This window comes from Gossypium hirsutum, chromosome D01 (genome assembly GCF_007990345.1).
Source record: "Gossypium hirsutum isolate 1008001.06 chromosome D01, Gossypium_hirsutum_v2.1, whole genome shotgun sequence".
NCBI lineage: Eukaryota > Viridiplantae > Streptophyta > Magnoliopsida > Malvales > Malvaceae > Gossypium > Gossypium hirsutum.
Genome location: NC_053437.1, coordinates 7,737,736 through 7,798,683, shown reverse-complemented (window position 1 = coordinate 7,798,683; position 60,948 = coordinate 7,737,736). Strand labels below are relative to the sequence as shown.

The following is a 60,948-nucleotide window of genomic DNA, read 5'->3' as shown; positions in this document are numbered from 1 at the left end:
TTAAAATTTTAAATATAATTTTTAAAATATATTTCTTTTCTTTTTTTAAAAAAAGAAAAGGAGAACAAAACTAAACAGACATGTATCATTCTTGGCAGTGTAACTCCATCCAAAGACTTCATGGATGACCCGTAGAGCTTCATCAAGTAGCTACCTAAAATAATACATCCCGAGATCCTTGGTAAGAGCTATAGTAGCCATTTTGTCAGTTACTCTGTTGCCTTCACGATGAGTATGAATCAGGTTAGTTGTCCAGTTCCATCGCAACATCTTCTTGATCTCTCTAAGAATTGCATTTGCCGATTCTTCTTGGTCGCTCCTCTGTATCAGTTGCACCGTCGTTAAGCTGCCTGTCTCTAATATGAGCCGTCTAGCCCCCGTCTAGCCTCCTATAAAAGAAAATTTTATAGCCAATCACAAAGCCATGATGCTTTATGTAAAAAATAAATATTTTTTTATTAAATGTATGTACAAATAAAAATATATAAAAATTTAAATATATATTCTAGAAAAAACATATAATTATAAAAAAATAATGAAAATATAATTTTAGAAAATAAAGTAATTGAAAATAAATTAGTTGAAATTAATCACATTATTACAAAACATTTAAAAATATTTTTTTATAAAAATCCTAAAATATATAATTATGAATTTCTAAAACTGTTTTTAAATTTCAAGTTTCTTTTTGCAATTACTTGAAATTTAAGTAGCTTTTTAAAATTTTATGATATTTTTTCATTTTTATATATTATTTTAACCTTTTAGAAATTTTAACTATATATTTTAGAATTAAAAAATATTTTAAACTTTTTTATATATTATATATTATTTTTCTACATTTCTAATCAATATAATATATATAATACTAAAGGCTAAAATACTAAAAAAAAAACCTTTTGAAAATCAATTGGCTCCGGGTTGAAAAATGCAATTAATTAGACCCTTAATTCAAAAATAACAATCAATTGAGCTTTCTGAATTGCATTTTCATTAAGGCTACTGACAAACCGTTAAGTGTTACTGTAACAGGTGACATGGTGGCTGACATGAAATAACGTTGACATGAAGTGCTTATCAAATTTTAATTTTTTAGGAGGGCTTAATTTATTTTTAAGGATTATATAAAAATTCTAAATAAATTATAAATTTTTTAAATATTTTTAGAAATTATAGAAAATCATATAAAATAACTCAAATGAAAATATTAAAATTATTATAAAAAATTTAGCTAAAACTTATTAAAATGTTATAATTTTTTTTGAAAATTATATAAAATCTATCAAAATTATTAAATGCCATAAAATTTTGAAAAAAAATAAAAACTATTAAATATTATAAAAAATATTATTAATATGTTGCGAAATAATGAAGATATTAAATAAATATTATAAAAAATTAGATAATATAAAAATAATTAAAATGATAATATATAAAAAAATAATAAAAATATAAAGACTTATTGAAAGTTTAAAATGTTGTAAATAATTAAAATATATATAAGAAAATTATAGTTTTTTTTAAGGTTTGGATTTATACACAAAGTTTACAAAAGGTATGTAGGGTAGAGTGCGATTTATAAGAGAAAGTATTTATAGACTCTTTATTACAGAAGGAAAAGCTTACGAAAGAGAAAATTAAAAAGGAAAGTACTTTATGATTTACAAGATCTAAAAGAAAACTTTGGATCATATGTCTATACAATTGAATTCTCCTCTCTATTTATAGAGGGATTTAAAAATTCTATACAATTGTCTTTTGAATCCAGAACAATGTTTCTGATAAGGATTCGGCTTCAAATGGATGTGGCTGCTTCCACGTCTCATTTGTCTTGTTGCTTCTTTAGTTGCATGGTCATGGTTGTTTCCACGTTGCATGCTTGAATTAATGGCCGCTTCCATCACTGCTTGTGTCATGGTTGCTTCCATCACTGCTTACATCATCATTGTTTTGATGATAGCTTCCACGTTACCGGACTTTTTTGTTTGCATCTGGATTTTTTCTTTTGTCTTCATCATGGTTTTGGTGATGACTTCCACGTTGCCAATCTTTGTTGTTGGTATGTGGATCTTCTTTCAGGTTGTCATCTTTTTTTACTTCAACCTTCTTGATTCATCTTCTTTGTTTAGAAATGATGAATTGTAGAAATATTTTGATGACAAGTCTCCCATGTGTGTCTGATTTGTTCCAAAATATCATATGGGAAATCTTCAATTTCCATGTCAGTTAACTTTTTTTAGTAGTCGAATGGATTCTTCATTGTTTTCTTCAATGATATGAGAATGATAAGCCATTATCCTTTTTCCATCAGTTTTGAGTTGATAATCTCTTTCTTGGAGAAGATATTTGGCTTTGGCTATTAAATCAATCCCGACTTGGGTTTACAAAGGAGAAAACTAAAAAAAAGTTTTAATAAAGAGTCTATAAATCCCGATTTTAATGGGGGAGTTTGAAGTGTGCTGGTAATCAAATTTGGATGGGTGTCGAGTAAAGGATCCGAGAAATAATAAATTTACACCATGTTTGGTTGGGTGTATTGGCATAGCCAATACACCCCTAATCGGTGGGCCCCACCTAATGCGACTGTATTCCATCGTTTGGTTTGATGTATTTCTAATACGGGTGTAATCCTTTACCTTCCTAATCGGTGAAAACCACCGATTTCTAATCCCCATCTTTTCTGCAGATTAGTTGCCCCTTCGGTTTCCCCTCCCTGTTTTACCCTTTCTGTCGATTTGCTCCCTCTGTGTGCCACTCAAAATTCATTCCATATCCTAAAACCCTAATTCTCTCTATCTCCCTTTCCTCTCTTTCAACCATGGACGCCTTGCTTTCTGCCCCGGAAATCACTTCTCAGTCGCTCTCTACCTCTCCAGGTTCTTCTTCCTCTTCTTCTTCTTTAACTTCGAATGATGATTCTGAGTTTGTAACTAGTTCAGTAAGTGAACGTACTTTGGAAGATAATGGGAATGGTAAAACTAATGATAGTAACGAGAATGGTGAGGGGAAGTTTGAAACAGTACCCGAGAGGCCATTTATGGCTGACCCTGATGAAGTAATTCCGACCGTGAGGGATGTTAGTGATGCCCCTTTTGTTGGTTCTGATGGTTCGAATGTGATTTTGAATGAGGACTCGTTTGGGGATGGCGATAATGGTTTAGAGGAATATAGAGGTGAGGGTTCGATGGGGAAGGTTGATGTTGATAGTGTTGGTAATGGGGAAAAGGACGATAAGGTGGAAATGGGTTCCATTGGAGAAGTCGACCAATCTGTTTTATCAATGGAAAGTGGAGAGGAAGGTAGAATTGGGATTTTTGAGAATAATTTGGTGTTAGATGGTGGAGCTAAGGGTTTCAATCCTATGATTGTAGAAACAGTAGATCATCAGGTAGTTGAAGTCGATGGTTCGAAATTTTCTGGCGAAGAGGAGTTGGCTGTCGATGCGAAACCTTTGACTGGAGCTGCTTTAGGCATTGAGACATTGGTGATGAAGGAGACAGAGGTGGTTCCAGTTGACGATAATGCGAGCTTGGATAACGGCTTGAATCATGCTGATGGTTCGAAGTTTTCCGGCGGAGACGAGTTGGCTGTTGATGCTGAGAATAAAGCTGATATTGCCAGTGGGGTTATGCTTGGTAAAGACAATTCTGGGACTGAGCTAAATGATCTCAAAGATGAGGAGATCATAGATATTTTGGAACAAGCATTTGCTGAGAAAGTAGATGGAGGGGGTGGAGATGGAATTCAGGCAAAGGATAGTTCTGCTCAACCTACAGAAATAATGGCAGCTCATGAAACAGAGAATTTAGATAGTGATTCTCAAAGCAAAAGGTCAGTAACCCTGCCAGGAGAAGAATCTCATTGGCCTGAGTCAGTGGAGCAAACTACAGTGGCTAGAAAAGTTAGTTTTGAAGGTGAAATGGAAGAGAAGCAGCATCAGAATGAAGGCTCAGAGACTGATGGAGAGGTTGAAAGTATGTTCTTTAATAATGCTGAAGCTGCTAAGCAATTCTTGGAGGAGCTAGAACGAGGATCTGCCATTGGTTCTCACTCGGGTGCTGATACTTCTCATAATCATATACAGACAAATGCTGTTGATTCAGATGAAGAAGGGGATACGGATGAAGAAGGAGAGGGGAAGGAGTTATTTGATTCTGCTGCTTTGGCAGCCCTCTTGAAAGCAGCAACTGGTGCTGGCTCTGATGGCGGCAACATTACTATAACCTCTCAAGATGGATCTAGGCTTTTCACTGTTGAACGTCCTGCAGGCTTAGGATCCTCACTGCAAAATGCAACATCCGCACCTCGATCAAACAGGCCTAACATATTTAGTCCTGCTGTAACAAGTAGGGGAGATTCTGACAACAACTTGACAGAAGAAGATAAAATAAAATTGGAAAAGTTACAGCTTATAAGAGTCAAATTTTTGAGGATTCTTCAAAGGCTCGGACTTTCTACTGAAGATTCTTTAGCAGCACAGGTTCTTTATAGACTGGCACATGTTGCAAGGAGACAAACCAGTGAACTGTTTAGTGTTGATTCTGCGAAGAGGAAAGCTTTGGAACTTGAAACAGAGGGTAAAGATGATTTAAGCTTCTCCATAAACATGCTTGTGCTTGGGAAGATTGGGGTGGGCAAGAGTGCCACAATAAATTCAATCTTTGGTGAGTCAAAGACCTCAATTCATGCATTTGAACCTGCCACTACAGTAGTGAAAGAGATTACTGGAATGGTAGATGGTGTTAAACTGAGAATCATTGATACCCCAGGTTTGAAATCTTCTGCCATGGAGCAAGGTGCCAATCACAAGGTCCTAGCTTCTATAAAGCAATACATAAAGAAGTGTCCCCCCGATGTTGTAGTCTATGTTGATCGGTTGGACAGCCAGACCCGGGATCTTAATGATCTGCCATTGTTAAGATCAATCACTAATTCTCTTGGCTCCTCTTTCTGGAAAAATGCCATAGTTGCTTTGACTCATGCTGCTTCTGCACCCCCTGATGGACCATCTGGCTCACCTTTGAGTTATGAGGATTAGTGATTGAGTCATGTTTCATATATTGAAACAGAGGAGCCAAGAGAATTAGTGATTGAATTTATGTTTATTAAAATTTAATCAATAATTGAGTTGAAGTAAACCGGTGAAATGCTTACAAATAAATATTCTTTTAAGTTTGGATTCAATCTTTAAAATTGCATATAAAAATACCAAAAGATGAGAACACCGTTATATAAATATTTAATTATTTTATTAAAATAATTAACTTAGAAACAAATATTATATTTTTGTTCATGTAAATAATTCTTAAATTTGAATCTAGATAATTATTTTAAATTTTATTAAATCATATATTTTAATTAAAATATATTTAATATTAATTATTTCAAATTATATTTTATAGTATCATATATTATGATTTTAGTAAATTCATATAAGAATATTGATTATTAGAATTTTATTAAATTATATATTTTAATTAAAATATATTTAATAATTATTATTTTAATTTATATTTTACAGTATCATATATTATGATTTGAGTAAATTCATATAAGAATATTAATTATTAAGAATTTTATTAAATTATATATTTTAATTAAAATATATTTAATAATAATTATGTTTAAATATGAGTAAATTATTTATTATTGATATTAATAATCTTATTAAAATTTAAATAAAATAATTTACCAAAACAAATTTCTGCTAATTATTAAGAATTTTATTAAATTATATATTTTAATTAAAATATATTAAATAATAATTATGTTTAAATATGATTAAATTATTTATTTTTGATAATAAATAATCTTATTAAAATTTAAATAACAATAACAATAATCATTTACCAAAACAAATTTATGCTAAGGGTATTCTGGTCATTTTAGTTTTCTCCATTATGCTATTACACCTCTATTACATTCAACCAAACACAGTTTTACTATTACGCCTCTATTCCATTACATTCAACCAAACAGTTGATTTGCTATTACACATCTATTCCATTACACCTCTAATCCAATATACCTCTAATCCAATACAGCGAACCAAACGTGCTCTTAGTGTTTGGTGGTTTAAGGTGAGTAATAAGTAATGATTTTGGTTGAAGAGAGATGATCAATACACATTGATAAGGATGGTTTAGGGTATGATGTAAGACAACATTTGTTGGAAAACAAAAAAAATGAGTAGTATTTTTTATTAAAAATTTTAATAATTATTAGAGATTATTAAAATATTAAAATTTCTTTAAAAAATCATAAAATATTTAAGTTATTAAAATTATTAAATATTGAAAAAAATATAGACTAAAAATATAATGGAGGCATACTTTAGGTACCAAATTGAAAAGTGATTAATATTATAGATACCAAATTGAGATAAAAATATTTTAGTACTAAAATGAAAAAATGGATATACTTCGTGAATTAAACCTTAAAATGATTATCCCCAACCATCCTATCCATACTATCGGACGGTCTTTATTCACACAAATCTGACGTGGCAAATCAGGGTTGCTTAAAAGGGAAACTTTCCCGAAAATCATTAAAAACCAGAAATAAAAAGAATTAGAACCAAAATATTCCCACATTAAGAAATAAAAATGGGGTTCACTGGTTTAAACTTGAAGAAGCCATCGATGCCTTTCATTGAAACACGCGTCAAAAAAAAAAAAGATACATACCTGAGTCTCTCTGCAGAAATCCCGAGGTTTTGGAACTTTCTTTTTCCTTTTGTTTTGGCTGTTGAGAAAGCTTGTCTCCAACATGGCGGAGAAGAATGACAAGTACGGTAAAGAGTTGGATTTGGCTGTTAGAATTGTGCATATGGCTTGTTCTTTATGTCAAAAAGTGCAACAAAGCTTGGTTTCTGCTGCTTCTGGACATGTTTTGGCCAAGGATGATGATTCTCCTGTTACTATTGCAGGTATTCTCTTTTTTTTTTTTGTTAGTACAAAATGAAAGTTTTTTTCCCTTTTTTTGGGCATTTGATGTCTTTTGTTTTTAGTTTTTTCTTCGATGGGTTTGCTTTGAATGAGGCTCTTTACAATGGGTTGATATGTTTTTTTCTTTTTTCAATTTCGGGGGTGGGGTGTTATGAATTTGTAATGTGGTGTTTGATTGGCGTATATTTAAGCCATGGTTTGTTTGTTAGATAGTATAAGAAAGAAAGAAAAAGATTTGGAATATGATCATTGTTTGGATGATTGAAAATATTCATTTGCTTGTTTGAATATTAGCATTTTGGTGCTTCCTTTTTTAAATTTTTGTATAAGGAAATTGTTAAGAACAAGTTAGGAAACGTTTTACTGCTATACATTGTTTTTTTATAAGGAAAATGTTAAGAACGTTGTTCCTTACTGTTGAATAGGAATCTTTAGGGATTTTTCTGTACAAACTTAGGAAAATATGGTCAAGTTTGTAATGGCTGTTCAGTTTTGTTTTCCGGGTTTCATTGTTCTGATCATTTTGGTTGGGAAACTAGTGCAATTCGTTATAATTTGATTGCAATTTGTCCGTGTTCGCCGGCATTCGTGAATGATGGAAAGAAACTCTCTAAGCCCCTTTGTTAATTGCAATTGTACGTAGCTGGTCCTTTGAAATGTAAACTCAGTTGGGGATCATTTAATTTGAAAATAGTATTTGTTTGTTCTGTTTTACTTTAATCCTAGGTTGTTACTTTTTGTTATTTATATGCAAGTATACAGGTATGTTGGGGAAGCTAGGGTGAAAGTTTGCCATTGAAAGGGATTAAGACACTGATTAGTAAATTCATGAGAGTTCAATTGCTAATTGATGATGAATGCAAATCATGCTTGTTGTATGCTAGTAGACAGAAATGCAGGTGTAGGTGCCTGCTCATAATTATAATTGATTGCCTAACACACGCTCTAGTATTGTTCGATTTGACTGATCGAGTCTTTAAAGATAAAAAAGGAGGTACCTAACAAATTATTGGGCTTTCTGCCTCAACTTTCTATTTCTCTTTCTATTTCATGAATCAAGCTTTCTCCCTTTACTTGTAAGGAGGAAAAAAAATTGTGCAGAGAGGGTCTTGAATTTGATTATACTTCCTAGTTAAAGCATAAAAAATGAAGTGCGGTTTACAAGAAATATTTTTAGTCTTTGTTTGTATTTTCTTAACTGATCATCATATTTATGGTGTCTATATCTGTTATACTTTAATTTCTATTCTGTTTGTCAAATAATGAAGCATTTATAGTCTGAGATGATGCTACTAGCTTTTTTGCATAGATGCTAACACGGTTTGAAAGAGCATCATTTTTCCTTTCTTTTGTTTAATGAAATGCTTTTATCTACTCGTGTTAACTTGTTTTCTTTCGGTTGTTTCTATCTTAACAGACTGGAGCGTCCAAGCAACTGTTAGTTGGCTGCTTTCCGAATTCTTGGAGGGTCGGAGTGTGTCCATTGTTGCTGAAGAAGATGTCCAAACACTCTCCAAGCCTGAAGCGGCTAGTTTACTTTCAGCTGTTGTCAATACTGTGAATGAATGCTTAGCTGAAGCACCAAAGTATGGTCTTCAGTGTCCAAAGAAAGTTCTTGGGACTTCACAAATCCTTGAGGCTATCAGTCGGTGCAACTCAACTGGGGGCCCAACTGGAAGACATTGGGTGCTTGACCCTGTTGACGGGACATTGGGATTTGTACGTGGTGACCAGTATGCTGTAGCACTAGGCTTGATTGAGGATGGGAAGCTAGTTCTTGGAGTTCTTGGGTGTCCTAATTACCCTATGAAAAAGGAATTGTTGAATTATAATCATCAATGCAACCAAATTAAGCCGACGAGTCCACCATCTTCGGATATTTGGCAAAAAGGATGTGTGATGTATGCAAGGAGAGGAACTGGTCAGGCATGGATGCAACCTTTGATCCATGGGGATACAAAATTTGAATGGCCAAATTCTGCTACATTGCTTCAGGCTTCTCCTGTTGATGATCCATCGCAGGCAACTTTTTGTGAACCTGTGGAAAAGGCAAATTCAAACCACTTGTTTACCGAGGGGCTTGCTAGCAGCATAGGTCTCAAGTGCGTTCTGAATCTTCTATCTGTTTCCTGCATATGATGAATGAAACGAATTCTTAATTTGGATGAAGCACGGAACAAGAATTACATTAAAAATTTGAGTGCTTCTGGGAAAATGAAAATGAAATGAACAATTTCATTTATAAGTTCCCTGCTTGTTATTTAGTTAAAAAAATCGAATGTATCTGAAATTATATAGCTTTTGTAAGGTCATCTTCTGATTTGATCCTAATATTATCTTTTTTCATGCACTCTTTAACGGCAGAAACCGACCTATGCGAGTCCATAGCATGGTTAAATATGCAGCAATAGCTCGGGGTGATGCTGAAGTTTATATAAAGTTTGCAAGATCTGGGTACAAAGAGAAGATATGGGATCACGCTGCTGGTGTTGTCATTGTAGAAGAGGCTGGTGGGGTTGTAACGGATGCAGGAGGTCGCCCCTTGGACTTCAGTAGGGGACTGTACTTAGAAGGTCTTGACCGGGGGATTGTTGCTTGCTCTGGCCCCATACTGCATGATAAAATCATTGGGGCTGTATATGCAAGCTGGGATTCTTCTAATCTATGAGACTTTCTACATCTTGTCAATGCAATAATAGTGGAGTATTATATGGTAATTTTATGACGGTAAGCTCATCAAAGAAAATTGGCCTTTCAAGTCATTTCGCATCATTTTCATATATTTCATGTGGTCGAAGAAGTTTCTGTTTATATGAACCTGTCGTAATTTTAAAACCAATATATTGTTAAAGAAAGTTGTTTTCAGTTCCATTTTCCTCCTTTCTTTCTAATGTCTTCGTTACTATTCCAGGGCAAGCAAAATTGTGAAGGACACTGCCACAAACTAATGACTCGAGAAGCGTCTGCTGAACTATATTCTCCGTTTTAAGGTCTGATCATTGATTTCACCTCCGATCCCCATCTTACTGTCGTAGTATTGCTCCATTTTTATTAGCAATAGGCCCTAACAATAGTTCTCAAATGGAAGTTTTGATTCCATTAATACAAAATCATCACTGTGGGGATTCTTTAATGCGACAAAAGCTTAAGCTAATGCTACTACCCTATGTTTGCTTAGGGAACTGAACTGATGCATAAATTTTGGTCACAAGTAATTGGATATATATATTTTGCATCTAGACTTGCTCATAGTTCAGGCCACCTATCCTGAAGGTCTGTCCGAAAAATGTGAGGTTTTGGACAAAAATACAATACCCGAATAATGGGTTTGGACAAAATTTAAGGTCTATTTTCTATATGGGTTGGGTCTTGAGCAATATGTTTTGGCTCGAGCCCGGTTCAGTCTGAATATATTATGTTATAAAAAATAATCATATTAATTATATATGTTAAATAATATTATTATATATTTATATTTATATTAAATCACTAATCTAATAACAATTAAACTCTTTACCTAAAACTTTTAAAAAAAAAATACCCAACTGAATAACTCAACCCAAAGTATAAAATTTTAAAATTTATATTTAATACAATAAAACATTTATTGTATTTATGGTAATTTTTTTAATATAAATGCTTTTTAATGTATTTTTAATTTGTTAGAAAATTTTTATTTTAGCATATTTTTAGTGTATCTAGTGTATTATATTTTTTTTAATCAAATATAGGTGGGATGGGCTCAAGTTTATCTTTCTTAAATTGAATTAAGTTTGGACAAAAAAGTAAGTCTATTTTTCAAACCGGGCTAAAAATTGGTCTAGATACTTGTATGGGCACCACCCAGTCTATGAAAATCTCTATTTGCATCTTCTTCTTTGTTAAACACTGTTAGTTTACTGGTACTTTCCCGAGCCGAGGCCACTTCAAAACACCCATAGGGAAACAAACTGCAGTTTCCAGGAATCTGAATCCAATGCCAGGATATGAAACCTCGAACCTCCATTGATACAAGATTTTTCTTTCGACTTTGGATATTTTTTTCCCGGGTATAAAGATGGCCATAGAGGGTTACTGCATGTGGTTATATAAACCGTGGTAAACCTCGGGTTCTTCTATATTTGCAGGTTAAAATCAAGAATCAATCACCAGGCTTGATATACATATGATTTTTGAGTTCATAATATTCCTGGAAACTACAGGTTATCCCAAGTCAATGGTTTGATTATATTTTCCCAGGTGACAGCTAAATTCATGAATTATTCCAATTTCAAAAGGAAGCATCGTTGTTACTGTTTTTATTTATTTATTTACAATTATATCAACAATTTCATTTAGAAAATAAGAAAATTTAAATTTGAGATTTCAAAATTTTCAAAGTTTCATTAGCTGTATCCAAACTCAAAATTTTCTTAATTAATTTTAAAATCAACTTTTGAGAGTGGTAACCATTTGCTTAAATAAATATAACTAAAGCTGGATTCAAATTTTAAAATATATATTTTTACCAAAAAAAATTATGCTCAAGTCCATGCTTAGACTTTGAAATAAGAAGGTTAAATTCAACCATTTTTTTTAAAAGCACAAGTCAATGTTAGGTTTGATTCTTTGAATTTGGATTATCCATGGGTTAGGTAAGTCCTTGTCTATGGATAGTCTGAGGGACCACAATACATGTTTTACTGGATTTTGTCATGTTATCTTTCTTATCTTGTGCCTAAAGAAAATAGTATTTTTTAATTCGTGGTCATCATGTACATTTTCACAAGCCTATAAAATGCGAAGAATTAATTATTGTACTTGCTTTAATAGATTTCTTGATAATTTTTAAAAAAAATGAGATTAGATAAACTTATTAAATTTTAACGTTTGTAATCTTTTTTCATTGTCGGTACTACAAATTTAAAAAAAAAAAACCATAAAAAATAGTGTGGGAACTGGGAAGTAAGTGAAAACATATGCCACCTTTTGCGGAAAAAGGAAAAATTCTTCAAGGAAGGGATGAGTCATCGCATATGAACTCTTCATCTAATATAGGAAAAAGAATCACTTATTATTAATTGATTTCAATTTCAACGCTTAACCATCTGTTTATATATAATTTAGAGATCAACACAAATAACCTCATTGTATTTTTAATAGGTAAACTATCAAAATAATCACTTTTGTTTGTCTCGGGTTATGTTTGAAATGGAGAAGGGAGGAAAACAAAGAGAGAATTATAAGAGAATAAAAAATAAAGAAAGAAAGAAAAAAGTTGAAAGAACATAAAAGAAAAAAAATTAAATTGCTCAAATTGAAAAAATATGGGGCCGATTGTATAAATTAACCTAAAATGTTTGTTTGAAATGATGATTTAACGTGCCAGATCAGCTTACTGTTACACCGTTAACGGCAATTAACGGCTCAATGACTAAAATATTACAACATGAAAACATAAGCGACTAAAACGTAACATTTCAAAAATAAGTGACTAAAATATAACTTAAGGTATACAAAAGTGACTATTTTAGGCCCGCCCATACTATTTTTAATATTTTTTTAAATATTTATATTATTTTATTTTATACATTTTTTATTTATTGAAATTTTTTATATATTCATCTTAACATTATTTTAATATTTACATTAATGTAGTATTATATATTTAGTATAAGTTAATTTTTTAACATGGTCTAAATTACATAATATATATAAAAATAATATAATATAAAGTATTATAAACTTAAAATGGATCGGACTAGGCTTAGGCCTTGAATGTTCAAGCCTAAACTCGACCTATATTTTAATCGGGTCTAATTTTTTTTGCCTATATCCATTTTTCGAACCTAATATTTTTGCTCAAACTATCACAAAATTTCGAACGATACTTTAGGCCTAGATGAATAACCCGACCCATAAATAGATGGAATTGAAAGTATAGATGTCACATTGACAAAAAGGGGGATTTTTTTGTCATTATCCCTATAATTTATATTGTTTTAATAAACGGAAAACTTGTGAAGTCTATATAATCTGTGCTTCTTCTTCTTCTTGTTTTCAGGTTTTGGTCAAAGTCGTATATAGCTTTAACCTTTTGAGGCGGATTTTGGTCAAATAAATTAATATTTAATTCAATGTGAAGTTAAGTTGGGTATATGGAATTAGGGTTGGGCTGAAAAAATGACTACCCCTTCCATTCCATTGCAATCTCTAAACATAATTCTAATTAAATCAAAAGGTAAAAGGTAAAAGAAATTACTTTTAACTGTTATAACTTTTTCACTCATTCTTTGATATTTCACCCTCTCCATTGCGATTATTTTAGGCTTAATAAAAAATCGGCCACTAATGTTTATATGTTTTGTTAAAATGGTTCTAATTGTATTTTTTTATCTTTTTTTTCTCAAACTCTTTTTTTAACAGATTTGATAAAAAACATTAAAAAAATTAACAGAGATGATGTAAAATACTTTTAATGAGATGTAATTTATTACTTAGGTAACTCAATAAGATAATTACATGTGAAAATAATAAAATAAATAAATAATTCATGAAGTTAAAAAGATAACATTTAATTTAAAGAAAATAAATGTAATTATCTAAAAAAAAGTTTCAAAATGAATGCACACATTTAATATTTTCGGTTTGATTTATTAATTATCTTTTTGAAATCTCTCAGTAAATAAACATATGCATTTGTTTGAAATTTTTTTTTAGGTAATTACATTTTTTTTAAAATTAAGAGTTACTGTTTTAAATTTTATGTATGATTTATTTTTTTATTATTTTTTACATATATTTATTTTATTGGGTTATCTAATTAATAAATTATATCTCATTAAAATATTCCACATGATCCCGTTAAACGCTCAAAAATACAATTAGGACCATTGTGATAAAATATGTAAACGGTAGTGGTTAAATTTATCATTAAGCCATTAGTTTATTGTTCAAATCTCTCCCTCACGATTAAAGCTCCTATTTTTCCTCCATTCGAGCGACCTCGATTGTTGATCAATCTTGTCATGCACAACAACACCGTCGATTGAACCCAGATTTGTCTCCGATGGCAATGGGTTCACAATGAGAACCCAATATATTCAACAAATCGAAAAGAGAGATAAAAAGTTAATAACGGAAAAAAAAATCAATCTCTTTGTTTTTTTCAATAAATTTCTGGGTGTTACTAGTAGGTCAAGAAATTGAAGAAGAAGAAGAATAAATAATGACTAAAAAAGTTTTTGGGTGTTCACAATGGGACGAAAAAATGAGAAAATGTTTTATATGTAAAATCATATTTTTATCCTTTTTATGATTTTTATTTAATTATAAATATTTTTTCATGTAAAATTCATAAATAATGTTGTCTACGGACATCGCAACGTAATTTAAGTATCATATTTGATAAAAAAAAACATTAAAAATACTAATATAAGAAAGTAAGTATAATTTAGAAGATAATTTTTTAATTCAGTCTGTGAATAATTATAATTAAAACACGTGAATCAATATTACAAAACACGATCAAATGGTAATAAAATATATTCGAATTTAAATTAAAATATATTAAAAAAATCACCAGTAACCAAAGTTTTGTTTCCCTAATTTTTTTAAAAATTTCATAAAAGAATATCTAGAGCTTCAAGCTTGAAGAAATTGAAATATTATTATAAAAATACATTAAATAATAAAATAATGCTTGATTTGATGATATTTGAGAGTTGGGAACTATGTTTGCCGACAGTTCCCCATGTTCAATGATGCCACTGTCTTCCAATTTTGACATCCACATCATACATTATTTATACTAAATTTCTAAAAATTACAATATAAAAAAAAAACTTCAATGAAAAATTAGTTAGTGAAGTGAGCTTATTGCTTTTGATTTTTTAGTATTTTTAAGTTGGTGTGATTTTTAAGTGAAAGCGACCACTTCCACGTTAATTGATACTAAATGCTAAAAGCACTCTATACTCGTATCTAATTATTACAAACTAAGTTGAAATTTTAAAAAAAAAATCAAATTTCTCATAATTTTACTCCTATTTTAGTTTTGGTTTAAATATGCAATTAGTATATATACTTTGAAAAATTTTACAATTTAGTCTATGTACTAGAAAGAAATCTTTCTAGAAGGGGTAAATTTTGTGCCATATGACTTTGCTTTGTACAGTAAAAAAAAGAATTGGAAGGATAGAAAATTGAAGGGGTAAAAAAGTAGAAGGATGAAAAATAATTTTATTTCCATCTATTACTTGGTAGAATGAAAAATGTATAATTTTAAACTACCGTACACATCTCTCTTATTTTCTCTTCTCTCTAATTTGAAAGAATTGATTTTTATGCATTAGAATTAAAAATGATCATCCCTCCTATTTTATTTACGCTCACTTTTATTTCTAAGCAAGCACGCACGAAAATTATTTACTTTCTACATTTTCACTCTTTCCATGTATGCCTCTATTTTTCTGTTCAACCAAGGACACCCTAAAAGTTAGAAATTATTTTATTTTATTTACTCAAAAATCCTAGTCCAATTCATAACATCCGTACTATTTTTCATCAAAAATTTCTAACTTGCCATGTTGATGAGATTTCTCTCATATAACTTGATATATAATTGACATAGAAAATAGACATGTCAAGTTGAAAATTCAAACAAAAAAATACCATGTTAATAATTAAACTAAGATTTTAAATAAAAAAATAAAAAAATACTTGACTTATAATTTTTAAAATACAAAAATTAAATCTTAAATTTTATTAAACTACAGGGATCAATTGATGATAAATTCAAATTTTAACAGTCCAAATTGAAATGTATCCACTTTGGGTAGGGTGTTTAATTAGTCAAAAATTATAATAAATAATAGTGTGAATATAGGAACAAGAAAGACATTTTTCATAGGCGAATGGAATTTAGAAATAGAAAGTAGATGAAGACTATTCGTACTTTGGGTTTTGGCTTTTCAAATGTAAAGTTTTTCATGATTCTTAATGCAAAGTCGGTGCTGCCTTTTACTTCCCCTTTGCTTTGCTTCTTTCGCGCATGTATTTGGCCATTTAGTCAAGAGAAAAAATCAATGCCTTTTCTCCCCCGGAAACTTTTTTTATGGAATTCTTTTATTGCAATATGAAAAACAATTAAAATATTAAATAGGAATATATTAGATTACTAGTTATTATTTTAGTGACATATGAACAAAAAATTCATGAATTAGATTAGGTCGGACCACGACTTAATTGAAAAAAAAAATTAAATTCGAGCTAAAATTTAGTTTGGTGTGTGATCCATTCAAATAGTTACAATGTTTAAGAAAAAAAATTAAATCGACTAGGTCACAAGTAAATTCGTGATCATGAAGTATTAAGAGTATGCTTATGAGATGCGAAGTTTAGGGTTCAAATCATGTGAATTTTTGTCATACTTTTAATTTTAAATGTATCGAGAAAAAAAAATTAAATGCACAATCTTTTTTAATAAAAATATATTATTTTTAAATATTATTATAATTATTGTTGTTTGGTATAGTTAAAAAATTTTATTAAACAAGCACAGTTAAAATATGATACATCATTTTTTAAAAATATTTAAACTTTTTGCTACACTGTAATGACATGTAATACTTATAATTCAGTTTATGATATTTAAAAACTTCAATAATAATGTTTCTTAGAGGAGTTCATGATATTACATATATTATACATGTTTAAGCTTAATTTGATTTAAAATAGATTTCGAATTTTACCTACACCGGTTCATATTTATAAATGATTAACTTAAACGTATTTTGAGCGTGACTATATATTTTTTAATTTTTACTGTTCTTTAAATGAAATATTTTATAATTTCATCTATATTTCTATCAAAATTGTAATATATGTTTGAATATTTACATGGTAATATTACAAAAGTTTCATAGATTTAAAAATAAAACAAAACATTACATAATTAGAAAACAAAGTATGTTCGCCACATGGAGCTCGACTTTGAATTTTAGAACTTAAGTTGAACGTATATTTTAAGTGAATTAAATTTTTTATTTAAATTTATTGATTTTTATCCAAATTCTTTTTAAAATTCAAATAAATAATTAGACTAAATATGTCATTTTTTTTCAATTGGTAAAATAATTTTTTTTTCAAAATTTAGGATGGGTTTGAATAAGTGGTGAGGTGCGTTTAGCTTACTTTTTGTCTCACGCTACAGCATAACTAAAATATTTAATCTTATCATCACTACAGTTTTTGCACTAATCGCAGATAAACACACTCCTATCTAAACCCACTTTTAGAGAAATAGCTAATTTTAAAGAGAGTGTGTGAAAGTGCATTCAGTTGAACAATCTTTTTAGTTAAGGAAAATGCGTCTGATTGAAAGCATTTTCTGAAAATTCTAAAGAAAATACGTCCAGTTCGGCGTGCTTTATTTGATATGTCAACTAAAAACTCGTTTAGATGAACGAGCTTTCATCCTAACTGTATAGAAAGCTCACCCAATTAAACAAAATTTTCCTAATATATCAATAAAAAACGAGTTAGACACGCTTTCATACTCTTCCTCCAAAATTAATCTAGTTCTTTAAATCTAAAAAAAAACTTGTTTGACCAAATTTTTTTTTAAAGAAAGAAGGGGGCATATATTGAACCAAAATTTACGTTCTGGAGTCATGAACACGTCATTTCATCTGTCATTCCCGCGTTTTCTTTTCCTCCTCTACTTTTTCAGTGGGAATGGACCCCACTCTTTTTTATTTTTTCTCTCACTTGGACGCTTACATTTTTTTCCCTTGGAAATCATTAAATTTAATTTCCAAATATTTAGGTTCGAAATTTCTGAACCGCTACTTTTATCTCACATTATTAACATCTCTGGGTTTTAATTTAATAGATTATTTTTAGGGTCTGTTTGATTGGCAGTAAAATATTTTCCGTAAAATGATTTCTGGAAAATGTTTTACTTTTCTGTAAAATGACTTACAGGAAAATATTTTCTGGTGTTTGATTGAATCTGTGTAAAATATTTTCTGCTGTTTGACAGATTTCCTGAAAATATTTTCTGGAAAAGTTATTTTTTAGATATATTAATATATATTAATAAATTTTTATATTTTAAATTGTTTTTACATATATTGCAATGATTTATTTATAATAATACTCAATAATAAGCTACAATATTGATCGTTATAAATTGGAAAAATATTATCCACAATGAGTACTAGTAAGAATATTGAATAATTATAAATTGCTTCGAAACCATAATGAGTACTAGAAATAATATTATCCAAATACATAATTAGTAGTACACCACATAGTAACAACATTGTCGAAGTGCATAATATTACACCACATAAAAGTATCAATATCTTCAACCCTAAGAAATTTTTGAAGCCAAATTTTTCTATGCTTCTTACTTTTAACTAAAAACATTTTGGCATCTGATTCATGGCTCCCTAGATAATCACACACAGAACACAAGAAGTCATCATCAAATCCTTCTTCATCCATCGACATCACTTGTTCGTAAAGCTGTGCTGTCTTGTCGGCAGTAAATTGTTTCAAAGCATTAGCAATTTCGCCTAGTTGCTCACCCACAAATTTAATTTGCTCACCCACAAATATATGATCATTATAAAAAAGATGCAAGATTTTCATAAGATCACATAAAGTTGCCATGACTATGCATACATGCATATCAAGCTAATTGCCATAATTAATACAAAACTTCAACAAAATAATTTGGTTAATACAATACTTCAACATATTTGATATTGTAGGAAATTAGTTTTCTTGTAGGAAATTACAATTGCTCCAAGATTTTGTTTTATATTATTAGGATTTCAATATCATGTATAATTAATTAATTAATCATGAATTTGAATGGGAAATTGCAATAGTGGATGGTAATGAGTTGAATAAACATGGAGTATTAGTGCTGCCCCATGATTATTGTAGTTCAATGATTACTATATAATATGTTGTTAATATTTAGGTATACTTGAATATTTTATATACATAATTAATGGTGAATGTATTAAGGAAGCGTGTCTATTATAACAATTTGATTAAATTAATTATTTATTATTAAATAAATTAATTTTATTTATATATTACTAAGAAGAATCAAATAAGTAAAATTGGAATAGAGTTAATATTTACTGTTTAAAAAATATCATTCATTAATTTAACAAAGTTAATATTTTTAAAAAGGATTTATGGTTCTGTAAAAGAAATCTTTTGTTTGAAATGAATTGCAATCGGGAAAAATAAATGTTAAGCTTATTACAAATTGGACTTATTTAACTTCTTTCTAATAATATAGAGATTAAATTAATTTATTTAATAATAAAAAATTAATTTAATTCGATTCCTATAATAGAAAACCTCCCAAATACTTAACCTAAAATCTTAAAATATTTTAGTTGACTTGTTATAATAATTTGAAACTTTTATATATTTGATAGTATCTTTTCATTAAATTAATTAAGGTTTGATGAATTTATGAGTAATTTGAAAACCATATTAAATATATATATATGCCTTTCTAATCCCCACAAGAATTAAAAAAATAAAATTCAGTCAAGCTTATTAAAACCTCCAATGGACTTCTGAGACAATTCAGTATCCTAAACACTTCAAGTCTGTAATTACAGCAGGCACTCTATATTAATCAAAACTCCCCACTTCCTCAAAGGTTTCAGTTTGAGTATTCTACAACAAAAAATCCCTGTATAAAGCATCCATTAATTTTATGCCCTTCTAAAACTAAAGATTAACTCCTAACTACTTCACACAAATGAATTAACATGAAAAAAAAGGTAGTTTCAAGTCTCAGCCACTACAAAAGCAGAACCTTATCAAACTGGACTTAACTTTCTCCACAAACTCATTTTTCTTAAATCCAGCAAAAATTTGTTAATATATTTGGGAGATAAACATGTTCGGTTAACTTGAAAGGTAAAGAAATTCTGCTGATGAATGATCAGACCATCGCCTACAATTGCTGCAGATTACCAGTAAGCTTGAATTACAATTTTTGACCAAATTTATTTAATACCTTAATTTGTTATGCATTATTTGTTACCCATTTTCAGGACCACGTGTAGTTTATAGAGGAAAATAAAATTTGGGACCATTACCAGGAACAACAGAACAACAGAACAACAGGAACGGCATTGAATCTTTTTCAAGCAACAGGAACAACAGAACAAGTCTTGAACACCAATTTGAAACAATATGGTTCAGCATTAGTTTGACTATAATCGAATAAAATGTTTCAGATTGAAGTAAATTATTCAGCAAGTAGATAAAACAAATCATTGTCTCTACTGATTTTTTTTAATGAAAGCATAAATAGTTGTTTATTCCCCTGACCATAACATTCATCTATTCTGTTGGGAATTTAGGCAAACAAGTAGGACAAGAAATTAGGGTGTTAAGGCTGCAATTTTTTTCAATTTTCCTTTCCATTTAACATTATTCACTCATGTAAATTTCTTTTGTTTTTTCCAGCATAATACGAACTGTAATCATAATCTTTGGACTCTTAAAAAGCCAAACATTTTGTTTTTTCAGTTTTCCTTTCCATTTTGCAGGCAGAGATGAAGAAGCCAAACATTTTCTCTCTTAAAAAGAATCATCCTTTAGTAGCGAAAATTGAAAGAGAAGACATAACTATCTCTTTGCTAACTGATTTGGCCATGAAAGTATCCAAATTACCCATTTTCCAGTTAACCTAGAAACTGTTTGCAAAAAACATTTGCAGAAAACTACCCATTTGCAGAAAACACATCTACTACAAAAGCTTGCAATAAAACTTGCAGAAATCAACAGATCCCCTAACATAGAGCTTGCAATTTTACCTTCGATAAACCAGCAGAGGTGAACCGACACGCTAACGAGGCAAGCAAAGAGAAGAGGTGAACTAGCAGAGAAGATGAGGCAGAGATGATGATGCTGCAATCGATAGGGTGAATAGAGGAGCTGTGGAATGGGTGAAGAGAGGAACAGTGGAAAGGGTGAAGAGAGGAGCTGTGGAAAATGTCTTACCGATTTCTAAGGGGTAAGACATTTTCCGGAAGGATGAGAGGCTTTTACCCGTGTTGCGGAATTGATTTTCCAAAAGGAAAATATTTTCCTTCAATCAAACACCGGAAAATGGGGAAAACCAATTCCAGAAATGGTTTTCCCCCTATCAAACAGACCCTTAGTTTAAATTAATTTTATTTTTAATTTGTTTATGCATTATACAAATATATGTTTAACAAAAATTAAGGAAGAAATTTGTTGAGATTTATAATATAAATATTTATAAAATTATAGTACAAAGCACAAACGAATAAATAATTGAACATAATTTATATTAATAATCGAGCATTTAGATTGTAAATATACAAATGGTAATTGCATAGAATGAAATTTAAACTTAGAATACGTTGTCAACATTTACAAACAATCTTAAAATCTCAATGATAACATAATTAAAAAAACTTAATACTAAGAAGCGAGTAAAATTCATGTGCGTTAACATCAGTTAATTCAATAGATTAAAGATTGTCGATTGAGTATTAGTTTGACTGGTATCGACTTTGTTACCAGTGTAGGAGGATGTGAGTTCGAATGCGTTGAACTGCATTATCCTTCTATTTAAAAGTTAGGGAAGAGTTATGAATAATTTTAGCTATTGTATAAAAAAAGAACAGATATGATAAAAATCTGAGATAATACTAATATAAAAAGATTGTATTTTCCTATGGTTTTATCAATGAAGGATAATATTACTTTTTCTTTTTCTTTTTTGTAAAAGTACGTTTTCTAAAACACAGATTTAATTTTAAACATTTATCATATAATATTTTTAAACATTTTTCTTTAAGTATGTAATTTTAAAAATCGTATGAATATTTTTATCTGAAACGATAAAAATTGTGATAAAATTCTTTTATGAATTTAAGTTATTTTTAAATACTCCAAATTCTCCCTTCTAAAATATATAACAAAAATTTAAGTACAATCACAGGCATAGCCAAGGGCATGGTAGGGCTCGGTCCTTTTAAAATGGAAAATTTTTTATTTAGGTTCTTTAAATTTTTTAAAAATTTAAATTAATAATGGTAAAATTATAGTTTAACTTACTAAAAATGATAAAAATTTAATTTAGTCCTTTAAAAATTATAAAAATATATATTATTTAAATGATGAAATTGTACTTTTACTATAGTAAAAATTAAAATTTAATTTCAACATTCCCAACAAAAAAATTTCTACCTTCATCCCTATGTCCAATCATAAGGTTTACCGTACTTTCATAGGGAGAGTATAAATTCAAACATTGGAGATGACATTTTAAAAAAGGACAACCACTTATCATCAAAAGAATTAACCTTCATGAGTCGTAAAATGAACATGAAAAACACATGAATTATATAAAAAAAACACTAACATATATTATTTCATAATTTTCTTATATGAATCTATTGATCGAGTTTATATTTTATTCACATAAAACTATTTGTTTGATTTAATGAAAATTTATGGTTAGTTTTATATTAAAAATGTAGTTGAATTTGGTATCCCAATATTTTTATCTTAATTAAGTACATGACTTTGGGTTAGTTTCTTTAAATGTTTATTTATTTAAATTAAAATAATTAAAATATTAGAAAAGTAAAAAATACAAAATATGTATATAAATTCTAAATAAATATACATATAAAATAGAAAAAAATACAAAAAGGATAGGAAATAGGAATAGGAATGTAGATCTTGATATAAAAGATTGAAATATTTGATTAATATAGTATAAACATCATTTTCAAACTAATAATTAGATTTAATATTTTGTCGTTACTCATTTAAGGGATAATATTTTAAACATTTTCTCTATATAATTAAAAAAATCTTCCAGTCACTCTCTACCGCTAAAAAGTAAACATAATAGAATCTCTCTCACTCACTCACTCGCCAATCAATCCCTTTTCCCATTTTCCTTCTCTTTCTCTAAGAAAAATCCCTACATTCTTTAGCTCAAAAACCCCATTTCAGTCATTAATTCGATAAACAATTCAAAGCAACCCCACAGAAAAGAAAATCTTGAAAGCGCGTGAAAAAAAGAAGAAAATTTGTTAGTTGCTTTAGAGATCATTCTCATTTTATCCTTGAATGCCAGTACCACTGACATTTTCGCAGATTTATATTATTACTTACTACCATAAATCTCGATCCCATTTGTCCTATTTTTTCTCTCTTCTCTTTCTTCTGTTTGGATGAGACCCTGTTTTCTCTGATCCTTTTATCTCTTGCTCTGATCCTGTTTCTTCTGTTTGGGCGAGACCCTGTTTTTTCTGATCCTCCTCCTTTTTATCTCTTTCTCCGTGAATCGTTTTCTTGGATCGCCCAAAAGATTTTCCTTAAAACAGAATGAGTTAATTTGGTTGGTAGAGTAATTTAACCAAAACCCATCAAGGACAAAAGAGAGTTGTTTCAAATTCCGAGCTCTTTTTTTTTTTTAGTTTAAGCTTTTTGAGTATTTTTGCAGAGATCAAACAAGTATGGGAAAAACCAATAGTAGCAGAGATTGGACTCAGATCTATGCAATTTACGGCATGGACCAGTGGCAAACACTTGTTTTCCTTTTGTTCCATGCTGTTTTTTTCTCCCTACTTTCAGTCCTCTTCCTTTTATACTTCGAATCCATTTTCCACTTCTTCCAAACTTTCCTCTCCAGTCCCGGTGCAGCCCGTTTCGCCGCCGGGTTCAGCGGCGGCGTCACGGCGATTTCCGCAGTGTGTTTGTTTTTCGCGGCCGCCAACTTTTTTTACTCCGCCGGGCCGCTGCATTACGACATGGCGCAACGGATGGTGGGGTCGGTTAATGACTGGTCGACCGTGAAGCTAGCGCTTGATATTGGGTGCGGCAGAGGGATTCTTCTCAATGCGGTGGCGACCCAACTGAAAAAAACTGGTAGTTCGGGTCGGGTTGTTGGGTTGGATCCGTCTAAACGAACTACTTTGTCTACGCTACGAACCGCCAACGTTGAAGGTTTGCGACAAAAAGAAAATTTATTATTATTTAATTATAATCTTTATTTATTTTTTTGCGCTAAAAATGGTTATTTTGAAAATTGAAAACAGGTGTGGGGGAGTATGTGACGTGCAGAGAAGGCGATGTGAGGAGCCTCCCGTTTGGGGATAACTACTTTGACGTGGTGGTTTCCGCCGTGTTCGTGCACACCGTGGGGAAAGAATACGGCCACCGGACGGTGGAAGCAGCGGCGGAGAGGATGAGGGTGTTGGGGGAGATGGTGAGGGTGTTGAAGCCCGGTGGAGTGGGGGTTTTGTGGGACCTCCTCCACGTGCCGGAATACGTGCGGCGGTTGCAAGAATTGAAGATGGAAGACATTAGGGTTTCGGAGCGTGTAACTGCCTTCATGGTTAGCAGCCACATGGTATCATTTCGGAAGCCGAGTCAGCATGTTGTGGGTCCCGGTGAAGTCCGCTTGGACTGGAGATGCTGACATGGAAATTATCCAAGTGAAATTATAAGTAAAAATATATACTCCCTAGTTATATATATATTATATGAAAAACGGATTAAGAAAAATGAAAAAGTATACATAAAATTGAGAGTTTTTTTTTTTTTAAAATTCTGGGGAGACGAAGCCAAACCAGATGTTTTTGTTAAAAATAATATACTTAGTTAATATATATATATATATGGTTATCAATTATAAATATACTAATGTAGTTGGAAGTTGTGAAGAATGAGTAAGTTTTATTTTTCAATTTTTGGTCATGATTTCCTTTTTCTATGATTCCAACATTCGCCATTATTTTTTAATAAAAGGGTAAAAGTTGAACATCTTCTTCTTCCAATAAAATGATTGTGAAGTATAAGTATTGATAATTAGGTATTTATAAAAGTCGAGATATCCAAATTTTTAGGGTTTTATTTTATGTAATATGATTTGAGTTTATAAATATATTGTTGTGACTTAAAAAATATAATAAAGGAAAATAAAAGTGGGAAATGAGAGAAGAGAGAGATGCGGTTGTAGTTGTGATGTGGTGGGTTAGATTAGATGTGATAAATGGTGTAGGGTTAAAGGGGTTGTCATATCATTGTCAAACAGAACATGTTCAAAGATGATTTTAGTGGGAGATTTAGTTATTAGGTTTATATAGTATCACTAGTTTTTTTAATTAAGTGATTATATTTATTTTATTATAAAGATTGTAAATAACATGTATTTTTAAAATTTTAAAACATGTATAAATTTTGAAAATTTTAGAAATTTTTTTTTCTACAAGGCCAACAAGCTAATTGTGAACACTTTGCCCATGTTGATTTGTTCTCATTATATAATTTGCAGTTTAACATCCTTCATAGAATCATGCCCCGTCTCCTAAGCACTATCACATGAATATTGTGTGTGCTTCTGCTCCATCTTAATTGAAGCATTGTATGTATTTTGTCTTTATTATGATAATAAAGTACAACGGATGAGTGATAAAGAACTTGTATTCGAATAAAAAAACTGAATTTTAATTAAAAATAAATAAAAGCCAAATATAAATATTTTTTATTTTATTTTTAAAAAAAAATGTTTTGCCAGTAATTAGATCTTGGAAGTCTTGAGATCAAAGTAAGAAAAGAGGGTGAATGAAGGGTGCATAATTAATAATTAGCTCAGAGAAAACACATTAATTGTGTTTTCACTTTAAGGAAAATTTTGTAGTTGAAGTTTGAAGCATGAATCAAGGTCCATGCTTTCATGCATTAAATGTTGTTTTTGTCTTCTTCTCCAAACAATTTAATTGCTCCATGTGTCTCTGTGTCCTCCTTAATATCTCTCAAATTTGCACCATTTATTCATTTAACCTTTCCCTAAAATCCTTCTTCCTGGGAAACCTCAATGTTTCGTCTTGATCTCTGGGAAATGTAAATATAGATGTTTTCTATTACAAACACACATATATATTAAAATATTTCAAATAAATATTATTTTCAAGTTTAATCTAATCACACTGACTCCTTTTACTGTACAAATAATAAAAAATAATATTTGAATTTTGAACCGAGATAGCTGGCAAGATTTAACAAGTTCCCTGATTAAGGCCAAATCTGTGGATACATCTACTCTTAACTGTATAGTATTATATATAATATATGTAAAAGAGAATGATTTAGCTATCATATTTTATATTTTATTTATGTCAAATTTAATGTAAATTCAGTATTTTATATTAATGTGATGGAGATATCGAATTAGTTTAAAAATTTACATGGGTGACAAGTAAAATTATAACCATAAATTTAACTGTTGAATCATTAAAATATTAATAGTACAAAAATAAACGAAAAAAGTGTAAATAAATCCCTCCTAAAAATAATTCTAAAAGAATAAACTTGTATTCTTTGATTTGTTTTGTATCAAGGACCTATCATAACATCAAAAGGGTGCAACTATAGATTACCTTTATTATGAGGTAATTGTTAAACAAATGGATAAAAAAATAAAAATTCTCATTTAAAGATGAAAAAAAATTAAGGGATAAATTGCATTTAACAAATACAAAAAATATTTAAAACAAACTTTTTTTTCTCAACTTCCTATTAAAAAATCATTTAATTAAAAAAAATTAAATTGCCTACAATTATAAACCAGCTTCTTCAACATGATCATCTGAATTATCAATTAACATCTCAGTTCTGAAAAGTAATTTTAGGTATGGAATAAGTTTAGGGAGCACATGCAAATCAGCCAAGTTTATAGTCATTAGGTCAAAAGCAATGCAGGTTTTGTGCATGCTTATTTCATCCAATACAGGGATTTTTGGGTACCTTTGGCTGAAGTGTGTAAGAATGACACGATATGCGGCGGCCAAGTTTCCTACCTCTATAGCTTCCTTTGTTGTACTGTGATTCTTTGCTATGGCCTCCCCTGCCATGCCATCCTCAAAAGTTGCCTGCATATCCCAAAAAGCAAATGAAGTTAATAGCCACATAATTTTCAATTCATGAGTTCAATGGTCCCTCCAAGGAGGAAAAACCAAAGAGAGGTCATCTAATCTTTACAAGTATTTGCTTTATATAAGTTCTTCATTTGCATTCGTTAAAATAATTTAAAAGGAAAGGAACACCAAGGATCTGTTCGATTTTCTTTATTCACAACTTCGTAGGTACTTGCCTCATGTATAAGAATAGTAGCTCCCTGAGATGCTTCTATCATTTCCGAGCATGGTCGAGTATCACCGGAGTACACAACTTTCCAACCTGGTATTGCTTTTCCGATACTGTTTATTCTGTCAGCAGCTTTCAGGACAACACCGAATGACTCCGGGCAGTGCACAACAGGAAAACTGATGAGCCTTTCAATTCCTGCTTCGTTGAGAACTTTCTTCAGACGGTTTAGTAAAGCAAAAGTTTCAATTTTGGCAACCGGAACACTTATTTTTAATCTTTTTGAACTGCCCTGCGAACAACTTTCTCTACATGAAGTTAAGTTACCATTCTTTACATCTTCATCCCTTTCAATAACCAATTCATTGTTTTTGTTTGATTCATTATCTAACTCAAAAGTTTCCCATGAAAATAATGTAGTGGCTTTATTATCCAAGAACTGCATATCTAAATCTTCAAGTCTTTGATATGCATCCAGAAAACGTTTAAGCTGTGATGGCCCTAGAACAATTAATGGATCATGTGACACTCCCTTCAACAAATCGCGTCTCAGAGTAAGAACCCGAACTAAGCCTACATGATGATCAGCATGGATGTGAGAAATCCAAATGCAAGCAAGATTTCTCACAGCACTTTCTGCACCCTCCATGCCATATCTGTTCTCAAGGTTTATAAACAGCTGTATCAATAAAAGAGAAGAAAAAAGGAATCATAAAGGTGTGATTTAAAAGATTTTTTGTCATGTTACCTTCTTTTTAGTTGTGCCAGGGTTCCTTCACCACAATCTAGGAGCAAACTTCCATTTGAGAAAAGATTGAAATAAATAGCAGTAACATTGCGATACTTAGAAGGTTGTGACGAACCGGTCCCCAAAAATGTAACCTCTAGGTCGTCTCTTCGTATATTTTCCAGACAACTAGGAACACTATTTTCATCCAGGATTGGCTTGTCAGTCATAACTTTACTATCTTGAATAGAGATAGCACACTCTTTTGTCTCTGCAGGTTTCTGCCACAACTGGCTAACATGTTGGGCTGCATCTGCTATATCTGGACTCTCTAAAAGTAATTCATCAATGACTGCTGATGCTGCCAGTGGACTTGGAATATTTTATCTATCTAATCCAAGATGAGCATGGGGGCGCAAAATAAACTGTTTTAACATGTCAAAATAGTTTTATTACCTAATATAGCTGATAAATAGGTTAAACAACGTACTTCCATTGCATTTCAAAGATAATTAAATACAACATGTTGTAACAAGCCAAATTAACTAGGAAGAGACAAAAATAAAGAAAAAAGAAAGTTAACACTAGTCTCATTTTAAAGAGCAACTTAAAATTTAACATTAAAACACAACAAAAAAAGAGCAAATGATTGATATAAAAATAAGATCACAAACAGTATAAGAACTTCAAATGACATGAAATTTCTTTTTACCATATAAAAATGAATCATCCCTCCATAGAGATGTTAATGGTGAATCTCCAGACTCTAATCATGTCTGTGAAACTTTTATAAATTTTAGTTCTTTAACAAAGAAACCATGGCATGAAACAAACCAATCAACTGAGAAGCAGGGGAAAAAATAGTTAATAATAGTTTAAGGAAAGGCCAGATATCTGCACTAAAACACTAGAAGGAAAAGACTAAAGAATGTGATACAGAATGTAGAACAAAACACTAAGGAGCTTTTTGATTACTAGATCCTAATGAGAAACAAAGTAGATAAAAGACAAAAGTTTTCTGCTCGAAAATTTAACCATATTTCAGCAAGAAAGCTTGTATCAAGCTTTAAGGAAAACGAAAAAAAAAATCTAATAACTAGTTAAGTGATTAAGTAATTTTCAAAACCAAAGCATGGAGAAATAGATAAGTTTTAGATACCTTTAGGAGATTTTCTGCAAAGATGCCATCACAAAGCTTTGAAGTTGGATCCTGCAAAAACAAGCATAATGAAGTTTACTGTTGTCTCAAAGTATTCAACTACAACCAATCAAATGACTAAAATTTATCAAGCATGTCGGAACATGCCTCACATAAGAAATTGAAGTCTGATGCAGTACTACTGGGGTGCTGAATAGAAGAAGACATAGGTGGAAATAAATGAGGACATAAGTAATTAAGTTGGGCTGTGATCCTTGCACTTGATTTTAGGATTGGATTCTGCACTTCATTCCTGCAAACAACATTAATCTTCAAAAAGGTCAAATAATTTAGGCAAAAAGAATTCTTTAGAAAAGAAAAAAAAAAAATACTCACATTACATGTCCAGCCCTAACATGCTGGGCTGAACTAAAATTTTTCATCCATTTCTTGTAATGAGAACTATTTACAACAGAAGCAGGGCCTAAATGAATAACACAATTGACAATCTTGCCGCTTTGTGATTGATTACTGGAATCTGAATAATAATCAGTAAGAGATTGTGTGGAGATAAGTTCTAGTGCATGGGAACTAGTTGGACAGTCAACTATAATCACAATAGGACCAGGGACTGGAGCACCCATTACATCATTTGGATGAACCTAAGCGACAACATAAACAATGCACAACGTTAAAAGCAAGAAACAAGTTTCTATTAGAGAAAAATAAAAAGAAAAATCGAGCATAATTTATTTTTTCTTAATTTTGAAGAACTCACTGTGATATCTAACAAATCTGACTTGACTGATTTCCCTTGAGTCAATTCCTTATATTTTGTCTTCACTGTTATGCCAAGAGCGTCCGCCTTTTCTTTGTAAAATTTCCCCTTAATCTCATGCAATTCACACACATATATCACTGACACATCACTTGGCTTCACATCAGAACCTTCCACACCATTTGGCTGTAAGAGAATGGCTGATATTTTGACATCTTTGAACTTGCTTGCAACTGCTGCAGAGCTGTCTATTTGAAGAGGGCCAGTATGAGAGACGAGATTGGTGTGAACCATCGAATGATGAGGGATGAAGCACTTCATAGCATCAACCAATAAGTTGAGATTTGAAGGACCCCAAATGTTAACCTGTGAGGAAAACAAGGGAAAACCCCCAAGTTAAGATGAAATTTTGGTGACACTGGCAAAATATTTACTAAATATAAATAAGATATTTTAAGTCAATAGGAACTTACAGGCACTCCATCTCCCATGCCAGCCAAAGTCAAAAGCAAACCTACAAAGAAAAAAAAATAATTAACACCTTTCAATTCAGCCTAATCACAAGTTATCTCTCAAAAGTTGAGACACAAACCTGGAAGTCCACCAACAGTCTCTGAGCAGACGCGGGAAAGACATATGTGATCTATCTGAAAAGAGTTGATATCATTGGTAGCAATCTAAAGAAATATGTGTACATTAACAAAGCTTAGAGGTATTTATTGATAGCAAAACTCTAATCTGGATAATACCTTTGATAGTTTAATCTTATGTTCAGCACAAAATCGTTGTAAGCCCTGTAATACCAACAAGTAGATTAAGGGATCAAATATAAACGTTTCAGTTCCTTGAGGCTTGAATATCAAGCACCATTTACGACACAAATAAAATTATATGGATAAAACTAAGATTATCTAATAATCACACAAACAAAAGTAATTTTTTAATGTCATCATAAGCCAAGAATTACCTCTCCGGCATTAAAGATAAACCTTTGTCTGTCAAAGAAAAGTAAAATTGAAGGCATTGTATCATGAGTATCCATTCCAACACCCAAAATCTGTAACAAAGATAAAAGCAGCCAACACAAATTAACCAACAAAGAGAAATACTGAAACAAGTCGTGAAACCACAATGTATGGAACAATTTATGTCTCCAAAGCAAAATATTAACAAGCAAAAAAGAAAAAAGCACAAATAAAACATCTTCCCAGCATAACTAATTTTAGAATATAATCTCGGATTGTGAAAACCAGAAAACTAATTTAAACTTAAAAGTTGAACTTTAAACAAATTCACTCTATTTAAATCTATTAAAATTCACAATAGCAGTGTATCATCTTACATTCTTATAGCATATATTCAAATAAATAATAATTACATTACATGTTTATAATAATATAAAATAATTAATTAGTATATTATAGCCATAACTGATTATCAAAGTGATTAAAGATAAGTTTCCAGAATGAAACATGATTACCAACCAGTAAACAAGTACACACAGATATATCTATAAACAGAGATTTATAAGAAAGTTAAAAAGATTAAAATATGAAGAAATACCTGAATATAGGCAGTAGTATTGGTAGAATTAGCAGTATGATGTTTGAGCGGAAATTTTTTCATGACGGTAGGCTTACTACTTCTATCAGTCCCCTTTGCCCTAGCTTCGTTAAACTTAAATTCTTTAGTTTTCACCATTGACAGACAAAGAACAGAGCAACGGCGAAAGCAACCTGAGAAAACTGTATAATCCCTTCCCCGGTAGCGACCACGGCTTTGCTGCTGAGAAACGTGCAACGATATCAGCGGGGACAATTGATGTAAATATAAATATGTTTTTCTTTTCCTTAAATAAACCAAAAATAATTAAAATTTTAATTTTTTAAGTAAAATATAAAAAATATATTAATTATTTTATATTAACCTGGTATCGATGTGGATACGGGCTTTCCATTTGGGTTGGGTGGCCGGAGTCCAATAACAAAAACCGGTTCATTCCGTTTTCACTTCCCTCCTTTCGTAGTCCTCACGTGTCCTCCAAAACCTTTCTTCTCTTCCAAGATTTCATTTCTTAATCAAATCATACAGTAAGTTCTCTCTCTGTACGAATGTGCTCTAGTTATGAATCTTTTTAAATCTTTTTTTGAGATTTCACTGTTTGGCAGCAGAAGCTTATCAATGTGTACTCTGTTTCTTTTTCTGTTTTGTTTAGGGTAACTTCTAAAATGAATTGTGAAGTATAGTAGAGGCAATTACGATAAACTTGGTAGTAATCTGCATTATTAAATTTTCTTATGTGTGAGATTTTGAATATTAGCAATGAATTTCTTATTTTCCTGGGTTTTGTTTGGATTAGTTTAGCAGCTAAAAAGTTTGCTTGAGCTATGTTTGATTAATTGGCTCAGTTGATAGCTAAAAGAAGGGTGAGAACAAGAAAGAACGAGATTAAATTATTTGCTCTTTCTAGTTTTTATGATTGATTTTTTTTGGCTTTCAAAGAAATTTCTGAACATGTCATTTCGGTAACTTAGACTTGAATATAGATTTAGAGATGATACAGAAGAGTTTTTGTTTATGTTTTGAATGGATTGGTTTTTGTTTATGTCTGGATTATTTTAAATTATTTCCTCATCCTTGCGTAACATTTTACTTAGACCTATGTTAGTTTAGCATAATATATTGTAGCTTTCTTCGCATTGCAAGTGCATGTATAACAAGGCATGTTCTTTGAAATTGTATAGATTGCAGGACTTTGCGAACATTGTATGAACTTTTATGTTTTTGTTGTGGAACTCTCTTTTTAAGTTAATGAAATAATCAACTTTTTTTGGTCTTGAAATTGCACTATTGAACTGTTCAAAATTGAACAAATAAATTATGCAAAAAAAAAACCCTTAGAAATTGCATGCAGCAACAGCTAAAAGTGAAAGTTTTGTCTTAATCCATAGATATGCAGTAAAAAGTAGGGTTCTCGAGGTTTAAATACAATATATCTTTGTTCTTAAAGAAGTAACAAAATGAGACAACAGATGCAATTGGGATATCTGCTCTTAGTGGCATTGTCCTTTATAATGCGCATAGTATATGCTCATGTTTTTCCTTTCTTCACAGTTCATAATGAAGTGGCTGTTTAAGTTTGATAAGGACAAATGGCAGAAGAGGCAGAGGCAGATGCAGAAAAATCTCAGGAGTATGGAGAGTATAAGGAAGATAAATAGAGAACTCATTCTTTTCTTTAAGAGAAATCATGAATTTTTTCATGTGGAGCGATGTATTGAGGATGCTGCAGGGGATCCAATAGCAATTCAAAAAATGGTACTTTTTCAATATCTACATGCAAGACAAGCTATCTATTAAATGCATGAAAGTGTGCCCCATCCGACTTTTAGGATTTTCTTGTTGTCATTGTTATAGTTTGACAGTATTCCTGTAATGGCGAGTGATCTGATGAGTGGTAACGAGAGTTTCCAATTCGTGGCTACAGCTAGACTGAGTTTTTTGTTATCAACTGGTATGAGTGTAATTCCTATATACCTAACTTGTTTGCTCTTGTGAAGAGAAAATTAAAAGTTTTTGACCCTTTTTCCTGATTTTTAGAAAATCCTCCAATTGATGTAGTTATTCAAAGTGGTGTTGTTCCTCACTTTGTGCGATTTCTTAATGAGCAATATGGCCTCCAACACAAGGTTTGAAGGCTATTTACAGAGTTTCCCTTGGTGAAGTGAACTACTCTTTTGGAATATATAAATCACAATTAACATCACTGTGTTTTCCTTTCTATGTAGCTTTATTCTGTAAGAGCTTTATATGCTATTGGAAAAGGGTCATTAGAGCAGGCAGTCGTTGTAATTAAACATGGAGCCATACCTATGTTTATACGGCTGTTGTGTTGCTCTGAAGAATGTTATCAATTGAAGGAGCTGGTTCGTGCTTATTCACTTCCATATTTTATATAGCTGTTCTTTACCTAGTTATTTGATTTACTGCATGCTTCGTAATAAATTAGGTGGCAGCAGCTTTGGGTAGTCTGGCCAGTCAATCTCCTGATTTTAGAGACTATGTTCTTCAGTTTGGTACTCTCACTCCATTGTTATCTTTATTAGATAACCACTTGGAGCCTCCTATGCTTCATGAGAAGATAGCCTTGTTGCGTGCTTGTAGCAACACCTTGGCTATCTTCTGTCAAGGAAATCCAGCACCATCATTTAACCAGGTATAAAGTGAAGTAGGCAGCTAAATTGAATTTTAACTGATAACTTACATTATTTCATTTGAAGTGTAGATATTGTCTTGCTGCTGTCTTTTCTAGATAAGGTCTGCACTGCCAATTCTTCGTAGACTTATTCATTTGAACCCTCCGGTTGGAGTTATTGGTGAAGTTTGTGAGGATGCTTGCCTGTGTCTCTCTTATCAATCAAATGGTTCAGCTGAACAAATCTAGGCTCTAATCGATGCAGATGTCTGTGCAAGGCTCGTTATGCTTTTAGGGTAAGATCATGTCTCAAGCATAGTTTACCTTTTCCAGTTGCAAAAACTTTGTCTGGTCATGCCTTTTGTTTTTATGTCTGCGACCTTGTTTGATTAAGTGGTTTGTTTAATCCAGTCTTTCAGATGGAAAAATTGTTGAGCACGTGCTTAGAACAGTAGGAAACATTTTTAAGGGAGTTGATTCTCAGATTCAGGTATATCATGAGTTTGAGCATTTTCTTAATTTCCTAGTAAAGTATCTTTCACTATCATTGCCTTTTAGTTACAAATTGGATGCATTTTATATGGTGTATCAGGATTTACTAAGTTGGTGCTTTATTTCAATTATAGTATACAGAAGTCATCAATGGGTTCTGAAATAATAACTTAGTCTACATTCTTTTTCCAGATTCTGATAAACAACGGGGTTTTCTTTCGTTTGAATGCTATTCTCATGCATGGGAGTAACAGTTCTGTCCTGAGGAAAACTTGTTCGGCAATCTCAACTTTGACAGCTAGAGATAGAAATCAGATACAAGTAGGAATTTACTATGGTTTTGTATGAACTTATTTCTTCTGTAAATATAAATCACCTTAATCGTTTTCATTGAATATTTAGTGTTCCAAAGACTGATGAAATCTATAGGTTTATTCTTATACAAATATTTGTATGTTGTATGCTCTGTTTCTACAGTGTGAGTACAATATATGGGACTTTTGTACAAGTTCTTGGTAATATATGCATGTTAGCGTTTATTAATTTTCTTTGAAACAGAAAATTATGGATGCACATATTATCCCATCTCTCCTATATCTTTCCCAAGCTGACAACTATGATGTTGAGGTTCGATGGGATGCTGCCTGTGCTTTATCTAATGCTGCCCGAAGAGGCTCCAATGAGCAGATTAGGTACTTCCATTTACCAATTTGTTTTACCTTTTGGCCTCTCCATACTGATTTTCGACTTGTCTGCATGGATTATTGTTGCTCGCGTTTAACCATGGTGTTAGTTAATATATGCTGTTATGATTTATGATACTCGGACTTGATGTGTGTTGAATACGGATATATGTCTGATATGGACTTGATCAAAATTTTCTGAGTTTTAGAACTTCGAGGTCATATTGTGATAGTCATGTATCAAATATGAGTACCTAATAAAAGCACTTCAAGAAAAATAGAGTCAAAGCAACATTAAGTTACCTTCCTACTTTTTATTGCTCCAATCTCTATGGAGTTGTTTACAAGGGTAACTTTACTGGTGAAATTGTAAAACCTTGCTGCTTGTTCATTTTTATTATGCCCGGGAGAAGCATCAAAACAAGGTTTTAGCTTACACAATTTGTACTCTTTCAGGTTCTTAGTAAACCAAGGTTGCATCGGACCACTTTGTGATCATATACTCTGTCCAGACCGGAAGACATCAATACCGTGCCTTAAAGGACTCAAGAGCATTCTAAAGGCAGGTGAAATTATGTATAGCACTAGGAATCTTTATACTCTAGTCATTACTGACTTCGATGGATTTGGTAAAATAGAGAAATTACAGAGTGATCCGGATATTGGTGAAATGGCCATGAAACTTTTGATGAAATATGGGGTTTAGGCAAAAATGAAAGAGGGACGGACAACAGTTGCAAAACCCTAAAGACATTGGACCATTGACTTGGCTAGTGTACTTTTGGAACAAGGACCAGATCATCTCCCAGGATCCTGATATATTTTTAAATGTTAACAATTCATTTTACATAAAAATTTCCATATAAAGCCATTTGGAATTGAATCGTGTTGGTCTGCAGATTACAATGATACACAACTCTTCTGTACATGAGCCAGAACACATTACACCAACTGGTGAAAGCAGTGAAGGAACAAAATTTGGTCCAAATCTAAATCTGTGACAGTTAAAAGTTTTTTATAGAACAAAGTTTACTTATCAAAAGTGAAAATTTTATGGCCAGAGATTGAGTCAGTTTGAGCAAAATCCATGATGATCAGGCTGGAATGCAGAAGGATGAACTAAGCGCAGGAGGCAAGACACAAACAAGGTGAGGTCCGGCTGGACTGCAGCTTATGTTTGCCTCATCGATATCTGGTAGCCCGAGATGAGGGGGGTGGACATAACCGGCATTGAGTGGCATGCATAGTATGGAAATAAATATCCTTGAACCTGTAATTGGAAATAAAATGGCATTTACATTCACACCAATAGATATGATAATATGATTGCTTTATCAACTCAGCTACATAGCCATCAGGAATTATCATTAAGAAGTGAAAAGGGAAGCAGTTTTTAAACCTTGCTTGGTGGAGAGAGAAACATGCCCTCTTTTCCTCCCGGCTATCATCCAGTTTTTGGAATTCGCATTCACTTCATATAGCACATCATCCTGTCAATAAAGCAATAAACATGAATTACAGAGGTGCAAGCTTTGGCCAACTTTGGTCGAGAAGGATTATTTCAACTTACATTGGTTTGAGGAACCCTGCTCTCCTCGATGTCTTTCAACCTCTCAACCCTCCATTTCATGGTAACAAGTTGCCCGACCCGTAGACCATCAGAAGGAAGAGGTAGAAACCCAACAGCCAGGCATGGATCAAGAACAGGCCGTTGCAAAATTAGAGCACTCCGGAAGATTAAATCCTGACTAGTACCCTCAATTTCATTCGATTTTGCAGCCACAGGTGGGTGTGCCCCAATGGTCCTATCACCAGCAATTCTATAGCTGATGTTTAATATGCTCTCTGGTTGAGCCTTATTTTCATCTGTAAAAGCATGAGGTTGATTACTTGTTACAGGGCAATATGGGAAGGTGTATTACATTTCTGCGATGTTATCACATACAGTGCTTGTTAATGATAAGACTATAAATATAATGCACAGCCTCAGTGAGTCAGACATTTTAAAGTAAATAAACAGGTCGAGAATCACAGAAGCAGAAGCTTACAGCCCTATACCCTCATACTATCCTAAAAGACATGAAAACCATACCTAGAGCTGTTCCATTCCCCAAGCATACACGGAATAGGAGTCCTGCTCTTGAAGTTGGAGATATGACGAGTGGGAAAAAGCCGGAAACTGGTCTTCCATCATCTTGTCCAGCATGAACAAATCCATCTTGAAGATCAAGCCAAGCATCATTGACAGTCAATGTGGCCTTCACCTGGGAGTGCAGTGTTACCTGGAAGTAACATGAACCAATGTGACCTTCATACAAAGTATGAAGTGTTATGGGAAATTTGTATCCCATAAATCAACGAGGAATGTCATTTTCAGCATACACAATGAATTGTAAGACTGAAACTACCTTTCTTACTGACATGCGATATATACATATATTCAGTACATATGGTAAATTCCTAATCCAACATGCAGTCAGTTTATATCTTATGAAGTGGTTTACACAATGAGCAATGCTACTAAAAAGGTATAAGCATTTCACATTTTTAGATGCTATACAACAAGCTCAAGCTATTCACCTGCAGTGTGGTTGAAAGTATGCTAGACTACATGATGTTCACTTAAAATTTACCATTGAAAGTATGCAAACATGAATGTGGTTGAAAACTACGGACATATTACCTGCAAAAGCAAAGTACCATCATTGCATTGATCTGCAACACGTGTGCTCACATGGAAAGGGTTGGTGAAATGCAAAGCTATTGTTCTGCATATTTATTACAGTGTCCGTTTAATAAAGTACAGGGAGAGAGAGAGAGAGAGAATTCAAATTCAAACAGAGAGAACTAAAACTAGAAATACGAGAAGCAATACTGGTCATAGATCTGGTTGTTTGATATTCCAAACTCAAGTTTCAAAGCCACTGTCCGCATTCCATCCACGATACTTTGTTTCTGCGGGGCCCCTGCCAAAGCATGCAACATAATTGAACAAACATACATTTTTGCACACAAAACAAACATGCAGACAAAATTAAACTATCAGAAAATTTCTAGTGTTTCCGGACCTGAAGATGACCCCCTTGCAAGCTTATCATCAATAGCACGAATAGGAATCCAAAGAATTGAGGTCACATTACTGGCCCAATCTGGAAACTCTATTTTACCATCGAGGAGACTTAGCTGCTCAAAGTTTTCATTATCATCTTTCCTAGCATCACCAGAGTTTGCCATATCAGTGGAAATTTGAGCAGCATTTATGTAGGTCTCCATCTCGATGGAATGCGACTCTTCAATCTTCAGACCTGGACCAGTATCAATATGCATGACAGCACCTTTCAAGGAGTAGTTTATTGGTTGCGCTATAATTCCAATCCACTGAGCTTCATTAATCAGCAAGGCAGATGATATAGCAGCAGATAGATCAACCAGAGGTCTTGGTTTGGAAACCTAAGTAAAGAGAAGGTTTGATCAGGAGATTGAAGAAATAGAAAGAACAAATAGGATTCCTGATCTTACAGTTGTAGGTATATCACTAAGGTATAATTTTAACATTTAAAAACAGTTAACTTTATAGAAATGATTATGAAGAGTATTGTCCGAAACTTTTGTTAAGCCATATTAACATGAGAGACAGCACTTACATCAAAGAGAGATAGAGAGAGAGTACCTTCAAGACAGGCCGGGTTGTTTTCTCATAGCTCATGAAATCATCACTATCTGCTGGACCTGCCTTGGAGAAACTATGAGATCTAAAAGTCAAGTGTCCAATGTGTCCAGTAAGAACTCCCAGGACATACGAACCAGGTTTTTGAGGTGGTAAAGGAAAGGTGATTGTATTCCTACCAGGCTTTAGAACAGTGGCACTAGAGCTCCTTAACTGAAATTTGCATCAAATAACCAAGTCAATATCAGCTATGATATAGCTTAAAACATACTAGCAACATCTTGTCTTAAAACCATACCTTACCACCTTCATCAGCATTATACGTAGCCATCAAAGTGAGAGTAAGAGAATCAAGAGTTATTTCATCAGGAAAGCCACTCCAAACTGTTACAGATAAGGTACCAGGATCCCCATCACATAACTCCAAAGGAGGCCCAGGATTTCCAGAAAATGTAATTAACGATGATACATCAAGCGGAACAGGGTGCTTCATTTCACTATGTGCAAGACTAACAACTTCTGACTGAAAAGCTTGGCGTTCCTTCACTGAGAATAAACCTTTATCTAGTGAAAGCAATCGTACAATAGATGTTAGGTAGCCAGCTTGGTCATTGAGTATCTTTTGACATTCAGCTAAATTCGGCAGTACTTCAGCCAATAAATCTTGCCACCCTTCACCAGCATAAAGAGCGCAAACCTTCTCATATGACTTTGCAGCTAGGTCAAAGTTCCCACGCTTAAAGCAAACGGCTGCAATTTCACCATCAAGGACAACACCATGCCTTTTCCACCAAGAACGATGGTAATTGTCAGCAGCACCTTTAGTGAGATCCATATATTTTTGCTGCCATGACCCAAATAGAAATTCATTAGAAAAAAAGAGAAAGATAGATTAAATATTGAATATAAGTTCCCCAGATCAGTCAAATAAATCTTGAATATTAATCCAAGGAGAATGTACTTTTGGTATAAATTTTTGTTACTATTTCTAAGGAGTCAAAACCTTCCTCCACCCCTGTTCCCCCCCCCCTCTTCCAAAAATAACCAACATAGAAGGGGTGGAAATAAGAACAATGCACATGTTGTAGCCTATGTTTGATACCTCAATATCCTGTATGGATGACAAAGTTTTCAGCAGATCAGGATTTGAAATTGTTTGCTTCAGAGCATGTTCAGCAGCAACAAAAATTTCAGCAAGCCTCATGGGTCGATCAATAGAGCCCTCAAAATTTCCAGGAGTGGAGTAAGTACGAGACATCGAAATTGCTTGTGCTTTACTTGATGGGGAAGTCTTTGAAGATGCATCTGACCCTGATCTGTCAGATTGCATACATTTACTTGACATTAAAACTTGAAAAAAAAAATGGCAAAATGAAAACAAAAAGTAAAAAAATTCTTGACATGAAAAACTCAGTCTAATAGTAACTCATCTTCAAAAAAATGCTAAAGCAACATCGCCTTGATTCTTGCGATTTCCTTACCCATCAGCAAAGCCTAGTTTGCCATCAAACATCTCAGATGTGTTTCCAGCAGAAAGGGAAGCCCTCCGCCGATTTGCCTCCCGAATAAGGGCAGTAGGTTCAAGTGGCAAGGGTTTCCTCTGAATGCCAAAGTGCTTGACTCTAGGATTTTCTTGCAGAATCATCTGAATCAAATAAGAAAAGATTAAACGTGGAATAACCATTAATGGGCTATATACTCGTGTAATGCTTAAGTAAAGTTTCTACCTTGAATAAGGCCACTAAAAAGGGAGGACCATTATTGCAGTCAACCATCTATTAAAATGTTCCATTATTGATCTTTTAAATAAATAATCGAGATCCATATCAGCGGCTTATAAACCATGAATTATAATGTTATGGCATTGAGAATACAAGATGGGAAAAAAATTGAAGCCCTACACTACTAGTTTGACAAAATCTTTACTACCAAGGTGCAGTTTTTATCCAAAAGAACAAATGTGCCCTTCTGTGAGCTTTACAAATGAGGAACAATAACTTGCCTTTTCTTTCAGAAGCACCTCAGAGGCAGCTTCATCAGGAACCAAAGGCCAAACTGCTGGCTTGGGCCAAGGTAGCATGCTCAAAGAAGCACTGCTCAAAACAAAAGGCAAATATACCATTAGATAGTTTAACATTTGGCTTCGACCTCATGACTTGCCTTCTTTAAATTATGAAACAAGTAACCGAATTCATGGAAAGTCAAAAGTGAATTTGATCTACAAAGATGGAATGCATACCTGTTAACAGGACTCCTTTCTATCTCTGTTCCATATCCAATTAGATACGCAAGCCTCAAGAACTGCCACAATCATCAATATGCATCAGTGGGCGTTCAACAAAATAACAAATGAAATTTCTTTGTTATTTAAAATAGGAAATAAAAAATTACCTTAACCCTACATAATGAGTAAAGATCACCTTGAAGGCGATAGAACTCCCTTTCTATTTCAGGGGTTGCAGTCCCTTCTTTATATTGAGAATTGGTTGCATTGACTAAAGCCAAGCATGCAGTGATGACCCAAACTTCACGCATACAGAAAGGTAAAATACTCTAGAACAATCCCAAGAGGAAAAGATTAAGACTAAAAAAGGGGAAAGAAAACAGTGAAAAAAATGTTGCTGACAAAAGCAAACATTATCAAATACCTCATGTAAAGCCAGGACTTTTGAGAAACTAATTACAAATGAATAACCCCTTGAAGCAACCTCAAAAGGACGATTCAGCTTGAATAAAAGCTGCAATTTAATCAGTGAGAAACTTTAGGCACATACACAGACATGCCAACTACGATGTCAAGCTAATAAATCAATGCCAGTAAAGAAACATCCATAGAACATTTCAGTAAAGCTAAAAGAATCATTTGGAAATTGTTTAACCACCTAAATGAAATGCTAGGAAATATAGCCAACAGCTACAATTCCAACAACCCATTAAGAATGGAATTATAATAAAGTTCTAAAAATTGACAACAGACACATAAACTGATTTTAATAGAAATTAGTCTCAAAGTCAGACTGTGAAATGTTGAGTACTTCAAGTCTAAAGAGTTAGCACTTAGCAGTACCAACCTTTGATTGACAAGCAAAGAGATACTGTCTGAATTCGAATTCCCTGAAAGAGTCATCTTGGACAATCTGTGTTAGAGATTTGTTTCCAGGAATGAGCAGTGCTGCCTGATCATCACCATGGTCTAGTCCTCCGAATTCTCTACGTTTCCCGCCCATATTAACTGCATTTATATATTAAATATGACCACAAAATGCTTGGCTGAAAGCAACTACCAAATTCAAAAGAAAAATGGAGCACTTCAAGACAAAAATTTAATAATTATACTTATTATAAATTTGGCATTTACTAAATGCCCTTGCATACCCTATCTACCCGGTCAACTGGAAAATAAAAAACTGAGATATGAAGACATATTGCATTAGCAATTTGCCACCATGAACTTTTTACTTTTTGTGGCAGCTAAATTCCAAAGTAAGACAATTGAAGGCAAAAGTTAAGCACTACATAAAGAATGGAATTTGACCATAAGTACTACTCATATTCATATTACAACAGGGAATTCTTATTTATACAAAATCATACTGCTATTTAGAAGCATAAATAGAAATAAAAAAAATGTAGAGTAGAAAGTTAAGTATAAGATGAAAACAGACACTTGAGGAAGTGACATTTATATTTCACACCTGTTTCCAAATAGCACAATTCTAGTTCATCATATTCACGCAACGCATCCTCATGAAGATGAGCCATCTCAAACATAAATGCCAAGCTTTCCTAAGGATAAGAAAAGTGAAGCATTAACAGTCGAAGTGTTGAAAGTAAGCTTAAAAAATATACTTTTTTTTATTAGCTTAATTAGGATTATATCCCTGGAAGGACAAAACAGTTTTAAGTTAAAGCCTCTCAAGTAAGTTCATGCTTCTTCCATGACCTTCAAATATGCAAAAACCATAGAAAGAAAATCATAAAGTTTTCCCCCGGATCAATATTAGCCATAACCATATTCTCTTAACTTTAAAAAGAGTACCGAACCTTCAAAATGAAAAAATTACAGAAGTTCCAAATTGGCATGAAACGCTGTTCGCTAAGCTTGCGTATCTCATCCTCATAGAATTGTATACGCCTATCCAATGTATTTCTGACAGACTCCATAATCCTGGCCTCTAAGTCTTCCCAAAAATTTGCTTCAGGGGCATATATGTCAAATTTGCAGCACCTAAGTGAACCATAGTTTTCAAGTATCAGAAAATGACAAAGGAAAAATTAAATACCAGCTTCCTGAGAGCACTACTTTTTCAAACTTTCACCACAATTTTCTTTTCCAAAGGTTTGCAACATGGGTGAACTAAGTGCAAAAAAATGCTTAACATAATGGAAACAAATCTTTAGGAATGGCAGAATATAAAGAGAGCGGAAAATCATATCAAATTTTTTATATGTTGCCTAGCCATACTTTAGATTAAAACTAACACTTAAGTCTAAAGTAATAATCAGCAGCATAAACACTATCCATGCCATCAATCAGAATGTATACAAACTGCAGAGAGCTGAAAGCTTACCTTTCCCTCTTCTTGGAGCTGAAATCAACTTCAAGTTTGGCATATACTTTCTTTGCCATTTTAGTGGCCTGATCATTATTGGGATGGGCTCTAGACACAAATACAATAAACCATTCACGCTCATCATTTTGGACAATTAATTTCAGGCGTGGCTTAAGAATGGTCTTGAACTCATCAAGATCCTATGGAAGAAGAATGCAAATAAAAGAATAAGAAAATATAGAAGATGGAAAATAAACATGGACAAGCATATTAAGGCAAAGACTAATAAAAGAAAGAAGAAAAGAACTAGAAGCATCAGAGAAAAGTCTAAGTATATCATCATGGAAAGACAAGGTTTGCCCAGACCGACACCGTTATTTTACAGGCTCAGTTGAAGAATTATGATCTGAGTTATACAGAAAGCTAAGGATTTATCTTTTTCTCAAGTGTGATCATGGATCTAAAATTTAGTTCACTCCAATAAAGATCATAAAATGGATTGAATGTACCTCACATGTAACAAGAACCAAAGTTGCATATGGCTCTCGGAACCAAAATAAATATTGCTCCTGAGGAAATCTGCTACGTAGTCTTGCATCAGTTGTTAATATGTATTCAGCTGGCAAATTCTCTACAAACACAGGATTCCGGGTCTTGTTATTTAAGCAAGACCTTTTGAATGGAAGCCGCTCTTCAAAACTATTCTTGACAGTAGGCCACAAGTCACTGACATCTTCAACTGTAAAGTTGACGATGAAATAGTTAGTTAGAAATCTGAAGCTGGGAGAAGATCGGAACAATGTGAGCTAGTCCCGACCCATGGTTCACAAATTACTATTAAATACAAACAACTAGAAAAGAAACAAACATTGGAGTTGATAGATTAAATATCCATAGGTCATATATTTACATTTTGCATTCCATACATCTAACTGATCCAGAAGGCAAAAAGATCAAGTATAAAACTTAAAGCGACGACATTTACTAGACAGTCACCGGCATTGATACAAGCAATCGAAGATTTAGTATTAACTTCTCCCTACTTCTAAGTTGTAATAAATCCCCAGAAAAAAATAATCAAGTACTCGCTTCATAGAATCAACTAAGAAGCTGAAAGCAACAACATTTACCTCATGATCACCAAAAATTATCCATTTTAACTTAACTCTTCACATTTAGACAATCCTTTACTTCAAAAAAATCAACTCAAAGTCTTAAATCATGAAAAAATAACATCAACCTTTAGAATTTCCACATCAGAAATCTAACAGTAAAGTAAACACATCCCTGATCCCGCACACCCAACACCATAAAAATCCCCAAAAGAGATTTAAAAGTGATCCTAAGCCCAAAGTTCAATTGGAAGAGTTCAATTCAAATGAGAAGCAAAAAAAGTAATTACCAGCAATGATAAGATGGTTACAAGTGCTCTTGATTGTTTGAAACTGAGCTAGATAGTTCGCCATTCTCTTCTTTCCCGATCTATAAGAAACTTACAAAATCCATTAGATCAAATGCAGAAAAGTGAAGGAAAAAAATGGTTAATTTATCTTAGTGAGAGATTTGGAGTGTTAGTTTCGCTTATGCTCCAACCCAAGGATCTAGTTTCTCCTCCGCTTCGTCCTCGTTAAGCGATATGTTTTCTCAAAGTGTCAGCTGGGCCTCATTAATGGGTCGTCCATGTTTCAAAGAGTTTTCTTAGGCCCAACTAAATAAGGCCTGAAAGAAAAGATCGATTTTAGCCCAAATTACTTCTCCATTGCCTGCTAATGCTGTGTTTTACTCTCCTGAAAGAAACATTCCAGGCTAAAGTATTTGGCTGAATGGATGTGGAATACAGGTATGTATTTGATACGAATTTTTACAATAAAGAGTTGGGGTAACATAGTTTCGAAATCCCAGGCCAGCAAACACACACATGAAGGCTATCCAGGATGTTACATTGATAATTGAGTTTGCATATTATTGTATTAAGTGATACTAATATACTAATCAGCCTTATGGACCATCTTCCTTTTGCGTTTTAGGCTTCTCTGGAGTACTTTGTCTGCCCTCCAGCATTGCTAGCTATGGGTTCCACAAACAAAGCCTTACACAGTTTGACTTGGTCTTTCCTTTATTCAACTGCTTCAATAGTTAATCTGACTTGGTCTCTCTCAGTCTCTCCTATTCTACAGCTTCAACAGGTTTAATTACTAATCTGATGTAAGATTCTTTTTAGTGTATTCGGTTGTTCTTTATTTTAAATAATTCTCCTCTAACATGAGATATTTTTGGACCTCCGTACTGTCCTTAGATCAAGGTAGGATTTTGTCTTCTAATTTTGTAGAGAGTGGTACCATCTCTCCCTAACTTATATATTATAAGTTAGATATTCAAACCCTACCAATAGTTAATAACCACCATTTTCTTGATAATTAACCGTGTACTACATATGGCCTGATTCAATGAGGATTCTCGCTTTGCAAACTCCATAACTCCATCTGGAACTTTGGCTTTCCATAGATCAAGAGGCAAAACCTTTGACTTTCCATATATCAAGAGACAAAATTTTGATTCAACTTGAGACAATACTGATCCATTGAAGGATTTGTCTTATTTTTGATAAATGTTATTTTAAAAACCTCTCCAAAAGGAGTTAAACTCTCCTCCACAGAATGTGTCTTTTCAACTAGACCAAACGGTACATGCCTCCCCTCAAGTATCCTATATCTTATAGGTTGGGAGTTTAAATCCTACCATAGGCAAATGACCGTCATTTCCTTCGGTAGTTGATTTAGTGTCATGCACGATTTAATCTAGTAAGGCGTTCCTTCTTTGTGAATTCATGTTCTCTTCAGTCACTTAGATTTTCCATAGAGTTGGAAGAAAAATTCTGAACTCAACTCGGGGATAATATTAACCTATTAATGGTTCCATTGGCTTTGATCAAATGGCACTTCGAAGTCTTCTCCATAAAAATTCGGTCTCCCTCCAAAGGTGTATTTCTTGCGAAGGGGCATTTGGAGAACCATGTGGATATATCGGCCATTGAAGCATTAAGTTGTTTTTTCTTCTGCAGGTTCAGACTGGTGTTGCATTGTCTTTCTGAGCAGCAGTTTTTTGTTTACTTAGAATGGACTCTCCATTGTTTTGAATCGCCCTTAATGCTGTTTTTACGCTGACATTAACTATATGTCATGTCTAATGTAAACTTCGCCTTGCTAATATACAACAGTCTCATTCAATTCATTGGGTATATGGTTATATATCTTCTGACCATGTTGCTTGAATGCAAGGCAAAGCGCATTCTACTCTCTTGGCTTTGCTTCAAATAGATTATACTTACCATATTTTGATTTCAACATGAGAAAATCTTCAAAAACGCAAAGAAACCCATGATTGTGCTTATTATCTATCAGTTCTTTATGACCGAAAGAAACAAAAAAGTGAAAGAAGATGCTTGCACAGTTTTAAAATAATCAAGCTTTTGAGAGGTTCCCCTCTTTTCTATTACTTTAATTTGCCAATATTTCCTCAAATATTTTTCAGTAATTTCAATGGTATTTGCTTATATTTTCAGTTTCAGATTTTGCAGATGTTGTGATTTTAGCTGCCATTATTTGGTTTAAACCTCATTCTGGGAATTAAAACAATACCATGGCAATGGATTTTAAGGTTTCCAGAAACTTATCTGAAAGACCCCCCAAAAAAAGGGCTGAAAATTCCAGTCTATGATATACAAAATCAATCAAAGTTTAACCAACCAATCAAATTCATTTACATATACACTCTCTATAAACTATAAATCCCCTAATGTCAAAACTGGTAAAACAAAATGAAAAGAAACAAGAGCTGAAACCTTAAGCCATAGACATGTTAGAAAGCCTGCTTGGTGTTGGCTTAAAGTTCCACCACCTAAGTGTCATCTTACGATTTGGTGAAGGAGTCAATGCCCTCCTCAATATCTCTTTATTAGCACTATATCTCTTCAAGTTCTGCTTTGGCACCATGTAACCATGCCTGCTACAAGGTGCTGAACCCGGACGGCTCGAACACGTACACCTCGGACGACGTCCCGATGATGATGATGATGCCATGTAACTTTTCCTACGACCCCGGTTCTCCTCCGCCGCCGGTGACGCCGGAATGTCTAAACCTTGTGTAGTTTGTTTCTCAAAGATGGTCAACTGCATATATGTGGAGTAGGTGAAGAAGCTGAAATTGGTCATTAATGCCTTGTTCATTTTGATTTGTTAAGCTTATATAGATTCCATTATATATATATTGATTTTGTATTTCTTTGAAAGCTGTTTCTTTGATTGTAAGAAGGGAGGCTTTGACCAAAATTTTTGAGATTATGGTGGACATGAGATGACTGTAATATTTTGACTACAAAAATATTAATTTTTTTTTTCACTCGGTTTCATTATTTGCTTTAATTAGAAGGAATTTTACATGTGATTTTTAAGCTATAAATGCTTATTTTGTTAGGGAAAAATTATGATGAATGAGTTGGACCACTAATCCAACTCCACTACATAATTTTGACTTCCACACCCAAATGTCATGTCATAATCAATTTTATTAAATTTTGTGAACCACTAAGCTACTCTTTTTTTCATTGGAAAATGAATTTAACCCTTAAGATGTCATGGAAGAGACATTAAGATTAATTATCCAAATTTGATATAGCATATTGTTTTAAAGGTCAAAATATAATTATGTAGTGCCTTTTTTTTTTTTTGCACAAGAAAATGACTAAAGGCATCTAATCATCAAGCATTGAACCCTAGGCCAACTCATTATTTAATTTCTTTTTTTTAATAAATGCTTGTAAAAACAATTCAATGAGTTAATGGTGAGTGCTTTTGAGTTGTCTCATTTTTTTTCATCAAATGTAGGCAGGCAGCTAAGACCCATCTCTCATCTTTACTCTTAACATGTCTACCCCTTTTTTTTATATTTTTTTAATAAACTTTTTTTATAACCATTTTAAATATTTTTAATCAGACTATTCCTTTATATATATCCCGAGCTTAATTTTTTTTAATTTCAAAAATACTATTATTATATTATATTTTCTAATTAGTTTTTAAAGATTTATTTAAAAAATCTAGAATTTTCACTATCATTGGTGATATTATATTATGTTGATTTGCTGTGCTGGGTCATTGGGAATGGCCACAAATTCATCCAAACCACATAAGCAAAAAACTCAGTGCCAGCTTGTTGCAGCTGTGCAAAATCCCTTTTATTTATTTATATCTTTTTAATTTTCCAAATCTAATTGTTGAATATCTTCCCTTTTTCTTTTTTATTATATATGATTTCCAGCAAGAAATTCTTTTTTTTTTATTTCATTTTCTTTTTGTGCAATTGTGTGTCATCCAAGGCAAATTGTTGCTACCTTTTTTCCTTTCAAAACTTTAAACAATAGAAAATTTATTTATGATATATTCACAACTTATGATATTTTAAAGGTAAATATGGACCAATTTAATCGATTGAATTAAAAATCATATTTTATTTGGTATTTAAGATCTAGAAAATATTTAAACCAATCAAAATTAAAACCCAATTTAACTGATAAAAATCCAATTATATTTAATATTTATTTTAATATTGTGCTGCCTGCAATTGTATAGCCTAAATTCATTTTCTTCTTTAAAAGAAAATACAGCCTATTAATTGAAATTTCTCTTTTGCTTTTGCAATTCGCACAACTAGGTCCTGTTATGGCAAGTGATTAATTCTTTTTTTCTAAATCATTTTGCAATTAGGTTGATGCAAGAAAAAAAACATTAAAGTGGACATTAAATTCAACAACCTGGAGTTTGAATTATAATTAGGTCCTCCATTATCCAATGCTGCTTTTTTTGTTGCTAGTGTCAATTTCTGCTTCACTGTTAGACCCGAAAATACTAAGCACAACATGAATATATCATAAAAGATTAATTAAAATATGAATGGTACGAAACAAGTATACAGATGTGTCAAAATTTATATCACATAATTTATTAATGAGTTAAATTTTATATAATACTTTAAATACGAATAAATATATAATATAATAAAAATACTCCAATTCTGTCCAATTAGGTTGTTAAAATGTTTAATTCTACTTAGCTGCTGCTTTTTTTCCAGTTCAAATAATGAATTATGGGCCCAAGATTTGTATGGGAATTTTAGTTGCACCATTAATGAAAACCCTATTCTTTTTTATAGGGGTCATTGATGAAGAAGAAAGAAAAATCAAACCCTAACCTATTCCAATCAATTAAGCTTTTCCTTTAGAAGGAGATGATGGATAATGTTTCTTCGTAAATATGTCCCATATTATTAACATTTATGATTCTAACAATTTCTCTCTTTCTTTTGAATAATGACAAAATCTCTGTTAAACAAATAAGTTTACAACATACAAATATTGTTTTGAAATAAAATTTCAATAAAAACAATTTCATTTATTTCGTAAAAAGATGATTTCTTTAAAAAAAATAATCTTTAAAAGATGAATTGATGATACACAAAATAGGTGTAGAGAGTCATGTTAGGTGGTTCTTTGAGTTAAGGAGAAGAATAAAAGGTTTTGGGATGAGTTTGATAGAATTTTCAGTGTCAAGGAGTGTTTTTGGAGAAATCTGGTCAATGGATAAGGCTTATATAGTTTGATATAAATCCCTTTGAACATGTATTTTACTGAGGAGAGTTAGTAGCCGAGTCATGGTTGATGTCTTGTTAACGGGCAGGTTGGACTAATGTGACTTTGTGTTTCTACATATGTTGAATATGAACGAGATAGGTATTAATGGGAGATCTAGCCTAAACCTAGTAGGTGTGGTGGCTACATGTCGCTTAGCGAGGTGGTTTTTTTTATTGTAAGTTGGGTGAGCCTTTCATTGGTTGTAAATTGGACGAGCCCCTCATTGTTCTCTCCTTTAGTCAAGGTAGTCAACTTAGTCTAGGCGTTTACATATAATAATTGCCCCCGCAATGAGGCTGAGAGCAATAGCTTTGGATGTAAAATTACACCCATAAAGGTGATTTAAGTGTTGTTGCAAAGGGACATTGAACAATCCTATTATCAATATGAGTTTTAGGTTCCAAAGGGATTTTGTTGTTTGAGTGATGTAGAGATGAATGAAAGGGGGTTCCATTTGCCCCTTTATGTATTTAAGATAGGATTCCATTTGCCATTGCATCAGTTTTTTTTTATGTATGCCATAGATGATTTTGGTATTGCTACTAGCCAATTGTCTAGTACATCGTAGTTGATTAGGATAGATTTCTTTTTCAACTATTATGAAATAGGTGAACCTACTATGTTAGAGACGTAGTGATAAAGAAGAATGTCGTGTTTTTACTCAAGATTTTCACCTTTACTAAATTGGAATTAGGGTAGATAAATTTTGATGAAATAATTAAGAATGCTAAAATAAAGAATCCAAGAAATAATCAATCATGTCGAAACAAAGAACCCAAGACTATCTTTGCCTTTCCCTTCCTTGATCTTTCAAGTACTCTTGCTGCAGAAACCACATATTTTCCTAAAGATAAAGTCTAAGAACCTCAACCTTTGGAATTAAAATATTTTTCCATGTGGAAATATGGAAAACATGGAAAGCTTGCAATTGCTGTAACACCTCTAACCCGTATTCGACGTCGGAACAGGATTACAGAGCATTGCTAGACTTATAACTTAAACAATCATATTTTTCATAATCAAATATCATTCAAATAAAAAACCATTCAAATACATTCATATAGTCCTTAATACGAGCCATCGAGGCCCCAAATAGACATTAAAAGTGGTTCAAAACTAAACCGAGTACTCAAGAAATTTTTAGAAAAACATTGAAATTTTTCAAAGTACTGGGGACACACACCCGTGTAGCTAGGCCGTGTGTCTCACACGGCCAAATGACACGTCCGTGTGGCCAGGTCGTGTGTCTCACACGGCCAAGAGACAAGCCCGAGTGGCCAGGTTGTGTCTCTTACACGGTCAAGAGACACGTCCGTGTGGGCATTCAAAATGGGGACACACGGTCGTGTCCCAGCAAGTGTTCGACCTCGTGTAACTCACTGACTTGGGTCACACGGCCAACCATACGCCCGTGTGCCAGGCCGTGTAAAAACTGAAGGGTATACTGACTTGTCGTGTGCTAGGCCGTGTGAAGCTACTGCCTTGATTTCTATAGAAGTATCAGGGACACACGACCATGTCACCTGGTCGTGTGTGACACACGACCGTGTCACACGCCCGTGTGGACAAAAATAGGCCATTTTCCAAGCCATATTCTTCACCCACATTGGTACCAACCTATACACATCATTTTGCACATAACCATGGCATAAATAAGCACTCAAAACCAACCAATATCAAGTTTATATCATGTACTATCCACACATACAACATAATATCCATAAGCACATTCATATGATCACTTTAAAACGTACCAAATATACTTCCAAAGTCTACCTAAATGATCAATTACATATATAAGACATTGTGCCTAAAACTTAGCATACATACATATCTAAAACATAACCATTTAGTACCAAACACAATCTCACAAGCAAGGCATTCATATAGAAACCATACACCACATATCATAATGCTATTGACACCTTTTTACATATCAACACATATACCATTTTCAAGCCAAATCATTTGGCTAAATACACAACAAAACATATAGGCCACATTAGCCAAAATACCTATACATGCCATTTAACCCAAAATATAAAGTCCAAAATACCAAAATAAGAGTTTGATAGTGTGACGTGATCTCTGACAACTTCCAAACTGAGCGAGCTTCCAAATCACTATAAAACATGAAAATTAAAACGGAGTAAGCAACTAAGCTTAGTAAGTTTGTATGACTAATAAATACAACTTACCAAATCATCAACAATTTAGGTAAACAAAAATAAAAGCATAGGTGCAACTTAATTTGGCCCAAAGCCTATCACACAATCACAATCATGTTAGCCATGTATTTATATATTAAATATAAATCACTTCTCGTATTTCACATAAATACCTGTATTAGTTCGAATCGAACTCATGTAACATTAAATCATCACTATGCCTGTTGAACCATTTGGAATACTATAGGATACTCGGGTACCTCGCACACTAAGTGCCAATACGTGGCCTAAACCACCTCTATCTCATATCTTATATAGATGTTCACTCTCGAGCCATCACTCGGTCTGCTCACACAAGCTGTCAGTCAAGATGTAGCTACATGGTGCTGCTCACACAAGCTGTAAAGTAATCGCAACACATGCCAAAAAATCAGCCACCGGTAGGACGTACGAGACCAGCACCCAAAACACGGTAACCCTAATGACATGTCATTTGTATCCTATCTATTCCTAAGGTTCAACCGGGATCCAATCCATAAGTCGTCGAATCTTCGTCGAGGATTTCCGTAAAGTCATATCATTACAATTATAATAAAGCATTTAAAAAACATATAATTTAATACTTATTAACATACGAACTTACCTCGAATTAGTACGAAGAAAATCAACCGATCAATCCACTACTTTATCTTTGCCTCGATCTAATTCCGAACGTGGCTTTTCTTGATCTAAATAATTAAATTTAACTGATTTAATTCTCAATCCATTCAATTTAATAAAAAATTCATGTTATGGAAAAATTACCATTTTACCCCTATACTTTTAACTTCTTTACAATTTAGTCCCTAGGCTCATGAAATGAATTTTATGCAATTTCGCCCCTAACCAAGCCTTGAAAAATTTAATATACATTCATATCAGCTCATAAATTTCACAATTTCACACATTTAACACAAAATTTTCACCTTTCTCAATTTAACCCCTAATTGGCAATTTCAGATTTTTTGCAAAATTATTATAAAAAAATAAAAAATAACTAAAATATTATAACTTTTTTTTATTTACCAAAATATTATAATTTTTTATTTACCAAAATATACCAAAAAAAACAAAAAACAGAAAAAAAAACCTGACACAGCCTGATCAGGCCAATCACATTGGAGGCACCAAAGGTGCCAATGAGATTGGCGGCACCAATGGTGCCAAAGGACTAAAATGTAACTTTCTGCAGTTTTAAGGACCTGACATGTAAATTTACCATTTTGAATTTTGAAAGTAAATTGCTGTGCGCACTAAAATTGAAATGTGGCTAATTGCCTTCTAAGCCCTCCTTATTTATTATTTTCTTTTTATTCCCCTCAACTCACTTTTTTATTTAATAAACAAGCCCTCAACCTATTTTTGTAGTTAAATAAGCTCTTAATCTATGATTTTTACTCATAAAAGCCTTTATTTTATTATTAAAGTAAATATATTTTACCTAAAGTAAAACTATTTAAAAAAGTATAAACTAATTCGCATTTTATGTATTATTTTGGTAATTTGATGAGAATAGTTTATTTAAAAAATTTACTAAATTTGATGAGAATAATTTATAATTATAATTTATTTTTTCTATTTGGATTACATTTATGGGTGATCAGTTTTATTATTACTTCTGGTTTTTCAATAAGGCATGCCTGATATTCTATTAATTTTTTTAATTAAATCTAATATTAGTTAAGTGATAATTAAGATACTTAGAATTCTAATTAAGTAATAACTCTATTTTAATTTAATAAACTATTCTTATTTAATAACTCTATTTTAATTTAATAAACTATTCTCATTTAATAACTCTATTTTAATTTTAAAAAATTAAGTAAACTATTTTAATTTAATTTTTTTAAAAATTAAAATAAAATTATTAAATGAGAATAGTTTATTAAATTAAAATAGACTTATTAAATGAGAATAGTTTATTAAATTAAAATAGAGTTATTAAATGAGAATAGTTTATTAAATTAAAACAGAGTTATTACTTAATTAGAATTCTCTCATTTAATAACTCTATTTTAATTTAAAAAATTAAATTAAAATAGTTTACTTAATTTTTTTAAATTAAAATAGAATTATTAAATGAGAATAGTTTATTAAATTAAAATAGAGTTATTAAATGAGAATAGTTTATTAAATTAAAATAGAATTATTATTTAATTAAAATAATAAATAAGGAGGGCTTAGAAGGCAATTAGCCAGATTTCAATTTTAGTGCGCACAACAGCAGCAATTTACTTTCAAAATTCAAAATGGTAAATTTGCATATCAGGTCCTTAAAACTGCAGAAAGTTACATTTTAGTCCTTTGTCACCATTGGTGCCGCCTGTAACACCTCGACCCTTGTCCGTCGCCGGATTAGAGTTACGAGGCATTACCGATCAAAATCCAACTCAATTTTTTTTAAATCAACCACGAAATTTTATTCCATATATATATTATCACATAACGAAATAAAACCAAACATGCATCTTTAATCAAGTTTCATATACTAACCATGTTTCAACAATTCATCCATATCATTATCATTTACCTAATCAAAATTTAATATCATAAATCAAACATTTATCCAAGCATTTATTTCATTTCAATGTACTAACTATACTACATATTACAAATTTGGACAGCACTTATACACAAAATATAACAGCATGTATATACAAAATTTGACAGCATTGATTCACCAAAATTGGGCAGCATACATATACAAATTTGGACAGCACTTATACACAAAATATAACAGCATGTATGTACAAAATTTGACAGCATTGCTTCACCAAAATTGGGCAGCATACATACACAAATTTGGACAGCACTTATACACAAAATTTAACAGCATGTATATACAAAATTTGGATAGCATTTATTCACCCAAAATTAGGAAGCATACATACACAAATTTGGACAGCATTTATACACAAAATTTAACAGCATGTATATACAAAATTTGACAGCATTGATTTATCAAAATTAGGAGCATACATATAACAATTGGGCAGCATTTAAGCATAACAATTACATGAACATATACCACAATTTAGACCATTAAAGCATATGCATTAATACCGAATTCAAACTAAAAGAGATAAGCCATTTTCGCATGGCTTTTAGAAACATATACACATTGGTTCCAAAATCAATATTTTAATTATGCTATACATGCCATATATTTGAGAACGATTTAGCAAAATACCAAAAGAAAATATCGATAGTGTGACGAGCTTAGCTGACGATCCCCGAACACGTAGCGAACACCAAAATCTATACATCAAAACAATTATCAAACACATTGTAAGCTAATTTAGCTTAGTAAGTTATAAGCAAATAAACTCTACTATTTAACCCGATATCTCAAATAATATTCAACCAATTCATACTACTAAATCATCTTCCTTTAGCTTACCATATCATACGATAATTATTCACTTATTACTATGATTTAACTAAAATCAATATAATTACACAACCATAAACATTTCTTCAAATTTAAACACAAGACCAAATACATTATGCATTTCCTCATCATGTAATATAAAGAATCATGTAATATAAAGATTCATATTATATATATATGATTCCAAATATAATCACCAATAGATTTAATACCTGCAAAGCTTAACCTTAATTACAACCATAATGGTTATTACTCAAAAATTCCAAGTGTTTACTCATTTTACTAATCAAGATTTCTCAATAAGACAAATACTCAATGCTAATAGTTATTCGAAAATATTTAATAAGCTCGCACACTTAGTGCTCAATAATCAAACTCGCACACTTAGTGCTTTACCATTAAACTCGCACACTTAGTGCTCTACAATTAAACTCGCACACTTAGTGCTTTATAATTAAATTCGCACACTTAGTGTCGAAAATCAACAACTCAATACATCTTATTTCAATAATTTATCACTACATGTATATATATATACCATTCAATTCAGCATAATTACATAGGTACTAGGCTGATTTTTAAAACGATACAATTAATATATATGCTTAATAACTTACCTCAGATTTCGTCGACTAATAGATCGGCTACTCAACTACTTTCGATTTCCCCCGATCTAAATCCGATTTCTTTGTTTCTTGATCTAAACATATTCAAATAAATCTCATTCAATCATATTTTCATTTAATTTAGTCTAAGAACACATAAATGGGAAAATTACATTTTTGCCCTTGACATTTCACATTTTTCACAATTTGGTCCCTATTTCACAAAATACAAAATAATTAAATTTTCATTGCACAATAGCTTGGCCGAATATGTACTAAGCTCATACAAGTCTATGCATGTCATTGATTTCACATTTTAGTCCCTCAAAAATTTATTTTCTTAATTTAGCCCCAATTACTCAATTCACCAAAAATTCAAAGACAAAACATGTTTATCTAACACTTATATTTCATATTTCATCAACTAACATCATGAAACTCAAACATTCATAAATGGCACATTTCAAAATCATCAACAATTCACAAAATTAAGACATGGGTTTTGAAGTATTTAAAACAACGATCTCAAAAACGTAAAATTATCAAAATCGAAACAAAAACATACCTTAATCAAAGTCTTCAATGGCCGAATATTTCAAAGCTTCAAACCTAATTTTCTTTTCTAGTTTCGGTGTCATAAAAAAAATGAAGAACATGGCTTATTTTTTTAATGTTTTATGATATAATAACTTAATATTATCCTATTATTATTTTAACTTTTACATTTAATATATAAAACTATATATATTAACAATCATGCCGTCCACTATCCTTTAAAATGGGCTAATTGCCCTTTAAGAACCTCATATTTAAAAGCCACTATCAATTAAACACTTCACACTTTAATAAGCAAATTTCACAGTTTATGCAATTAGATACTTTTATCAAATTAAACACATAAACAACAAAATTAATTCACGAAACTTTCACACATTTAAATTCACACATCATAAACACACAAAATAATATTAAAATATTTTTTAGACTCGGATTTGTGGTCCCGAAACCACTATTCATTTAGGGTCAAAACCGGGTTGTTACACCGCCAATCTCTTTGGCACCATTGGTGCCGCCAATCTCATTGGCACCTTTGGTGCCTCCAATGTGATTGGCCTGATCAGGCTGTGTCAGGTTTTTTTTTTTTTTTGGTATATTTTGGTAAATAAAAAAATTTATAATATTTTGGTAAATAAAAAAAGTTATAAATTTTGGTTATTTTTTATTTTTTTATAATAATTTTGTAAAAAAACCTGACAATTTCATTAAAATCCCTTAACAAAAGTTGTTTAATTAACACAAGGATTCATATTCTTCCATTAAACTTCAAAAAACTAAAATTATCTCATAGAAAAACCCTATACTTTTAATCATATTTCAAATCAGTCCCTTATTAGCTAGAATTAACTACAACGGTCCCGAAAACATAAAAATCAATAAAACGGGACAAAGAATCACTTACATGCAAGGAAAAAGCTTGAGCAATTTTTTTCCCTTCTCCTATGGTGAATTTGGCTATGGTGAGAAAATGGAAGAAGATGGTGGCTTTTTCTTTTATTAAATTAACTTTTATTTATTTAATTACCTTTTTACCCTTACCTAATTTTAAAAACTACTCAATTACCAAGTTGTGTACATCCACTAACTCATTTAATGGTCTAATTACCATATAAGGACATCCACTTTATATTTATATAGTTCTTTAACACCTTTAGTTAATAGAACACAACTTTGGCACTTTATGCGATTTAGTCATTTTTTACAAATTGAACATACAAATGGTAAAATTTCTTAACAAAATTTTTATACAATCATAATATCATGCTGGGGACCTCAAAATAATGTTAAAATAAATTTACAACTTTAGATTTGTTGTTTCAAAATCACTATTCCAATTTTACTGAAAACGGGTTGTTACAACTACTGACAATAAGGAAGCAATTGATAAAAAAGAGGGAGAATGTGAAGATGTGACTAAACTTGTAACACCCTGGATTTTGGGGTTAGAAGTTTTGAGTTTTGTGGTTAGGGTCAGTGAGAAGGTTGCGCTATTGTGTTTAGTTACACGTTTAAATGGTAGGATGAGCTTGTTGGTTTGGTGGTTGAGTGAGTGCTAGTGTACCTCTGGGTTCTGGGTTCGAGTCTATGTGTGTGTGTTTTGGAGAAATATTTTTATTTTATTTTGTTAAATAGTAGTTTGTTTTAAGTTAAAAGACATAAACATTTATATTTATATTTATATTTATATTTATTCTTTTTTTTCCTTTTTTTTCTTTCTGGACATTCTTTTTTCCTCTTCTTGGGTTTCTTCCTTTTTATTTTGAAAATGGTTTTTGCTGGCGAATTCGGAGAGTTTCGCTTCTTTTCGTCGAGTCAGTGCCTGGACGTTGTTAATCGCGAATTAGGTGTGGGTTTCGAGACTTTTCAATTATATTTGTGATTGTAAGTTTAATTTAGTTGGAATGCGGCAATCTATGTGCCTTTTGGAAATTGGTTGTCGATGTTCAGTAATACTGTTGAATGGCATGAAAATCTGTATATGTTGGTGTGTTTCTAATCTCATCGATCGATGGTCGATTTAGTGACCGGAAAACTCGAATTCCAAGCTTGATTGGGGTGGCTTCATGATCACACGGGTGGTTACACGGGCAGTTCACATGGCCGTGTACAGTTAGGAATTAGGGTTTTCGGGCAAGGTTTGGTGCCACACGACCTGGCCACACAGTCGTGTGGCTGATTTGGAAAAATTAGTCTATTTTCACACGGCGGTGTCCCTTGGCACACGGGCGTGAGTGATTGGGAATTTAAGGATTTAGCGATTTGGTGCCACACGGTCTGGCCACACGGTCGTGTGGCTAATTTGAGGATTTAGGGATCCCACACAGGCGTGTATTTTGAACACACGGCTGTATCTGGTAGGAACACGGGCATGTGAGACCCTCACACGGCCGTGTCTACCCTACACTCTATTTCAGCACAAATGGACAGAGAGTTACGCGGCCTGCTCACACGACCATGTCCTAGCTCACACAGGCGTGTGCCTCTCTTTATACAAGTGTGTGGCTCTCTTCACATGGGTGTTTTGACCCCCACTCTGCTGGGCATTTCCACACAACTAGAGCACACGGCAGTGTGGCCCTAAGTCATTTATTTTGGTTTTGTGTATGTTTTATCTGAAATTGTGTCTGTATGTGTTTTGACGCTTGGCTAAGCTTTAGTGAAGGAAAATAAGACTTTGATATGGGCTTTAGCTTATGTGTTTTTTGTGACTGTTGTGTGTGTGATGTCTGATTTTGAACCTGGTTAGTTGGGTGTGTGTGCATATCTATTCTGTTTAACTGTCTGTCGATGTGTTCATTATTTTGTGAGATTGTATGCATACATACACTTGCATAAAGTAAATTTTTAGGTTGGTTGTGAAGTGAAAGGAGATTGATTTTGATTTGATCTGTCAGTTCTACTGTAACTTATTCGTAAAGTAGTTACCGTACTGTACCGCATGTACATTAGCTTTGCTGTATACTATTATCTGATCTGGCAGTTTAAATTGCAACATGTCTGTATAGCGGACTACCGCATTGCACTGTACTACATATATGCTAGCCCTACTACGTATTATTATCTGAGTGGCTTAGTCCACATTCTTAGTGTGTAAGGTTGGATGGACTTTTCGAGGTAAGGTTGGATGGACTTTTCGAGGTCCTATTGGTGTGATTGGTTGGATGAGCTTTAACAACTCTTTGGGGTGTGATTGGGAGACAAAAAGGTGTGTGGCTGGATGGGTGGGTTTTAGTACTTAATTGCATTACATTAATCTATTTGGGTGTTCTGTTTGACTGAACAACACTTGTGTTGAGTATTTTGTTGTACTTGGTGTGCTTTGACTGTTACGTGTGTTGGGTGTTGGCTCCGTGTTTGGTTTTTGTTTCTACATATAGTTGTAATGTGTTTTGCTATTGAATGCCATCTGGCGTCCTTTTTGGAATCTATTTAGTCTCTGGGTTTCTTCTGGAATCTGTGTTAGTCATTTTGACTCACACTAAGCTCATGTAGCTCACCTCGAGCTCGTGTAGCTCACCCCCTTTAGTGTTTCCCCTTACAAGTACACTTTCATTTTCTATAGCTGGACTCAGTATACGGAGGTCTCAGACAGTCTCGGTTGAAAATAATTTATCAGTTATCTTTTAAGTTTTCATTTTGATTTACTATTTTGATTTACAGAATTTTATAAAAATTATGGTACAAGTTCTGTTTGGAATTTTTTCGCACGTACATTTTATTTTATATTAAACTCAACTGTAATTTTTCTGAATGAATACTAAATGAATAAAATTTTTTCGGTTCATTGCGACAACTTGTTTTGTAAAATTTTCCATTAGTCACTTCGATGATCAATGTGGCCTCCAGAATTCGATTTAACTTCTAGGCCAGGTTTTAGGCGTTACATTTAATGGTATCAGAGCCAGATTTGTAAAATTACCTTACGTTTTCACGTATCGTTTGTACACGTGCTTGTTTTAAATTTTTTTGAGAAACTTTACCACACAAGTGGAAATGATTTGTGTTTTGGAAATATTGTATGAAAACAAATGTCTGAGACTTCGATACTGGTCCGGTGGAAAATTGAAACTGTAAGATTAGAAATGAAGATTCTTGTATTTAAAGTATGCTCATGTTATGGAAATGTAGATATTTTAAGTTAGAGACAAGACATATATGG

At 32.3% G+C, this 60,948-nt stretch overlaps 7 protein-coding genes and 1 pseudogene across 8 annotated transcripts; 5 read left to right on the top strand and 3 right to left on the bottom strand.

The window, feature by feature from the left end:
• The first annotated feature begins 2,727 nt into the window (after positions 1-2,727).
• On the top strand, positions 2,728-5,073 carry LOC107917189 (translocase of chloroplast 159, chloroplastic-like). The gene has a single exon (XM_016846565.2). The coding sequence runs from the start codon at positions 2,819-2,821 to the stop codon at positions 5,036-5,038; it is 2,220 nt and encodes a 739-aa protein (XP_016702054.2). The 5' UTR covers positions 2,728-2,818; the 3' UTR covers positions 5,039-5,073.
• A 1,510-nt stretch (positions 5,074-6,583) lies between these two features.
• LOC121213798 (PAP-specific phosphatase HAL2-like) lies at positions 6,584-10,182 on the top strand. Its single transcript, XM_041086924.1, has 4 exons — positions 6,584-6,928; positions 8,365-9,049; positions 9,312-9,674; positions 9,859-10,182. Exons 1-3 carry the CDS (start codon positions 6,769-6,771, stop codon positions 9,613-9,615), a joined length of 1,149 nt encoding a protein of 382 aa, XP_040942858.1. The 5' UTR covers positions 6,584-6,768; the 3' UTR covers positions 9,616-9,674; positions 9,859-10,182.
• A 12,668-nt stretch (positions 10,183-22,850) lies between these two features.
• LOC121213797 (uncharacterized) lies at positions 22,851-24,712 on the top strand. The gene is made up of 2 exons (XM_041086923.1): positions 22,851-23,969; positions 24,062-24,712. Exons 1-2 carry the CDS (start codon positions 23,480-23,482, stop codon positions 24,442-24,444), a joined length of 873 nt encoding a protein of 290 aa, XP_040942857.1. The 5' UTR covers positions 22,851-23,479; the 3' UTR covers positions 24,445-24,712.
• A 1,557-nt stretch (positions 24,713-26,269) lies between these two features.
• Positions 26,270-31,579, bottom strand: LOC121213796 (tRNAse Z TRZ4, mitochondrial-like; annotated as a pseudogene).
• Positions 31,580-31,703: 124 nt separating this feature from the next.
• Positions 31,704-35,855, top strand: LOC107917581 (importin subunit alpha-1a). 2 transcript variants are annotated; one of them, XM_016846905.2, is made up of 9 exons: positions 31,704-33,071; positions 33,171-33,267; positions 33,354-33,442; positions 33,542-33,679; positions 33,763-33,969; positions 34,066-34,244; positions 34,360-34,438; positions 34,633-35,132; positions 35,580-35,855. In XM_016846905.2, exons 1-6 carry the CDS (start codon positions 32,841-32,843, stop codon positions 34,195-34,197), a joined length of 894 nt encoding a protein of 297 aa, XP_016702394.1. In that variant the 5' UTR covers positions 31,704-32,840; the 3' UTR covers positions 34,198-34,244; positions 34,360-34,438; positions 34,633-35,132; positions 35,580-35,855. The 2 variants fall into 2 exon arrangements, with proteins under 2 accessions (XP_016702394.1, XP_016702395.1); XM_016846906.2 differs by lacking the exons at positions 34,360-34,438; positions 34,633-35,132; positions 35,580-35,855 and having other exon boundaries at positions 34,039-34,205.
• LOC107917188 (importin subunit alpha-4-like) lies at positions 34,208-35,829 on the top strand. The gene is made up of 5 exons (XM_016846564.1): positions 34,208-34,215; positions 34,360-34,438; positions 34,633-34,761; positions 34,999-35,132; positions 35,580-35,829. The coding sequence occupies exons 1-5, from the start codon at positions 34,208-34,210 to the stop codon at positions 35,827-35,829; spliced, it is 600 nt and encodes a 199-aa protein (XP_016702053.1).
• A 110-nt stretch (positions 35,856-35,965) lies between the features above and the next one.
• LOC107917719 (trafficking protein particle complex II-specific subunit 130 homolog) lies at positions 35,966-44,955 on the bottom strand. Its single transcript, XM_016847003.2, has 21 exons — positions 44,746-44,955; positions 43,853-44,082; positions 43,362-43,543; positions 42,835-43,018; positions 42,486-42,576; positions 41,862-42,022; positions 41,439-41,528; positions 41,182-41,343; positions 41,030-41,091; positions 40,793-40,883; positions 40,272-40,435; positions 39,893-40,106; positions 39,089-39,634; positions 38,794-39,003; positions 38,192-38,573; positions 37,999-38,089; positions 37,807-37,891; positions 37,216-37,405; positions 36,694-36,989; positions 36,523-36,613; positions 35,966-36,393 (listed from the first exon to the last, which is right to left on the bottom strand). The coding sequence occupies exons 1-21, from the start codon at positions 44,807-44,809 to the stop codon at positions 36,218-36,220; spliced, it is 3,762 nt and encodes a 1,253-aa protein (XP_016702492.2). The 5' UTR covers positions 44,810-44,955; the 3' UTR covers positions 35,966-36,217.
• Positions 44,956-47,062: 2,107 nt separating this feature from the next.
• On the bottom strand, positions 47,063-47,736 carry LOC121213795 (uncharacterized). The gene has a single exon (XM_041086922.1). It carries the CDS (start codon positions 47,567-47,569, stop codon positions 47,186-47,188), a length of 384 nt encoding a protein of 127 aa, XP_040942856.1. The 5' UTR covers positions 47,570-47,736; the 3' UTR covers positions 47,063-47,185.
• Between the last annotated feature and the right edge of the window lie 13,212 nt (positions 47,737-60,948).

Excerpts from the sequence above, each read along its gene's own strand:
- LOC121213795 (XM_041086922.1), bottom strand. The coding sequence starts at position 47,569 with ATGAACAAGGCATTAATGACCAATTTCAGCTTCTTCACCTACTCCACA.
- LOC107917189 (XM_016846565.2), top strand. The coding sequence starts at position 2,819 with ATGGACGCCTTGCTTTCTGCCCCGGAAATCACTTCTCAGTCGCTCTCT.
- LOC121213797 (XM_041086923.1), top strand. The coding sequence starts at position 23,480 with ATGGGAAAAACCAATAGTAGCAGAGATTGGACTCAGATCTATGCAATT. Across the intron at positions 23,970-24,061 it reads ACGAACCGCCAACGTTGAAG|GTGTGGGGGAGTATGTGACG; the intron begins GTTTGCGACAAA and ends AATTGAAAACAG.
- LOC107917188 (XM_016846564.1), top strand. Across the intron at positions 34,439-34,632 it reads GAGTTGATTCTCAGATTCAG|ATTCTGATAAACAACGGGGT; the intron begins GTATATCATGAG and ends TTCTTTTTCCAG. Across the intron at positions 35,133-35,579 it reads GGCTCCAATGAGCAGATTAG|GTTCTTAGTAAACCAAGGTT; the intron begins GTACTTCCATTT and ends GTACTCTTTCAG.
- LOC107917581 (XM_016846905.2), top strand. The coding sequence starts at position 32,841 with ATGCTCATGTTTTTCCTTTCTTCACAGTTCATAATGAAGTGGCTGTTT. Across the intron at positions 33,072-33,170 it reads CAATAGCAATTCAAAAAATG|TTTGACAGTATTCCTGTAAT; the intron begins GTACTTTTTCAA and ends TCATTGTTATAG. Across the intron at positions 33,268-33,353 it reads GAGTTTTTTGTTATCAACTG|AAAATCCTCCAATTGATGTA; the intron begins GTATGAGTGTAA and ends CCTGATTTTTAG.
- LOC107917719 (XM_016847003.2), bottom strand. The coding sequence starts at position 44,809 with ATGGCGAACTATCTAGCTCAGTTTCAAACAATCAAGAGCACTTGTAAC. Across the intron at positions 42,577-42,834 it reads GTAATTTTTTCATTTTGAAG|GAAAGCTTGGCATTTATGTT; the intron begins GTTCGGTACTCT and ends TCTTATCCTTAG. Across the intron at positions 38,090-38,191 it reads TGCAAGGGGGTCATCTTCAG|GGGCCCCGCAGAAACAAAGT; the intron begins GTCCGGAAACAC and ends ATGCTTTGGCAG.
- LOC121213798 (XM_041086924.1), top strand. The coding sequence starts at position 6,769 with ATGGCGGAGAAGAATGACAAGTACGGTAAAGAGTTGGATTTGGCTGTT. Across the intron at positions 6,929-8,364 it reads TTCTCCTGTTACTATTGCAG|ACTGGAGCGTCCAAGCAACT; the intron begins GTATTCTCTTTT and ends CTATCTTAACAG. Across the intron at positions 9,050-9,311 it reads GCTAGCAGCATAGGTCTCAA|AAACCGACCTATGCGAGTCC; the intron begins GTGCGTTCTGAA and ends CTTTAACGGCAG.